Raw genomic sequence first — 71,530 nt, forward strand, 5'->3', positions numbered from 1 at the left:
TCTGCAGACAGGGCTGCTCAGTGAACCAGAAGCCCTCTCTGTCAACAGAAGTGTTATTCCTCAAATTTTCGAGGAATAACATTGTCGAGACAAATGCAGAGTTCTATCGAGACTCTTTCGACAGAAGGCTTTATGAATGTAGGCGCTTCTTGAGTTCTGTCGACAGAAGGCCCATTCTGTCAAAAAACTCTACTGTAGATGCAGCCTCAGATGTATGTGTATGATCTCTTATGTGGAGATTGATGCCAAGTTTCATAATGTTCTGAAAATTCTGTTTAAGATTTTTACGGGATCTTCCCCTACATGTGGCAGGTGGGAGCTATTTTACCACATCTAAAACAAAAAGAAGTCTTGTGGCACCTCATAGACTAGCAGATATTTTGGAGCATAAGCATTCGTGGGCAAAGACCCACCTCATCAGATGCATGAGTGGGGGTTCCAGAGGCGGGTTTAAATATGTGAAGTTATGAAAAGGAGGAAGTCCCAGTCAAGAGGAGGGCCCGAGTTGACAAGGTCAGGTCAGTCATGGAGGATGTGGCCCATTATCAGCAGTTGATGTGGAGTTGTGAACATCAAGAGAGGAGAAACCAGGTCTATTCAGTCAAGGAGGATGTGGCCCATTATCAGTAGCTAATGTGGAGGTGTGAACATCAAGACGGGAGAAACTGCTTTTGTAATTGGCCAGCCACTCCCAGTCTCTGTTCAATCGTTGGTTGATGGTATCAAATTTGCAAATGAATTGCAGCTCTGCAGTTTCTCTTTGGAGTCTGTTTTTGAAGTTTTTTTGTTGAAGGACTGCTACTTTTAAATCTGATGAATTGGATCTTTGCTCACAAATGCTTATGCTCCAAAATATCTGTTAGTCTATAAGGTGCCACAGGACTTCTTGTTGTTTTTGAAGATACAGACTAACACGGCTACCCCGATACTTTCCACATCTAGTTATACTAATTTTGGGGGTCTTAGAGGTAGCAGCTCCTTTTTGCCCTACAAATTCCTTAATAAAACTGTGTGGGATTTTTTTTTCTTTGCAGTTTTAACTGCGTCTTAACTGCATAAATGTATGCAGAAACAGGCTGTTGCCTTAACAATGAAAATAGAAATACAAAAACTGTTTTCAATCTCACTTACTGTTTGCCACCTGCATTCCAGCTGGGTATTCAGCCATACAACAAAGGTAATTTTGCTGCTGCCATTCTCAACTACATAGGAGCGGCAGAGAAGATAAATAGAAGGTGATAGAGGCTACAATTTATAGCTGACACGAACAAGAAAAATTACAATGAAAATACCTTTAAATGGACTTTGCCTTTTTTTGGTCCCTCTTTACAGTAACGTCTTTTGTTTGTATTGTTTTTCAAACTATTTCTCAGGAAAGAGAAAGTTGAAATTGGTGTTGTTTTATTGAATGGCTTGGATTTAAGATGAAAGGCAAGATCCTTAAATTAACTGGATTGATCTGCTCTTATGTGTGCTGTTTGAGATCTAGCTGGTTACTTCCATTTGTTCTAATTATAATCTTTTGGTGATGGGAATTAGAGTTTTCTGTAAATAACCCCCTTGACTTGGAATGCACTTTGCATGACTGTTTGCAACCCTTATCACTATTTCATATTTATTGCTGCTTTTAATTCTTATTTATTGTTCAGTTTAATGTTTGTAGAGTCCCTTTTCTGTGAAGGATACTGTGCAGTACTGTACAATGCAGGGTCTCTGCTACTGAACGCTATATTATGTGCTCTGTTTGGATACGTGCAAAAATTTGTGATTCTTTGTCTCTGTTTGAAACCACAATGACTCAAACACCACCCCGGTGCCATATGTTGACTTTTTTTTTTAATGCAGACTGTATAGCTGCTAACACATCTGTGCTTCCACACAGAAAGTGAAGACTCATTCCCATAGGCTGAAAAGTTTCTGAATCATCCACAAGTACTTAAATGAAGTTGAAAATTGGCAGAATATGATGGGTCCTTTCTATTAAGTAGGCCATCTGCATGTATTGTATTCCAAAGCAAGGTCATGGGAAGAAAAGTTATGAAGTGAGAAACTGCTTGTGTTAAGTTTAAAGGGCTGAAAGAACAAGTATTGTTTTAGGAGAAAAATTATTTACTCTGACATTATAGCAAGTCTTACCAGGTTCCCCTTTATTCAAAAAGCTGGTGCTGTTATTTATTTAATACATTGGAGCAAGCAGTAAACTCCTTTGCGCTTGAGAGGCTGTGGTTTGATTCCCATTATCAAAATTATTTTGATTATTGAATTGGCACATAGCCGTAAAACATTACTAAATCAGTAGATGGAGTCTGAAAGGAGAGCTTGTAGCTTTAAATTTTCTTCCAAATTAATGAGTTCCTTATGGATGATAATGCAATAGCTGTGAGAGGGGATGAAGAACCAGAAAGAATCATGCATTTTTAAAAGGGTCACCCAATTAAAACTTATTTTTGGTTATGGGGAAAAAGTTGAAGATACACCAGATCATATGAAATTAAGTGTCAAAAATAAGACCTCACAATCCAGTGTGTTGGTAAATCATAGGTTTTTGCACTGTGATAAACAATCCCACTGACTTCAGTGGGAATCAGATAAAGCTCTGGTCCTCCAATTGATTACTGTTACTTCTTAAGGGGATATTCAAGTCCTACTCTCTTCATCTGGCAAATAGCATTTGAAAACCAGGATCAGTGCTGGCAATAGAAAGGAAGGAATAATTTAGGGGGCAGTATGCCAGGGTTTGAGGCTAGAGCACAGTGATTATTCCCAAGATCTTTGGCGCTTTGTCCTGTGGGTGAAGAAATGTTGGCTTTTTGCAGGCTGTGGAATTTGGGGTCCACGAATCTCTTTATGGTTGTAATAGGATCAGGGCTCTTTCTTGTTGGCTTGGAGAGCTCTGACCATTATGTGAATAAAATGATCATCTATCCAAGACAATGGCTAGGATACTGACAACTAATCAAAAGACCAGGTCAGGTGCATGACAAGTGGCATGGGTTGGACTGGAGATGGCCCAGAAAAAGCCTAGGCAGATATGAGATGTGGTAACTTCTTGGGTTTTTCCATCTGTGGCCTTATTAACAAGAATACTGAAATCCCTCATGCTAGCAAATCTGTCTGGTATTTCACATCCAGTTGCCAACAAGGTATCAAGGAGCTACTTAACCTGTTAGCCTCTGTTGGTCTATAAGGCTACGTCTACACGTGCAGCCAACATCGAAATAGCTTATTTCGATGTTGCGACATCGAAATAGTCTATTTCGATGAATAACGTCTACACGTCCTCCAGGGCCGGCAACGTCGATGTTCAACTTCGACGTTGCTCAGCCCAACATCGAAATAGGCGCAGCGAGGGAACGTCTACACGTCAAAGTAGCACACATCGAAATAGGGATGCCAGGCACAGCTGCAGACAGGGTCACAGGGCGGACTCAACAGCAAGCCGCTCCCTTAAAGGGCCCCTCCCAGACACAGTTGCACTAAACAACACAAGATACACAGAGCTGACAACTGGTTGCAGACCCTGTGCCTGCAGCATAGATCCCCAACTGCCGCAGAAGCAGCCAGAAGCCCTGGGCTAAGGGCTGCTGCTCACGGTGACCATAGAGCCCCGCAGGGGCTGGAGAGAGAGCATCTCTCAACCCCCCAGCTGATGGCCGCCATGGAGGACCCAGCAATTTCGACGTTGTGGGACGCGGATCGTCTACACTGTCCCTACTTCGACGTTGAACGTCGAAGTAGGGCGCTATTCCTATCTCCTCATGAGGTTAGCGACTTCGACGTCTCGCCGCCTAACGTCGAAGTTAACTTCGAAATAGCGCCCGACGCGTGTAGACGCGACGGGAGCTATTTCGAAGTTGGTGCCACTACTTCGAAGTAGCGTGCACGTGTAGACGCAGCTTAAAGGAGCAGAAATCTCATGTCCATTTTGATGCTGGTTTCTACTGTCAGATGAATGAATTCAACTGATCACCTCTTACAGGAGGCACCAGTTTTGGATTTGAAGTTTGAAAAGATTAATGCCATGCCACGTGTTTTCTAAGTTTGTGGAGAGCCAAGTACTCTCATGGGAGGGGATGGGCTAGCACGGGACTCACAGTCTGAGTCAGCCAGGTCCCTATGATGTTATACCCATTGTATGGTGCAGCTGGTTCAGGAAAATACTATTTTCAAAGATTTTGTTTCACAGTTGTGACAAAACTTCCCTTCTCTGCCTTGGTGGGTCCTGTGCTTTCAGGCAGATAGCTCGTCTCAGGGATCATGGCAGCCCCCAGTTTAGACACTTTCTGTAGGACATCAGCTTGCTATTTGTTGAGCTACTCTTATCATTGACCAGCATGAGGAAAAGAGAGGAAACCAAACTAAACTCTGTCCTAAAGTAGCAAAATGCAGCTCAAAACCATTTATTTATCCCTCTACCATATCTCTTATTTGTTGCTCTTCCCTATTAGCTTGTCAGCAGCACATACCCTAATATTTTTCACCACCTGAACCCAGGGCCTATATCCATTAATCTAATGATAACAATGGAATGCCAATAATAAAAATGATTAATTTTGCTTTGAAACAACCAACCAAATCGAGCCAAAACCCGTAAGCCCCAGTAACCCAGCCATTTATTTGTAACTATAATCTGGTCTTAGAACTTGGACACTAAGTTTTTATTTATGAGTCACTTGTGCCCAAACCAGCAGCCTCTGGAACTGGAAGCTGTCAAAATATTAGGCCAGCTAAAGAAACCCAAAACTGGGACTTTAACAACGTCTTCAAATAAGTTAGCTAGAAATAAAGGTCTGGCCTTTTACTTCTCACTGGAGCTTTATTACTATCAGGATGTCATTCCTTGTTCATTTTCAGACATTGATGCCTTTTTCTTCTGAATTATTTTAGAGACTCTGGCTGATGTATATAAATAGCCAGTTCTGCAGAATTCTCAATACCTGTTCTGGCAGTTGCTAGCAGCAACTGTTTTACACAGTAATATACATGCTGTTGTGGTTCTTCTGTTAAAGAGAGAATACTACGCAAGATTTTGGTTTAGTCATCTCTTTATACAATACCTTCCCCCACCAGGCACTTATATATAAAGAAAACTTTCATGTGATACAGTATAAAGATTTTACCAACATGAGTTTGGAATGGCATGCATTACTCACTTGTGGCTTTTCTATTCCGTCCAGGTCTACGTAGATTCTTATGCCACATCCATCACCCTGAATGCTGAGCTCTTGTTTCACCAGTCATGATTAATGTGGCCTTCTCAAAGTGATGCTAGTAACAAAACATCTATTGGTCACCACAGCATTATGCTGTCTCTCACTATTTTATATGCAGAAATGTTAAAAGAATATTTTAATCTGTGTAACTTTGTAAATAAGAAGGCAATTCCATAGTATAATTTAATGCATTCATTTGCATACACAAATATTTCTGTTGTAAAATACTGCATGTGTGCTTTGGAAATCTTAATAAAGAACAGATAATAAAATAATTTTCCAAGCAAGTAAAATGATACACCAACAACCAGTTGTTTTTTTTTAACATATAAAGAGACAAATATTCAAGACATAGGATTTTCCAATTGCCTTGCTGCCACCCTCACTGGCTCCTCACATCCCTTAGGCCATCTGAGGCTAACATCAATATGGGGGACTGTCCCGTCCATAGAACAGGTGAAGCAGTCACAGCAGGGTCCCCACATTACTGGTCCAGTGGCAGTAACCCCAAACTGTCTTGTGGATGGGTTGGCTCTGGCAGGTCTATATTATGGGACAGGCTGAGCTAAGGTACGTAATGTGAATTACATTAATACTATAATGTAGTTTAGATCTACTTACTGTGGGGCCCAACTTGCATTTGGTCAACAGAAGAAAACTCTCCTGTTGACTCCTCTTTACTCTTCTTGTTCTGGTGGAGTACCAGAGTGAAGAGGAAAGCGCTTAGAGATCAGTTTATTGCATCTGTACTGACGTGATAAATTGACCACTGATCATTGCCCCATCAATGCAGCCTATTGTGAAGACGTGCCCTTAGAGTCTTGTGTATTTCCCAGTCCTCTTAAAAGAATTCCAGAACAGCTATTTATTGGGCTCTCTTTTCTTGATAGATGTACCAAGGGAAATTGTTACTTTCAGGCCTTCGAGTTTTCTATATAAGCATCCCCTTTCACAGATACAGTCTTTACAATTCCAACAGACATCACTTATTTCCTGGGCCTTACATATCATGCAATCAATCGTTATGCTTGTTAAGTAGAAAGATATTACTATTTAATCCACAACGCCCTGGCTATGTCTACACTAGCACACTACGTTGAAGTAGCTTATTTCATAGTGAGAACATCGAAATACGCTACTTCAACGCATATTGTCTGCACATCCTCCAAATCTGGTGCCGTCGATGTTCAACGTTGAAGTAGCGATGGGGAACGTCGAAAAGAGCCGCCCCGGAAGGAAACGTGGAGCGTCCACACACACAAGAGCTCCCCGTCGAAATAAAGGGCCAGGAAAGCCTGTGGACGGGGTCACAGGCTGTACTAGCCCTTCCAGGGCAACAGGAAGCCACTCCTTTAAAGGGCCCCTCTCAGACACACCTGGCCTGCACAGCACGAGGTCTGCAGCGCACTAGCCACACTCTCGCAGACTGACGCACAGTAGCCACGGACCCCCAGCTGCAGCATCAGCAGCACCTGGAAGCCTTCCAGGTAGTCACCCAGTGAGTAAGCGCCCTGCTAGGTGCTGCACGGAAGGCCACCCAGAAGCTCCTTGCAGAGGAACCCTCCCAGGGGGCAGACGGGGATGCCCCGACCACCGGGCTCTCCTCTTCCTCCCCCGCTGGGTGCTCTTCCAACTCTGGAGCTACCCTACCAGCTCCGAGTGGTGAAAGCAGCTGGTCATGGCAGAGTGGGATGACGACCAGTGGCTGCGGAACTTCCACGTACGCCGACAGACCTTCCTGGAGCTCTGCCAGTGGCTCACCCCCGCACTGAGGCACCATGACACCCGGATGCGGTGTGCCCTCCCCTTCCAGAGGAGGGTCATAATAGCCATCTGGAAGCTGGCCACTCCCGACAGCTGCCAGTCCGTGGGACACCAGTTTGGAGTGGGAAAGGCCACAGTCAGGTCTGTTGTCATGGAGGTAAGTAGGCCTGGGCATGCACCCACTGGTGGGGGCCAGGGAGGGGACTGGGTGTGGGGCTGGGGAGGGAGGGGTGCCAGGGAGGGAGGGGGCTGGGTGTTGGGGGGTACCCAGGGAGGTGTCTGGGAGGGGGTCTAGGGGGAGGGGCCTGGGGCACCCTGCACACCCTCATAGGCGCTTGTGTTCCCTCCCCACAGGTGGTCCATGCACTCAATGCCATGCTGCTCCAGCGGGTCATCCGAGTCGGGGACCTGGATGCAGCCATCACCGAATTTGCTGCCATGGGGTTCCTGAACTGCTTCATGGCCCTGGACAGGATCCACATCCCCATCTGTGCCCCAGACCACAGTGGGGGAAGATACATCAACCGCAGGGGCTACCACTCTGTGGTTCTGCAGGCCATGGTGAACAGCCAGGGCTGGTTCCAGGATGTCTACGTGGGCTGGCCCGGCTGCACACACAACACCCGCATCTTCCGGAACTCGGGCCTGTGCTGCTGGCTGGAGGCAGGGATCTATATCCCCCAGAGGGAGATCCCTCTGCGGGACACCACCATGCCCCTCTGCCTTGTGGCTGATGCAGCCTACCCTCTCCAGCCCTGGCTCATGCACCTGTACATTGGCCACCTCAACGCCAGCCAGGAGCGGTTCAACGCCCACCTGAACCACGCCTGCCAGGTGGTGGAGAGGACCTTCGGCCACCTGAAGGGCCGCTGGCAGTGCCTCCTTGCCCGACTGGATGTCGGCCTCCAGAACATCCCCCAGGTTGTGCGTGCATGCTGCATGCTCCACAACATTGTGGAGCACAAGCAGGAGGCCTTCATCTGGGGTGGGCAGTCGATGCCGGCACAGGCTTCCCCCAGCCGGGTGCCACACCCAGTCGCCAGGCCCACTGCTAGGGGGTACATGTTTGTGAGGCCCTGCAGGTCCATTTTGATCAGGGAGACCCCTGAGCACCTCCCTGGCCTTCTCTGGAGGGCCCCCCCCACCCCCACCCGCACTGGCTGCACACTGCTCCCACCGCCCCCACACCTTCCCCCCAACAAGCATGCCTCTCAGGTTCTTTGGAAAATAAAACTGTGGATTATTGAAAACTGCTGACTGTGTTACGTGCACAACAAAAACTGCAACCAATGTACAAAGGAGGACAACTATATACAAGGGGGACAACTATATACAAATGGGGGACCAGCAGATGGCTCGGACATCTGCCCATAAGTCTGGGGTAGGTATAGAGGGGCGCGACCCCTGGCAGGTGCGGGTTGTGACCCCTGTTGTTTGCGGTCCCCAGTGTGACTGGCTGGGAGGACCAGCAGGTACGGCTGGGACGCCTCCACTGGCCGGTCTTCAGGCCCATTGGGCTCCGGTCCTGGGGGGCTGGCAGGCGGCGAGGCAGGTGGGGCGGCAGATGGCAAGTCAGGGGGTGAGGCAGGTGGGGTGGCAGGGGGGACACTGAGTGGAGTGGCAGGGAGGGCGGCGGGGTGGCAGTGGGAGGTGGGAGCCGGGAGACAGCCTCCTGGACTGACCCAGCTATGTCCCAGAAGACGTCCATGAACTCCTGCCACACTGCCCAGCACCGGGTGGACTCCTCCTGGTCGAACCTCAGTCTCTCCTCGGCCACCTCCGTCTGCCGCCGGAGAGCCACCAGGAGCTGGGGGTCCACGGGGGCCCATCTCCTGGATCCAGCAGTGGCGTGCCCATCTAGCCAGCCTTGGGGGTGTCCCCAGGCATCAGCGGTGGCTGACCTCCGGTGGGCTCTCTGGGACCATGGAGGGTGCCTGGCTGCCTAGGGCCTTGGATGGTGCAGCTGTGGAGAGGGAGAGAGGGAGGGGAGGCTGTTAGTACTGTGCCCTGGCCCATGGCCCATTGCCCCTGCCCCCCTTTGGGTGCTGGGTCTCCATCCCCGTCGGTGGGTGTGGTGTCCCTATTGGGTGTCCCCAGTGATTGGTCCCCCCGCCCCTGGGGTTAGAGCACAGTTCTGTCCATGGGTGCGAGTGCTGACAGGCGCTGATGGCCGTGCCACTGTCCTGGAACCATGCTGAGGCTGGGCAGCTGCGGGTTGGGGTCTGCTGCGGGTGTGTGGGGCTCCCGTTCATGTCTGGTGCCCCCACCCTGTGGCCCAGAGGTTTGTGCTCTGTGGGGTACATACCTGACCATCCACTGCCGCTGTCGGAGGAAGCCTGGTGGGTAGACGCCTGGAGGGTGCTCCGGGAGGGGACATCTATTAGGACCCCCCCCGCTTGCTGCTGAAGCCCTCCTCCACTGTCCTGAGGGGTAGTTCCTCGGGTGGGCCCCAGGTTGTGGGGCTGGCCTCTGGCTCTGAGGCCTGCTGGGGCTCGTCAGCTGTGGGCCGTGTTTACATGAGCCCCAAACTTTGAAATGGCCACGCAAATGGCCATTTCGAAGTTTACTAATGAAGCGCTGAAATGTATATTCAGCACTTCATTAGCATGCAGGCGACCGCGGCACTTTGAAATTGACGCGCCTCGCCGCCGCGCGTCTCGTCCTCACGGGGCGCCTTTTCGAAAGGAACCTGCCTACTTCGAAGTCCCCTTATTCCCATCAGCTCATGGGAATAAGGGGACTTCGGGGGGGAGCCCTGCGGGGAGATCTGGGGGCTGGCTGGCTGCCATGGTGCTAGGTGGATGGTTTGGGGCCTCTGGAGGGCGTGCAGGGCTAGCACGTGTGTGTGCTGCTGCCTGCATGCTCTCAGCTTCCTGCCACAGGCAATCCGGATCTGTGGTGCTTTAAGGGCTGCTGTGTGCGGAGACCATAGAGCCCCGCAGGGGCTGGACAGAGCGTCTCAACCCCTCAGCTGATGGCCGCCATGGAGGACCCCGCTATTTTGAAGTAGCGCGATGCGGATCATCTACACATGCCCTACTTCAACGTTAAACATTGAAGTAGGGTTCTATTCCCATCTTCGGATAGGAATAGCGATTTCGACGTCTTGCCACCGGTGTCGATTTCAACGTCGAAATACTGCACGGTGCATGTGGATGCGACACGTGCTATTTTGACGTTGTGCCAGCTACTTCGAAGTAGCCAGCTAATGTAGATGCACCCCCTGTTAGAATTCTAACTAGAGCCATTTCACCCTTCATATTAGGAACCTGGATCATATCAACATTTTCAGTTGTTGGGTATTCATCTCAGAATATTTGCCCCTTCCTTGCAGTGTCCCACAGCTCTTGCCATTTGTTCTTTAGCTTATTTTTGATTTTAAATTTCAGCTTGCTGAAGGGCATTCCCAAGTCAACTTCTTTGTGGTTTCATCCAAAGAACCTACCCTTCTCTTTCTCCTTGTTGTACCCAATGTTCTTCAATGTTTTTCCTACCCTCTTTGTCTAGCCTGCTTTCAGTTTCTTTTGTTATCTTTTCTCTTTCTATCAGGCCTGTCAGCCAAAGCTCATGTTTTGAGAGAGAGAGTGCTTTACAATATTGCCCTTCTCCAGGGAGCGCCTTCTGATTGGATGGAAGAGAAGGGAGCCCTACCCCATCCTAGATGACAAGGCTGTAAATCCTAGCATTTAAAGAAATAGTGTCCTGGAGCTTCCCACCTTCCAGCTCCTAATTCCTTGGGACTACTTCTTCTTTTCCACTACCAGGCCACTTCCTGAGCCTTTGTACATTTCAGTTTCCTGGAACCGAGTCTTCTAGCAAGCTCTATTGTTTTAGGGTCAGTGTTCCCCTTAACTGTTTGAATCTGGCTTAAGCTATATTTGATTCAACAGTTCATGTGTAAAATGAGATTTTAGTTATCTTGATTCTACTTTCTCCGGATTATTATAAAATGCTTAATTGACAAGTACTTTCCTAGTAAAAACAAAATATTAATTTAATTATAACTGCACAATATCAATTATAACTATTTTCAAGAAGCATCTCATTTGGGTCCCAATCCTGCAAGGATGCACTTAATCACATATTTAACTTGAAGAGCATATTTATAACCCAGCATGTATTTCAGTCTTTTGATGGAACTAGACTCAGATGATGAATACCCTCAATCCTCATTAACTTCAATAAAAGCTCAGAACATTCAGCATTGTGCGAGATAATTACTAAGGACCAATCACAAAGTAACATAGAACATACACTTGATAGGAAATCTGAATTTTTAAAAAATACACTTAATACAGAAGAAATTCTTTTAGTTCCAGAACCAGACATTGTGTTGCTACTCCATCAAACTAGCAACTTACATGGTGAAACAGATCCTGCTGCACGCTCAGTTTTGTTAATTCCTTAGCTTTTCAGAAAAGAGTGTACCCAGTAGATCCAAAGCCTTATGTAGGTCACCAAGGCTGCACAAATGAAACCAAACAAAGCAAAAATTATTCTGCTGTAAGGAACATGTTGTCGCCATTTGTTTACAATTTACTTCAGCTATAAAAGCAAACCGAACATTTTGATAAATGTTTTACAGCCACTTTGTAAAAAATGCAGCTTGTGGAAGGCAGAGTCAGCATCTGCTAATTTAATGTCCTTAGCATAACTAAGCCTTGACACCCGACTTCTGTTACATGTAAATAAATATAATCATCTGTTAAATTATGCTGGGTGTACATTGGAATTGCTAAGGCCCAAGAGTAATACTTAATCATAGTGGATTGCTTTTGTACATTGTTGACTACTCTAGGACAATGCCATTTTATACCATCTATGTTTCTAGCTCAACTGCAGTTACCATAAAATTAAAAACCTAGTGAAAAAAATCAGCTCAAAACAGATTTATAAATAACCCAAAAAAGCAGTTCCATGCCCTGTTTTACTACTTTCCGAAAGACTTGAAGGTTTTCAGGGAAAGAGATCCCTTGGAGGGAAGTTACTTGGAACCATTGTTGAGCAACAGATCTTTTTCTTAGTATAAAGGATTTCACACCTAGAATTATGATCATTGACCTGAAGGATCACCAGGAGGGATTCCTTAGTAAGGCACTGTTGGAAAGAGGTGTGCAGAGGTGTGTCTGTTTGCCTGTGGAGGATGGAGAGAAGCTTGTTTCAACACCAGGTTTCAAATGTCATCTGTTTTCATTATTGCTCTATGGAACAAAAGCAAAAGAAAAAATGGTTGGATTATTTTTGAAATGGGAAATAGGTTTTTTTCCACCTTTCCTCTAACTCAAAAACAGCTGAAGGGATTTGTTTAGATTTTGAAAAACTGATCTCAGAACAGTATTGGATATATTGGAAAGTTAGATGTGCAAAAAGAGGGGGTTATAATAGAAGCTCTTCTGAAACCTGCGGAAAGTGCTAAGCCTGATCGTATCTTGAGCCCTGTATATTCAGAGATAGTGGAGTGGATATCCAGGCAGGGTACTGCCCCACAGGGGAGGGGTGCACCAGGGCAGGCCCCTGCACTGCTGGCAGGGAAAAGATGCAAGAAGCTCAGTCCAAAACCTCCATGCAGGAGGGGTTGAGTTCCAGCTCCCTCTCCCCCCACACACCTGGTGAGAACTGACTTACAAAGTCCGGGGCCCCAAGTCCCTGTTGCCCCTTATTCCCAGTCCTTGCTTTTCTGCTGCCTGCCTCTTCCCTGTAGGACCCTGGCCCCTCCTTGTACATATGTGCCTCCTCCCCACTCCTGTGGACAGAATTTGTTGTGCAGATATAAGTAAAATCCAGCTCATGGATTGGACAAGGAGTGAAGCCTGGCAGATGCAGATCGGACATGGACCCACATTTTTGTATCTGCATGGGGCTCAAATTATATCTGCTGAATTTCTAAATAAATCATGCTTTCCCTTCATCCTGGTTGAAGTTGCAATGGAAAGGGCTAATAATAGAAGCTGAGCCCTGTACACAAACCAAACTGTGCTGTTATGACAGCTAAAGCATCTTACAATAGAATTATATTTAACCAAATACGTTCTGCAAATACCAAAGTACTGTACAAAATACGTCTTAAAGCAGGACACTAAATGAAGGATGATAAGCTGAAATGAAAAGGCTCTTATTAAAGTAAGGCAAGATGCTTTATCAACAAACACTGCTGTTTTGTAGTAGTAAGAGGGAGCTGTTCTAGTTTATACACTATCAAAACCAAAAAGCAGTCAAGTAGCACTTTAAAGACTAACAAAATAATTTATTAGGTGATGAGCTTTCGTGGGCCAGACCCACTTCTTCAGACCATAGCCAGACCAGCTGTTCTGGCCTGGCTATGGTCTGAAGAAGTGGGTCTGGCCCACGAAAGCTCATCACCTAATAAATTATTTTGTTAGTCTTTAAAGTGCTACTTGACTGCTCTTTTGTTTTGCTGTTTCGTAGGTGAGAGTTCTCGTGGGCCTGGACAAACAGTCTGGAATTTACAAAGAATGGTAATGACAACGCTAAAGTCAAATCAGAAGGTGAGCATGAATTGTTGGTAATTTTTATTGCATTTTTAAATGTGTTCAGCTAGTTGGAAATAATCTTTGCAATACATTTGTACTTTGGTGGGCATGCCAGCCTCATACATGCAACGTCTGCTCTCTACACTAAACTGAATGTAGGTCAATGATATTGTGAGCCATTATCAACCTAACCAAAGAACATGCAGATAACGGCTGTTAATGACTGACCACAGAGCTTCATCTCTTGCCATTGATTTTGCCAGAATTAGTCTGGGTAAATAATCTGGCATTGTCAAGGATTCTTGGAAAAGTGCTCCAGTGTCACCATCTGGCAGTCACTAAACCACAGCGCTGAACAAATAGGTAAGGGTGAGGCCTATGGGAAAAGAGGAAATGCTTTTTCACTGTTCATCCACTTTCCCTCTTGTCACACTTCCTTTCTTGCTAAATAGATAAATGGATACAGCAAAGACCAAATGTTCACTTTGGAAAGCATGGGGAAACATAATCGAGAACTGGTTGCAGCATTAACGGCATGTGTTAAGTTTCTTACATCACAAGAAGAGTCCTCTGGGTCCTCAAAGCCAGTATAAACTTGGGGCTGTATTATGAGAACTCAAGTAAGTATTTGGGAGGACCTACGGTGGGAATAAGGCATAAAATTATGGGAGAATGAAGCTATTGAATGACCTATTAGAGAGCACCCTCAGGTGAAAACAGACAGGAAAATGCATCCTGCTAGATTTATCATTTATGATAGGTCTTATAAAAACATTCCATATTGTCTCTCTCTTGGCAGCAGTGTGATGGTAGGATCATTCAACACTCATTTCCTCACTGTGCTGCAAAATTTAAGGTGACAATGTGGTAAAGCCGCTGTTACTACTGAGCTGCTGATACTAGACAGTTATTCAAAAGGTATAATTTATTTAGACCACATTTTAACAAACAAAACCCAGGACTAATCCATGTGCATATACAAAAATGTTTGATCTCCAGCTCTTCCTTTCTGGGCACAAGTTTTCCATTCACTCTTCCTCTCACACTTTATAAGTATCATAAATAATAAGCAGTCCTGTTGGCATCTTAGACTATGTCTACACAGCAGCATTATTTCGAAATAATCCATTCCGGAACAGCAATTCCAACATAACTTATTTTGAAACAACACAGTGCCCCACATAAGAATGCATTTTGAAATAGCAACCAACTATTTCAATATAGCATGTCTAGATTCATAGTGCCTATTTTGAAATAGTACCACTGGGTGCCATTGCGGCTTATTGCAAAAAAGCACTATTTCATATATTAACAGCACCTATTTTGAAATAAACATTATTCCCCCTGCAATGAGGTTTATGAAATTTGAAATAACATGCCCGTTATTTTGAATTTATTTCAAAATAGCATGTGCATAGCGTAGATGCTCTCAAAGTTATTTCGAAATAATGGGTGTTATTTTGCAGTAACTTTGCTGTGTGGACATAGCTTTAGAAGCTAATCAATTTACTAATGAATTTTTCATCTAAAGTGGATTTTACCCACAAAATCTCATAACCTAATACATTTGTTAGTCTTTAAGATGCCACAGTGCAGTTTATTATTTGTGAAGCTACAGACTAATATGGCTACTCCTCTGAGATTTTATAAGCATAAATTTCTCCAATTAAGTTGCTTCAAAGATCACAGACCTTTTTACTATGGCTTCTGGTTTCACAGACATAGACCAAAGATGCATTCAAGGAAAAAAAAAAAAAAAAGAGACCATCAAGCTAAAGAACACAACATATATCCTCACATGGCGTGTGTTAAATCTTACAGCCAGAAGTTCATCTCTCCATAATATAGAGAAAGGGCAAAACAGCAAAGATCCATACATTCCCAAATTTTAAGGCTGCCTGGATATGAATGTTAAGTTCAGGCCATCAGAGACATGATACCCATCACAGAGTTGGGTACAAGACCCAAAGAATTTGAAGGCTAGAATCCCAATAAAACTTAAACCTGTGATTTACTTTACAATGCCCTCTCATGCCACCATTGTCAACAACAAAATTGATTTCAAGTAAATCCACTGGATTATCAGTAGAATCAGCAGCAACATTCATTTGCGGTGTTATATTATCTGTGAAGTTCTTATTGTTTCATGATCTGCTGTTTTGTCAATGGAGTTCAGAATTATTTATTTCATTTAGTCATAGAACGGGGCAGGGGGGGATCACCAAAGTGTGTATTTATCTTCCCCCTTCATTAGGCACCAACTGTAATATTCTACTGCAGCAATGGGATTTTCCCTGTTTGATATCCAGAACTATGAAGTCAATCAGCCACAGAAAAATATGAAAAGGGGCAACAACACAAAGCAGCCAGAAGCATCTTGTATCTGTGCTTAACGGAGTATCCCCATTTTGGCATACACCACCAGATATTTAAAGATCAAACAAATAATGGCAACTTATAAGAAAGACCATGAAACTTCTTTTCAATACACATCTGTTCAGGGGAGTTGAGAGAATGGACAGTCCAGTGGTTTGGATGCTGGATTGGCACTTTGGGAGATTCAGGTCTAATTTGCTGATCTGTCACAGACTTCCTGTGTGAACTTGGACAAGTCATTAAGCCATTTAGGTGGGACTGTTGGCAAGAGATATGCAAATTGAACACAGGGCCAAATGTTGGAAACATCCCGTCTGCTGACACATCCCTTCTTCCCTGTGGAACGAAGTGTACAGGGATGTCAACAGAATGCTCCTGACCGGCAGGTCTCTTCTGAGAGATCTGCAGTCTGGACAGGTGCTCTGTCAACAAAAGTTCTGGCAATAGAAGTCTGCAGTCTAGACATAGCCCTAGAACAGACAGGGAACTGAGGCACAATGGGGATAGAGAAGTTACTCACCTGCAGTAACGATGGTTCTTCGAGATGTGTCCCCGTGGGTGCTCCACAATAGGTGTTGGGCTCGCCCGGCGCTGCAGATTGGAAATCTTCCAGCAGTTTCTCCTGGATTACGCATGCGCCAGCGTGCGCCGCCCCCCTGCGCACCCCCAGCCGTGTGCGCAATCCGGTCCCCGCCAGTTCCTTGACCAACCGCCTCGGATGCTCCTGAAAAACACTAGACAGAGATCCGAAGCGGGGAGGATGGGCGGGTGGTGGAGCACCCACGGGGACACATCTCGAAGGACCATCGTTACTACAGGTGAGTAACTTCTCTTTCTTCTTCGAGTGGTCCCCGTGGGTGCTCCACAATAGGTGACTACCCAGCAGTAACCCAAGTAAGGAGGTGGGTAATCGGTTGATGTGCAGCTTGCCCCCGAGAGGACTGCTGTCAACAGACGGGTATCCTCTTCGAATACCCAAGGCAGGGCATAATGCTCAGCGAAGGTGTCGTAGGAAGACCAGGTCGCTGCTCTACAGATGTCTTTTAACGCGATGCCCTTGAAGGAGGCTGTTGACGCCGCCACCGCCCTGGTGGAGTGAGCCCTGGGCGGGGCCAGCAAAGGAGCAGCTTGAAGCTCGTAACACATTTTTATACAGGACACAATGTGCTTAGAGATTCTGTGTGAAGAGAGACCTTCTCCTTTTGACCTAGGAGAGAAAGAGACTAGGAGCCTGTCCGTTTTCCGGAAGGACTTAGTTCTGTCTATGTAGAAGGCCAACGCCCTCCTCACATCCAGGAGATGCAGGCGTGCCTCCGTGCCAGAGCTGTGAGGCTTCGGGTAAAACGAGGGTAAAACTATTGGCTCGTTAAGATTGGACTCCGAAGAGACTTTTGGAACAAAGGCTGGATGCAGCCTTAAGGTTACCGCCTCCTTTGAGAATACTGTGCAGTGCGGCGTTGCCATCACTGCCGTGAGCTCACTCACCCTGTGGGCTGACGTAGTAGCAAGGAGGAAGGTTTTGTTTTTTTTTGTTTTTTTTTTTATCATAAGGAGACATATGGGAACTGTGGCTAATGGTTCAAAAGGTGGACCCGATAGCGTGCTGAGCACCAAGTCCAAATTCCACGATGGTGGAAGCGGTTTCCGAGGGGGGTACAGGTTTACCAGCCCCTTCTAGAACCTGGTAACAATAGGATGGGCGAATACCATGGGCCCTTCCTCTGTATGCCAAAAGGCTGATATAGCGGCGAGGTGGACCTTTAGCAAGGATAGAAAAAACCCGCCTCTCTTGAGGTCCAATAAGTATTCTAGTATTACAAGTATAGGAACGTCAAGGGGAGCTAACTGCTTGGCTGAACACCAGGCTGTGAATCGAGTCCATTTCTGCTTGTAAGTCCTCCTGGTGGAGGTCCTTCGGCTACATTCCAGGACTTGTTGTACTCCCTCCATACATGTGCTCTTTAAAGAGCTGAGCCATGGATTAGCCATGCTTGTAGGTGCAGAACCTGAGGGTGTAGGTGCACTAAGGACCCCTGAGCCTGCGTGAGTAAGTCCGGTGCCACCGGTAGAGGGAGCGGTGGGCGGTCCAACATGCGCAAAAGCAAGGGAAGCCATTGCTGCCGATCCCAAGCAGGACTATGAGTATCATGCGAGCTCTCTCCCTTCTGGCTTTGTGCAAGACCTTGTGGCAAACAGATCGATCTGGGGAAACCCCCATGTACGAAAAATGCACCGTAGCAGATTGGAGCGGATCTGCCATTCGTGCGTGATTGCAAAGCGCCTGCTCAGCTGATCTGCTTTCACGGTGTGAGCGCCCGGCAAGTACGAGGCTTTCAACGTTATGTTGTTGGCGTTGCACCAATTCTACAATTGGACTGCTTCCACACATAGGGCACGGGATCGTGCTCCTCCTTGTCGATTGATGTAAAACATAGTGGAGGTATTGTCGGTATTGAATCCCGACTACTTTGCCACGTAGGTAATCTGGAAAATGTTTGCAGGCGTTGAACACTGCTTTGAGCTCTGGCATGGTTATGTGCAGTGTCTGTTCTGCAGGGGACCATAGCCCTTGCGTTACCTTGTCACTGATGTGTGCTCCCCATCCTATGTGGGAGGTGTCGGTAGTAAGAAAAAAATAGAAATTTGTGGTTGGTGAAAAGGCACCCCCACTAGCAGATTCTCGGGCTTTTCCCACCACACCAGGGATCTGCGCACCTCTGTTGTGGGCGACACCACCCTGTGGACAGTGTGGGATGCTGGTTTCTAAACGCTCACCAGCCAATGCTACAGGCTTGACATGTGCAACCTGGCATTCTGTACCACAAACGTCACTGCCACCGTATGGCCCAGCAGCTGTAGGCACGTTAAGACCAGCACCGTGGGGCTGTATGTAATGACTTGCACCAGCGAACTGACTGCGTGGAAGCGGGCGTCGGGTAGGTACACCCTTGCTGTGATAGAGTTTATGCGTGCCCCTATGAACTCTATATGTTGTGTGGATTCGGACTTTGACTTTGCAATGTTGATGACTAGGCCCAGTGAAGAAACGTGTCCACTGTGACGCGTATCATGCGTGAGACCTCTGCATTCGAGGTCCCTTTTAGCAGGCAGTCGCCCAGATATGGGAAAAATAAACACCCCCTGTCTGTGCAGGTAGGCTGATACCACTGCCAGGGTTTTGGTAAAGACTCTGGGGGCCGAGGAGAGGCCAAACGTAAGAACCCTGTGCTGGAAGTGCTCCTGGCCGACCGTGAAGCTGAGGAAGCATCTGTGTGCCGGGTGGATTGTTATATGAAAGTAAGCATCTCGTAAATCGAGTGCTGCAACCCAGTCTCCATCGTCCAGTGCCGTGAGTATCAAGGCAACTGTGATCATCCGAAACCGTTGCTTACGCAAGTAACTGTTGAGGCCCCGAAGATCTAAGATGGCCTCCAGTGTCCTGTTTTGTTCTCTGGTAGGAAGTAGTGTGAACAAAAACCTTCCCCTGGAATTATTCCGGCACTCTTTCCACCACCCTTATGAACATAAGGTGAGTCACCTTCTGCTTGAGCCTCGCCTCGTGGCAGCGTCCCTGAGGTGAGGCCTGGTGGGAGGCTTCGTCGGTGGAAGCGACTGGGAGGGGATCGCGTAACCCATGGCTATGATCTCCAGCACCCATATGTCTGTGGTGGTCTTTTGCCATTGGGAGTGGAACGGTCTGAGGCGATGATGGAACACGAAATGACAGTGACATTGAGCGAGGGTATTGATAGTGCAGCCCCCGACCTACCCATCAAACTTGTTGCCTTTAGGCCTGACCCGAGGGCGTACGGCTTTGTTAAGAACGTTGCCTAGGAGTTCTGTACTGTTGCCACTATTGATAGCACCCTTGGTCGTAGCCCCATTGATATTGAGCACACTGTGGTTGTAAGCGTAGCGTCTTTGCTGAGGGTAAAAGTTTTCCCTCCTGTATGGGTGAGTATAAATGCCCGAGGTTCTAAGTGTAGCTCTCGAGTCCTTACTGGGGTGAGGGACCGAGTCGGTTGAGTCCGCAAACAGCTTTTGTGTATCAAAGGGAAGGTCCATGATCTTCGCCTGTAGGTCCCTCGAGATACCCAATGTCTGGGGCCAGGATTCTCTACGCATGACCACTGCTGTAGCCGCTGTACGTGCCGCCGTGTCCGCCATGTCCAGGGCAATCTGGACTCCCGTCCGCGATGCTGCATAGGCCTCTTGAACCATTGCCTTTAACACCGGCTTTTTATGTTCCGGAAGTGAATCCATGAGGGGAGTAAGCCCGGAGTACTTATCAAAATTATGGTTTGCTAGGTGTGCTCATAATTTGCCATTCTCAATAGCAGGATAGGAGAGGAATTTAACCTTCCTGTCAAACAGCTCGAGCTTCTTAGCATCTTTGTCCGATCCCCCGATTTGTACTGAGAAGCCTTTGACCTCTGCTGGGACGACCCGACCACCAAAGAATTTGGTTGTGGGTGACTGAAGAGGAACTCCATGCCCTTTGCCGGGACGAAGTATTTCTTATCCGCTCTCTTGTTCGTAGTCGGAACAGAGGCCGGATTCTGCCATGTAGTAGTGGCTGACTCCAGAATGGCTTCGTCCAGCAGAATAGCAATTTTGGATGAAGCTGGGGGTCTCAAATTTTTCAGGAGTTTGTGATGTTTCTCCTGTACCTCTGCCGTTTGAATGTCTTGCGTGAAAGCCACCCTTCTAAACGGCTCCTGAAACTGTTTAAAGTTATCCGGGGGAGAGACGTCCCCGGGGGCCATGGCCTCATCTGGGGAGGATGAGGAGGAACCACTAAGGTAAACCTCCCTCGAACCCTCGGGTTCCTGCAGTTGACGATACACTTGCTCGCCGGAGGATCATGAAGAAAAGTCTCGGGGTTCTAAAATTAACTCCCCTTTAGACAACTGTGTTTCTGTCCCCGATCGGGAGTGCCCACGGGGGTATTGAGCGGCTGTGGGGGGGGACCTGCCCCTGGGTGTAGGCCTGTGGTTTGTCTGTCCAGCCTGATAAGGACGACCATGGCAGCACAGGCAAGGGTCCGGGGATGGAGACCTAGACCACTCGCGGGGTGTGTACCCCCGATGTCTGGGAGAGCGAGACCTCCGCGACAACACAGATAGAGATGAAACTGGCTTGTGATAGTACGCCAGGGGATCCAATCCCAGAAATGGTGAAGGTGGCCCAAGCCATGGCGACATTGGTTGGAGGAACGGAGAAGGAGGTTTTTTTTTTTTTTTGGATGGGCCGGTGGAGACACAGGCCTTCGGTGCGGCGTGTGTATCACAGGGGGAGGGCTTGGTGCTAACAGCAGCGCAGCCCTGTCCAGAGATGGACTGCGGTGCCGGGTTTGTGATATTGCCTTGCCCCTCCGCTGTGGGGCAGGCACCGCCCCCTTCCGTGCTGGGGATCTCGGCCCTGCTGTCAGCGCTGCGCTCAGCACCGTCAGCTGCGGTGCCGCGCGGGTATCCCCCTCCGGTGTCTGCAGGCTCTGTGCCTGGCAGCCCTGCACCGCTGGTGCCGTGGGGGTCTGTGCCGCCTGTGGCGGTGCCGTCGGTTCCGGCGCTTGCCTGGCTCACGCTCTAGGTGCCGCGCGTGCTGGCTGTTGAATAATCGGCGGCTCAGCCTCTGCCACGTGCGCTGCTGCGCTGCCGCTTGCCTGAGTATGCGGCTGGTGGCTGTGTGCTCCGCTCGTCCTGCTTGCTGCAAACACATGGCAAGGATCAAGCCAGGGAGAGTTTCCTTTGTTTCTGCGCTGAGGGGGTGAGAGAGAAAAACTGCCCTCCTCTTATGCAACCCAGAGGACCCTTCTGGGTGAGGCTTCTCTGGCAAGTCCGGCTGGAGAGCCTTATCAACAAGAGCATTTTACGCCTCATTGCTCTGTCCTTCCTGGCCCTGGCTGTGAGCTTAGCACGGTGTCGGATGCCTTCGCTATGCCCCACGGAGGCTGGCATATCTTCACAGCATGACTCCCGCTTTTTAAAACCTGAAGAGGCCATTGCGGTGAGTCCTTTATTGTTAATAGGGTACTCAGCACTTAATCTGTGCCTTTCCACCCCAAATAGTGATCACCAGCCTGCGGGGCAGCAGGCGGCCTAAATGGCCTTCACGTCCGCTCTTCTCTTCTCCGCTCCTCTCTTTTTCCTTTTTTTTGCTGATATTCTTTGTCTTTGCTTTCTCTCTTTTTTTTGTTTAATAACCGAAAAAACAAATTACACGTGGAAAAAAACCACTAAGTAATCTGACTCTGGCCTTAGCCTGAGTGGATTCCATCTGCAGCCGATGGCGGTTGAGAAGGAACTGGCAGGGACCGGATCGTGCACGCGGACGGGGGTGCGCAGGGGGGCGGCGCGCGCCGGCGCATGCGCAATCCAGGAGAAACTGCCTCACAGGGATGCTATACATAATAAAGATTGGGAGTACTCATATTTGCAGTAATGGAGGCTATGTTCTAACTGTGCACTGAAGTGACCCTCAAGCCTGTAAAATGTAGCATTGCCCTAGATCAGGAGTTCTCCAAACTCTATGCACTGTGACCCCCTTCTGACAATAGATTACTATCCAACCCCCAAAGAGGACAAAGTCTTCAGCCCACCCAAGCACTGCTGCTCCAGGCAAGGGGCAGTGTTGAAGCCCACAGAAGGGAGGCAAGCAATCTCAACCCCACCATCCCAGGCTGAATGCTCAGGCTTCAGCTTTGGCTCTGGGTGATGTATGGGCCTCAGGCTTCAGCCCGGGGCCCCTAGCAACTCTTAGCCAGTCTTATTAACCGGATTAAGAGGGTTGTGACCCCCTTTGGAGTCCCAACCCTCAGTTTGAGAACCACAGCCTTAGACAGAAGTTTAAATATATCTAAGACTGGCATTTTTGGCTGCACAAATATGTATTTATCTGAATACTTTTTACCTCGTTTATTGTCTTCTGCATCTTTTAGTGGTAAATTGCTGTTGGCAACTTCTTTTTAAAGCAGGCTTACTTGGAAAGCTAGCCTCTCTGTTTAATATAGTCCTAAGTGGAACACAGGAGCTCATTCAGAGCCATCCTGTCTCCAGGATGAACTGAGGGGTCACCCCAGACCCTGCATTTTTGGGGACCCCACAGTAACCACCCCTGCTGTCCTATGGACAGGTGTGTGTGTGGGGGGGGATTACCTAGGATCGGGCATGGCAGCAGCATCAGGAGGTCTCCTCCCTCCCTTCATGACCCCCTTTCCCCCGCACTCACCAAGTGAAAGGTGCAAGTGGCAGCCTATCCCACACCCTCCAGGCCTGCTGATCTCCGCTTTTCTGGAGCAGTGGGAAGTGGCCTCTGCTCCCAGCACCCACAGAGAAGTGACACAGTAGGATGGCTGGGGGTGGGGAGTTGTGTGTATAGCACGGCAGAGCAGAGTGAAGCACGATTTGATATGTGACAAGAAATGAATCACTTGACAATTACCCATTCTGTTCATGCCCCTGGGGGCTTCTGGCATTGGGAACTGGTAGAAGACAGGATACTGGGCTTGATGGACCTTTGGTTTGATCCAGAATAGCTGTTTTTATGCCCTTAAGGAAATATGTGACAGTATCACGGAGCCAAAATGAACACACTCTTGTGCTATTTTGCATTGCTCAGAAAACAGCGAATGCTCAGTGAATGAAACAGGTTTGGCTGGCAGGAAATGTTTGATGGACAAACCCAAGTTAAACCAGATCACTAGAGGATTCTATAATGGGGAAAAAAGGGCTAGGCTGATTTTTAAGCTCTTCAGTCCCAAGCCAATTTCCTGTACTTAGTACCTCATGTTCTTTTAGCAGGTTTCCCTTCCCCTTTATGGCAGGCTCACAGTCTCCCCTCAACAAGAGGGCAGTAACAAGCAGACTACGTTGAGACCAGAGGTCAAGCGAGAGAGGCACATTTCTGGTACCACAAGACAACAATGCGATTGGCAGCTCAGGTAACGCAGATGAGGAGGAGAAGACTTTACATATTTAACAGAGGGTTTAAAGAGTCTGAGGACAGGAAATAGGGAATCTTGCAGTGAAGCTAAGAGAGGGAATACTTATTTCAGATTCTACACTTCAGTTTAAAACCAAAAGCAGGGATCTGTAGGGTTTTAAAGGTTAAGATGTATTTCCAGTGAAGTGGAAGCAGTAACAATGAAGAAGTGCAGAGGGTAGCCATATTTGTGCAATCCACACAAAAGAACTGCATGACACCGTGGTAAAGGGCCGCCTTACTCCCTGCATGGAACTGGTAACCAAAAAAGTCCCACATGCCCCAAAATAAATATTAGTTATGATCACCAATGTCTATTTAAGCCTTTTTTCCTCAGTTGTATCTAAAATGCCACCATTAAAAACAAACCTTTTAATTTAAGTTATTTGAAATAAATGAAGAAATTCAGCTGTTTATTAGAGACCAGGGGAAAATCTTTTAGAATTTAAAAACCACTCAATTCACTATTAAAATGGCATTATACAAAACAAAACTGTGAATGGCCTTGCTAAATGTTTGTTGAGGAATCACCTCTGCTTTATGAGTGAATTAGAAATGTTATATCTTAAATTAAATGTATAACAATTTTAAAGGTTAGCTGCTACCCCCAAACACTGATTACACAGCTTCCACAATTAGCCTTATGTAACAGTGTAGAGTGATCACTGTACCACATTACGAATGAGAAAATGAAAGGTAAAAATTATTTTTTTTTTAAAAACAAGACTGACAAATTCTGCAGAATAATCAGATCAAAGATTTTTCACATCAGTTATATAATGAACAGAAACAACATGTTTAAAAGCACAGCTTTAATTATATCATGTGTTGCAAATAGACTTCAGAACCGGGACATCTATCCGAAGACAAAGCTCCTTGTATACAATGCAGTGGTTGGTCCAACTTTACTGTATGCCTGTGAAACCTGCACAACATATGAGCGTTATTTGAAGGCACTTGAACAATATCAGTGCTGACTCATGAGAATTCTAAGTATCTCTTGGAGGATACATGCAAAAACACTCGTGTCCCGAAAGAGTCGAACACGACCAGCATTGAAGCCGTTGTCGTTCATCAACAACTTTGTTGGACTTGTCACGTGGTTCGGATGTCTAATCAGTGCCTTCCAAAACACATACTGTTTTCCAAATTGTAGGAAGGACAAAGGAGCACTGGGGGCAAATGGAAGCGATATAAGGACATGCTGAAGTCACACATGAAAAAGCGCAGCATCAGTGTTGACACTTGGGAGAACCTTGCCCAAGACCGTCCCCAATAGAGAACGGTAATCCGTGAGGGGGTGGCGCAATTCAAGAGGTCCCACCGCAGTGCAGATGAGGAGAGAGGGAGAAGAGAGGGAGAAGAAGAAAAGAGCAGCAAAAACTGCCCTGCGCCCCTCCAATAGCTACCAACACCTGCCTCTTCTGTGATAAGATCTGCAGCTCCAGTATTGGGCTGATCAGCCATCAACGGACTCACAAATAGGAGGTTGACATGAAGACGTCCTACTCGTTATCTAGTGACCACCAAGAGAAGACAACGAACAGACACAACATATTTAAAAAAAAAAGTTTTAATCATGTGCTTCAAATAAAGTTTCAAATAGACTTCATGAAGTAGCACTTTTAGTATAGCTGTGACAGAACATTAAAATACGTATTTAGATTTTGAAATAACTATTGCTAACATCTAAGCACTTGCTACATGAGCAAATTCCAGCTTAAACTTCATCTATTAATATTTACTAGTTATTCTTCAGTGCACCTATGCTTTCATAAGGATTATAATTATTTTAAAGGTAGCGTTTATACACAGAGGTTATGTCCACACTACAGGAGCTACAGCAGCTTAGATACAGCCTTGCAGCTTTGCTACTGCCTTTGTGGATGTTCCTCAGCAATTTTTTTAAAAAATAATTATTTCAACCTAGCTGTGTCTATAGTGGGGCTTAAAGTGGCTCAATGACAGTGCTAGGGGTATGACATTTTCTACGCCCTTATGTGACAGTTTCACCAAATTAATTAAGTGAAGACCTGGCCAAAGTTTTAGTCTTTACATTTTGCTCATATAAGAGCTATTCCAATAATAAAAAAGCTGTAGAATGAGCAGACAACCTGCTGGAATAAAGCTTTTATCTGAAGGACTGCTCAAGGCAAGAGGATGTAATGGGCTCTAATGAAACCTGATAAGTTTGCTCATAATCAGAGCTGCAGTTCTACTCTTCCCTTTCTGTCAAGATGAGCATGAAAAGACATTTAAATAAATGATCCAGCCAATCTAGCAGTTCTTCTGCAATCAGCTTAACATTTCAGTGTATTAATTCAATTCTTTTATTTTTCTAGCTTTTCTACTCTAATCTGGATTTATACAGATCCACTTTTTTAAAAACAAAAGTTCTTTAACAAATTTTATAGCAACCAGAGTTTGAGTAGTGGTTTACATATTCAAAGTCAGATTTAATATTTCAGATATCTGACTTTTAGATCAGTTTACTGTACAGAACTCCTTGTGTTCATTATAAAATAGCTAACTTTTGTATTCTTGCGGCATCATTTAAGTACAAAACTACAGCGTAAGAAACATTACGGTGCATTAATCTTAAATTAGGTCATTCCATTTTGAAAATCCTAGCCTGCAAATGAAGGGATAGGAAGAATTAATTTAGATAGACAAAATATTGAATTACAAGTCTAAATCATATCAGACCACAGTCGCCTGTAGAGCTTCCCAAACAACAGTTTCATAGTGTTTTTTTTTCCTTCTGCACTACAAGATTCTTCTAAGACCTTTTCATCTTGTGATAATGCATTAGAAGCAATATTGATTAAGATCTTAGTTCTGGTGGAATGTGCTGTCAGCTAAAACTTACTGGAAGAGAAGAGAAGATGAGGACCTCAGCACCAAAAAGAGGTGTTTAGGTCTGTTTGAGCCATATGAGCAATATACTGTTTTCCTGATATAAGGTAAGAAAGCTCCAGATATATAGCACTTATCCGAAGTTCCCTAAGGCAGAAATCAGTCTCTTTAGTCGCTAAATGAAGATTCACCATCAGAACTTTCTTCTCCATTAACTTCACCCCAAGCAGGCACTACGGCATCTGGTGTCCTGTAAGTGAAGACAAAGGCTACACTTAACTACACTGCACAAAAAATATCAAAATGCTAATAATAGCCTGGTCTATTTATATTTAGCAGCTTTTCAATGTAAATTTACACATTTTAAAAACCAATCAATGAGTTTAAAATCTAACATAAGAATATATTGGATTAGAACCACTTATCTGAAATTGGCATGCAACTTCAGAAGTTATAGACCACTGGATTTTAAGACCCAAAATATATTGGTTTGGAGGCATTTTAAGAGATGATCAGAAAATTCTTTAGTTACTAAAAGAAGTTAGTTTGGCACCTGAAGAGAACGTTGAAATCAGTCAGTATTGATTAGGCCAAATTCATGTAAAAGCTTCAGAAGTGCTAGAACCATTACAGAATGGAATATGTTGTTCAGCATTAAACAGTGTAAACAGTACATGACAGGAAGTGAGTACAGTACCCAACTAAAATAACAGGTACAGTTTTAGGTGGGCAAAAACAATTAGTTACTCAGCCTGGAATTTGGCTAGGATGCTAGGATTGAAATGGACTTGCAGAAAGTCACAGGGTTGTCAATGACTACAAGTGGTCAGACCTTCCGTATTTACTTTGAAACATATGAGGGAGTGCACTTTTAGACAGGCTAACACCATGCCAGGACACTGATTTTATATCAACTCCCGGGTAAGCACGCCAACTAATGAATCGCTACCATCTCTTCCTGTAGAACCTGGTTTTTCTTGGACTCTCCCCAGTCAAGTATTTCCCAGGCTCAATCCTGTTTAGCTTGTGAAATGTGACAGAGAGAAGAGCCTGAAGGGGTGTCACTCCTGGTACAATATGACATGATGTACACACAGGGATTCAAAGTATCTATGTTCTACAGGAGGGGAGGGTTCAGATGAATGAAAACTAACTTCTCTGTTCATAGTTAATTACTGCCTGAAGCAAGATCTCACTTATACAGTGTCTGATACTGTAACTGCCACAACAGCCATGCTGTAGTAACCCATATCTAATGGGCCTTTCTAAGAGCAGGGCTGGAGTCCCTACCACAGGGACCCTGCTGGAGCAGGGGCCAGCGCTGGAGCCCCCGTTGGAGCGTGGGGCTGGAGCGCCTGCCACAGAGCCTACAGCACAGGGCTGATGCCAGCGCCAGAGCCCCAGCTGTGGGGCCCCTTCCCAAGCATGGGGCCAGGCTGGGGCTGGAGCCCCAGCTGGAACTTACGAAAACTTACCAAGGCAGCGCAAGGCCAAGTATCATAGTAAACGGTGAAACTCCATATCTTTATTTATTAATAAAGTTGTAAGTACAACTATCAGTGACTTTAAAAAAGTATGACCAGTGATCGGACCACATAGAGGTCAAAAGGCCAAACTTCTGCACTCTGTCTCAAAAAGGTTGCTGACCCCTGAACTAGAGAGTGATCCTGGTGTTCAGATTTGACACTCGCTTGGTAAAAACTACATTATAGAACATAATACCTATTTGAGGTATCTCCCCTGTTTTTGACTGTCTGAACTGAGAGACAGACACTCTCGGTTGTGAGCAACTCCAAACAGCATAATGGAAGCCTTTTAGTGTGTAGCACTCCAACCACAGCATTAAGACACGTATGTTACTTACTCAAGGAGATCTGGATCTAGCCCCTCAGAAATCATTTTATTTCTTATTGCCATTACTGGAACCCCCTGTGAGGAAGAAAAAATAAGTGTTTAAGGGGTGTGCTACCGCTAACCAAAAAGTGACAATCTACTGAAACAAATAGACTCCATAGCTGCTTTTCGGCACCAATCGCTTGCAATGATTTGCTGTGCTGAGTGAACCATATCACTGCTGTCAAATAAATATATTGAAACTGTCTAGCTATGGTGGCATCTGGAGCAACAGGGCAAATGTAGATCACTTAAAGCTCCTAAGGAATCTCTCTAGTTAAATAAGGAATATTGCGGATGATCTACATTTACAGTTGTAGGCATCAGCCATAAAGTTGTTTCATTAAACAAGACACTTTCTAAACTTCACTGTTCAGCTATTTGCATTTTTTCTACCTCCCTTTCCTCCTTTCCTGCATCTTGTCTGTTTAAACTGTACTCAAAATGGGTTACAGTCAGTCACTTTGCTATCATTAAAATGCCTAGTATTCTAGTGCCTTGACCTTGAACATGTGGAACTTTATTCACACGAATAAAATTATGGACATGTATGTCTAACCTTAAGCCCTAATTCAGTATTCATTCTTCATTTACAGCAGCTTATGTTCAAGTATTTTCTATTTTACTCTTTCCTGACTTGTGAAAAGTTTTTATAACAAGAAGTCTTGTGGCACCTTATAGACTAACAGATATTTTGGAGCATAAGCTTTTGAGGGCAAAGACTTGCTTCATCAGATGCATGCGTGGGGGGATGGTTTCAGAGGGGTATTTAAAGAGTGGGGTCCCAGTAAAAGGGAGGGCCAGAGCTGACAAGGTCCATTCAGCAACGTGGAAATGGCCCAGTATCAATAGTACTTATCAAAAGAGGAAAAATCAAGTTAGGCTCACATCCCCCTGTCTGATCTCTCTCAGAGTCTAATGGGGAGATATTAAACACCCAGGGCAGAGAAGCTGGTTTTGTAAGCTGTGAGCCACTCCCAGTCTCTGTTTAATCCTTGGTTAATGGAATCAAATTTGCAAATAAATTGCAGCTCAGAGATTTCTCTCTCCATTTGATTTTTGAACTTTCTTTGTTTCAGGACCATCACCCTTAAATCTGCCAATGAGTGTCTGGGGAGATTGAAGTGTTCACCCACAGGCTTCTGTACATTACCGTTCCTGATGTCTGATTTATGTCCATTTATTCTTTTACAGAGAAACTGTTCAGTTTGGCCAATGTAAATTGCAGTGGGGCATTGCTGGCAGGTAAAGGAGCCCCTGATGGTATAGTTGATGTTAGGTCCTGTGATGCCGTCACTGGTGTAGATATGTGAGCAGAATTGGCAGTGGGGACTGTTGCAGGGGCTGGTTCCGGGCCTAGAGTCACTGGTTTGTGATTTGTAGTGGCTGGTAAGGATTTGTTTAAGGTTGGCAGGCTGTCTGTAGGCGAGGACAGGCCTGCCTCCCAACATCTGTGAGAGTGAAAGATCATTGTTCAGGAGGGGTTGAAGATCACTGATGATGCATTGGAGAGGCCTTAGGTGGGGGCTGTATGTGATGGTCAGTGGTGTTCTCTTGTTTTCCTTGTAAGGCCTGTCTTGTAGCAGGTAGCTTCTGGGTACCCGTCTGGCTCTGTCAATCTGTTTCCTCACTTCCTTAGTTGGGTATTGTAGTTTGAAGAAAGCTTGGTGAAGGTCTCGTAGATGTTTGTCTGATGGATCAGGGCAAACACGGTTGTACCTTAGTGCCTGGCTGTAAACAATGGATTGTGTAGTATGCTCTGGATGAAAGCTGGAGGCGTGCAGATAAGCATAGAGGTCCGTGGGTTTTCAGTATAGGGTGGTATTTATGTGACCGTTGCTTATCTGCACAGTAGTGTTCATGAAGTGAATTTCTTGTGTGGACTGGTCCAGTCTAAGGTCGATGGTGGGGTGGAAACTGTTGAAATCACGGTGGAACTCTTCAAGAGCCCCCTTCCCATGGGTCCAGATGAGGAAGATGTCATCGATCATTCAATGTTATTTAATTTACACAGACACAGCTCTATCAGTATTTTCTCCTTTGTTTTAAAATTAGGTGCACTAATACGTTAGAGTCTACAAAATGGGCAAACTATTTGTTTTCCAAGATGCAACCTGATTTGTTTGTGCTTAAAGACTTAAAAGTTAACAATTATACATTAGAGTGCCAGAGCACACCACAGCTAATAGTTCTGCAATTTCATATAAGTTCCTTCCCAATTCTTACATGAAGATGTTAGTCCTGGTGATTTATTACTGTTTAATAAGGACAGCTAAATATGACAACGGCTCCAAAAGTGATACTGGTAATAGCAGGCTGGTCAATACCAGCACCATTAGTACCAGTCAAGATGGCTGAAATGCTAATACAGAGCATATTTATCAGACACATTGATGAATACAGTATGTTGAGAAACTGTCCACATGGCTTTTGTAAAGGGAAATTTAGGCCTCACTAATCTATTAGAATTCTTTGAACTTGTTAAACACGTGCATAAGGATGGATCAGACTTTCTGGAAGTCTAGACGTGGCTTTTAAGCAAAGTAAGCAGCTGTAGGCTAAAAGGGATCAGTAAATAATTAAAAGATAAGAAACAAAGGGTAGGAATAAAGGGTCAGTTTTCACAGTGGAAGGAACTAACCAGTAGATACTCCAAAAATCTAAACTGTACTGGTACTGTTATAAATATTTATAAGCGATCTGGAAAAGAAGAGGTAAACAGTGAGGTAGCAAAATTTGAACATACAAAAGTTACTCAAGATAGTTGAGGCCAAAGCTGACTGAGAAGACTTTCAGAGGGATCTCACAGAACTGGGCAAAAAACTGGCAGATGAAACTGAATGTTAATAAATGTAAAGTAATGCACACTGGGAAAAAAAGATATACACACAAAATGATACAATATAAATTAGCCATTCCCACCCAAACAGACTGTAGAGTCATTATGGATAGTTTTCTGAAATGTGTACTCAAATATAAAAAAAGCTAAAAATGTTAGAAATCATTATCAAAGGAATGGATAAGACTGAATCTATCAATCCTACTATGTAAGCCTATGATACACCTACTCCTTGAACATTAGGTGAAGTTCTGGTCTCCTCATCTGAAAAAAAGATAATAGAATTGGCAAAGATACAGAGAAAGGTAACAAAAGAGATTAGGGGTATGAAACAGCTTTGATAGGAGGAAAGATTAAAAAGTCTGACACTTTTCAGCCTAGAAGAGAAACACTAAAGAAGGATCTGATAGAGGTCAATAAACTCATGAATGGTAGGGGAGAAAATGAATAATTAAGTGTTACTTGTCCCTTCATATAAAACACAAAAATCAGAGCTCACCAACTGAAATTAAAAGAGCAACACAAGGAAGTACTTCTTCAGACACAGCATAATCAACCTGTTGAAACTCATTTCCAGGAAATGCTGTGAAGGCCAGAAGTGTAACTGAGTTAAAAATTAATCACAGAAGCGAACAAAGGATAGGTCCATCTGTGATTTTATTGGCCAGATGGTCAAGGACTCAATCCCACACTCTTAGTGTCCAGTCCAGGGACTGGATGACAGGGGATGAATTTCTCTAAACTGCTCTGTTCATTCCCTCTTACACATTTGGCACTGGTCACTGTAAGAAAACAGGCTACTGAGCTAGATGGATCATTGATCTTACCTATTATGTACCTTCATCATGATCCATCTAATTAACTGACTACTCATGTGCGATATGGCAGAAGCAGGCCTTCAGGAAATCTTAGAATGCTGAGAGGGCAGAAAAGACCATGCAGTCCTCCAACTTATGCAGGGCATTCCAGAGCATGAGTGCAGCTGTGGGAGTAGCTGAGAAATGTGTTGAAGCAGGCACTGTCAAAGGAGTGTATGTGACTAGAAGCAACATGAAAAGATGGAAAAGCAAGAAGGGGTGATTTACAAAGGGCCTTGAAGGACAAGAAGCCTAAACCTGATGTAGTGAAGGAGAGTAGATCGTGTAGGAATTCAGGAGGTGAACTGTGTGCCACAATGGTCAGATTAATAGGCAAGAAAGATTGTCTTAGCAGCTGAATTTTGTATGAGTTGAGAAGCATGGAGTAAAGTTACCAGGAAGAGCAGACGGGAGTATATTTCAAATCAAGACAGGAAGTGAGGGTCTGAATTAGATTTTCAGGAAGGACTGGATGGGAAAAAATGTGTTGGGAGTTATACAAGAAGGTATGATAGGATTTAGACATATGGAAAAAAAACAGACATGGAAAAAAAATCACATTGGTCGCTGGTGATGAGTCTCCTTCCCCTACTTGTCAGTTGTGAACCTGAGTGACAAGGAACACTGTAGGACTGGCAGTAGTCACAGAGAAAAAGGGCACGCAAGACATTTGTGGAGTAATAAGTTCAGTTTGGGCCATGGTAAGCTTATGACAATATACCTCATTCTCTCTTTTTGGACTTAAGGTTGGGTGAAAGAAGGAAAGTCAAGAGGGGCAGTTAAATTCACAAGTCAGCAGTATAAGATGACAAGACATGTGAGTGGTTATTTCCTGGAAGAGGATAAAAAGAGAAAAAGGCAGGAAAGGACGACCCCCTAAAAAAAGATACACTGAAGGTACGGCCAGAGAGGCAGGAAAGGACAAATGTTAATCCAGAACATTTCAAAGAAGAATTAGAATGGAAAAAGTTAAAGGATGCAGCAGGGAAGAGAACATGAGAATGAAAACACAATGACTCCTCTGAATACTATATTGTATAAATTCAAGCCTGCGTGTGCATTGAAATGTAGGCAGACAGTCAATTATGCCAGCTATGTTAAGATCTAGAGAGGAAAATGCTTTCTTTCATTGCAAACCCTTCAACAGTTTAAATGTTTGTTCAGCAACACTTAAACAGTCTCCTTCTGGACAGGATACCCAAGAACAGTTTGGCCCGCAACATTTTGTATGTATGTTCCAAAAGTATCTGCTCCTGTGTTTTCACTACTACTGCTCAAAGAGAACTTGTTGCTTTGCCATCCTCTGCTGCAGAGGTCAAGGAACACCATCTGGATGACTGCATGCCAAGAAGAAAGTGTCTAGTCTCTGATCTCCAAGGGACAGAGTTTCTGGCGGTCTAAAAAGAACATGGGAGACCACAAAAGGTAAATGAACAGCAGGGTGGGATTTTTTGGCACTGAGCAAATACTGTTTGTCCAAGGAAAGTATTTAAAAAAAAAAAAAAAAAGAGGAGAGGCGGGAAGCAATGATTGATGGATTAGGAAGAATATCTGTACGGCCATCACAGGAGAATGAGCAGAGCATCTGATGAAATGATAGCAATGCTAATTCAGTTGCTGTGATTAACATATTCCTGTGTTTGCCTATATTGGAAAAAGAAAAACATTTCCAACAAAAAATTAAGCTTAAGAGTTTATAACAGTGCCAGTTATAAATTGATTTATTTGTATCACTGGGTGTCTCACAGGTCTATCACCATCTGCCATGTTGAAACTTCAACTCAGTTTTGGTTTTGTTTTGTTTCATTTTATTTTAAATGCACGCAGTCTTTCAAGTTACATTCAGCTGTAAAATATCTAAAATGTCTCCTGTATGTGGGGATTAATAAGCATTGGAAGATAATTATTTTAACAACTACAGTAGAAAAAAACAAACAACATTTTGCATCTGCACTGTAGCAGATTCAGAGAACATCAGACTTGTCAACAAATTCTTTCATATAGGTTGTGTCTACACTACAAAAATAACTGTGAAGTTGCTTACTCAACTCTGAAGTAAGCAACTTCGAAGTCGAGCACTTACACACACCCTACTCTGAAGCAGGGCACTACTCCATTTCCGGGAATGGAGCAGTGCCCTAAGGACTTTGAAATTGGGCTTCCTAACTTCGAAGTACGGGAAAATGTGTGTAGGCTTTCTGCTGGCTACTTCGAAGTAGTGCCTAACTGGGAAGTTAACTTTGAAGTTAGTTCCTACTGTAGACACACCCATAGAAAGCTATTTGTCACCCGTGATGACAATACATAAAAAGGTGAAAGTTGGATAGGAACATCATCAATTCTAAATAAAAGCTTTACACAAATAAAAATAATCACTTATCTGGGATTTTGTTCTATTAACAGGTAATTACAAAACAAACACTACGTATAGCCCTTGCCTATGTGTTATGTCTAGGTTCAGCTATTTCTACAGTTCTTTTGCCTAGCCAGCTGTCTAAGTGAAATGGGACGGTATACTTATACACTGGCTCAGAGTGTACAAAACACCAGACTTGCTGGTCTGATCAGGTGTGGTAAAACCTATGTAGTACCTTGTCTGTTTTGACATATCAAAAAAGATTGTGTGCATAAATCTAACAAGGATGGGTTTGATAAGTGTCCAAGGAGTTTTTGTTTGCAATGCTGGTTGCAACCATGTTGATGACAGGATATGAAAAAGACAAGGTGATTAAGGTAGTATTTTATTAGATCAAATTCCAAGAGTTCCACATAGCTTGAATACTGTATTACAAGAACACTTTAAAGATAGTCTTCACACACAACTTACAATCCACCTTGTAAGAAACAGGAAGTAGGTGGCTGTTAAGGTGAAACACACATACATAGCTATCCATTGATACAATCTTTAATTGTCAATATTCTAACTCAATACACAAGACACTAGAAGATGTATAAATCAAGTAAAAACTTCATGTGTCTAATGGTCAATGTGAGGGGAATTTAAGATAATATCAAACAGTGTTCCTCAGAAAATATCAACTGCTAGATTGAAGTTTTGTAAAGTGGTTGGATTTGAATATATCCGGTCAAAGCTATTTTTTTCCAGACTTACTGCAAAGTAGTTGTGTTCCCTTGAAACTTAAGATAGATAAAATATTCTGAGTGCTGTATTTGATCTATTCATCACTACAGGTGCTTCTGTCATAACATACTGCTAACAGTAAAACATATTTGAATTTAAAACAAAACAAAACCTTTTAAAGCAATTCTCTGCCCAAGGGTTTTTTCAGTCTTGACCATTTTGCTAAATGTTTCTTAAAATAACAAATATACTCTATGTTCATACACAGATAGTTTGTTAATAATGATTCAAACAATGTCCTCTTTACAACACAAATGTAATGAGAAGCTACAGTGCACATGGAAGACTTAAAATAATAAAATTCTTATTACATCTCTTTATGCCTAGCCCAGGTCAGCATTTACCACCTGTCTCCATCAACTGAGAGATGTTTAGTGGGCTATGCAAAATAAATTGGTGGTTTCAGTCCAATACCTGATCTGTGATGTTCACAGGAGCATGAGATAGAATCACCTATGCAATTAACACACTTGTTTGAAGAACTAGAGAAGTAAATGATTGAACAAGCATGGAAATGAAATCAATTCTTTCTAACTCAGGAATCAGTACCTCCACAACATTTCCCACAAGATAGCAGGGAAACTTTCACTAACTGCAGCACCTAAACTGAATGAAATACCTCAGATGTCATTCCCTTCAACCTGGCACTTTTAAGACTGTGAAATTTTCTTACACGAAAAGATTTTATTATAGCCAATAGTTTAAGTTCTGCTGACATCCAGCTACATATCTAGACTAAGAACTACATCAACATGGAGTCATAGTTGAATGTACATATATTAGTAGCTTAAAAAGTAAAAAGAATTATTAGTATGTTGTAATTTTCCCAAAAGCGGGCATTATAAAACCCTAGAAATTCAAAATTAAGGTTACATTTAAAAAAAAAAGAAAACCCAAACACAATCAGGCAAAAAACGCACAATTGAGGCATCCAGAGTACAGTAGCTTGTCCTAGTAATGAATATATTCAATATCCATATGATTATGATTAAGTAATTTAAGTGGTTAAGATTAAATATTAATTTTATGAAGTCTAGTCTCTAGGGTAAATCACAAACATCGTAGCCTGCACCAAACCAACGTCCCCAAAATGCTATTTCATCTGCAAAGCTAATCTGAAGCCTTATTAATTTTAAACACTGAATATTGCATAGTATTACTTTGTTACAGGGAACAAGCAAACATGTATCTCATTCTAAAGTGTACTAACACATATTGCATATTTATGACATTACCGTATTCCTCACCGGTTTTGGACTGGGATTTTCAAAGGACCCAGAGTAAGTCAGGTGTCCAGATGCTACTGAAATTCAGCAGGTTTCGGACGCCTTTCCACAGAATTTAGGCAACTAACTCCTTCTGCTTCTTTGAAAATCCCAGAAAGGTAAAAGAATTTTACTGGGCAGTTATGATAAGTCAAAAAGGTAATTGCCATTCAACATGTAGGATAAATTGGATGGTAAACCATAAAATGCACTTATCTTGTAATTACACTTTCATTGATTTAATAATTCACAAAAAGAGTATTTGTGCCTTGCAAAGCAAGTTTACGTGAAGTGGTAGTGCTTAAGAAGCAGAGTAAGAACACAGATTAAACCATAAAATGTGAGAGATTGTACGAGGAAGGTCTACAGTGAAAATCTAATGTAGCAAATATTACATTGCTTTTCAGAGGACACCTGAAGTTTACCAGACTAGAGCCAGTAAATGTATAAACATTACCTGATCAAACCAGGCCCACAATGCTTGCTACTTTATTGTGTTAGAAAACTGCTATGCTCAAACTTGGCTACTTAATGAACATATTGCTTAGTAATTTATAATCATCTCTCGTGATGGAAGTGACCTAATATTACAACCACTGCTGGTTATTGCTACATGAACTGGGAATTCATCAGAAGAGAGTAACTTTAAAAATATGTGTTTGAACAGACTGTGTTGGCAAATATAAAAAAGCAAAGCATGTCCAGTTTTTAGCGTGAAAGTTTCACTTTCCTACCACACCAATTATTGCTGGCACTGCAGTCACCAGGACTGCCAGTTCAAAGGATAAATGTGGAAAGTGCGATCTCACTCAGTCACTAAAGTCAATGTAATTGGGCATAGAAGACTTGGGTACCCAATTATTAATAAACTGAGCATTAAAGCAACAAATTAACGTAATGCTCTCCTCCCAGCAGTACTACTGATCCCGAAGTATTCTAAACAGCTTGTAAAAATCTAGCCATAAACCACCAATTTGTTACTCAAAAGAAAAAAAAATTAATTAAAACAAAAATTTCTGGAACAGAAACAAGGTCTGCACGAAGTTTGACTCTTTAGTTCTTTGCTTGCAACTGATTCAACTGCAGGAAAGAAGAGATGAATTGAGTGGTTGGTTCTGTTTTCATATAAGCCAATATGCACCTGTAAAATACAAGTTGCTGATGGTAACTTCGTGGCATATTTTAGGGAAAATACTTATTTCAATTTCATTTTTTAACAAAGAAGCTAGATTTCCTCCATTTTCTTCCAGAGACAGGAAGGGTCCTCCTGAATTTCTGAAGAAATTCCTCCTCTTTCCCACCTCCCCCCGACCCCCATCTCTTTTCACCCATTAGGGATTTAGAACTTCCTTTATCTTTTATTTCTTGGAAAACTAGATGACTTATGACATTCCGGACATCTCAGCATTTAAGTCCATCTGACAAGAAAATGACTCCTATTGAAGTTAAATCTGTTTTTATTAATACCTCAATGACAGTTAGCAGAAAAAAAAACCAAAAACCCTTGTGTTAAAGACTGTATGTTTGTCCTGCGAAAAAAGGACAGTCACACTCCCCAATTCACATCTCAATGACCTCCAGCAAAACAGGAGAGATCAGATTTTACATCAGACATTTCAAATGTAAGTAAGTACAGGGGAAAAAACTGAAGAGTTATTAATGCTCTGTTTGTACATGAAGTGCCAACAAACAGAAATGGTTATTTGTGCCTAAGGGCAACAAAGTGACAATGGGAATGTGATTTCTAAAATGCAGTATGACAAACTGCACATCAGTTGGTTCACCGTAGATCTTACTGGACTGCAGTAAAAAGTCACGTTACAAAAAAAAAAAAAAAAAAAAAAAGATTGTTCATTACCTGCTTTCCCCATCACCCCAAATCTCATATTTGGGCATCCACAGTGAACTCAAATATTGCTAACAATAGACCCCATAAACTTCCCAAACCAGATATCCAAAATAAAAAGGTGCAAATCAGACATCTGAGGCTTTGTAAGTTTATATTTTGTTCTTACGGTAGATGGGTTTTTCCAGGTGGTAACTAAAGCAAAGGTATTAAGTTTACCACAGATGTTTTCAATGACATGTCAGCAACTACTTTTTGCACAGGAGCTCTATAAGCACACACATATCTCAGAGGTGGAAGGGACCTCAAGAGGTCACTGAGTCCAGTCCCCTGTCTTCTCGGCAGGGCCCAGCATCATCCCTGAAAAAAGATTTTTTAACCTATTTGCCCCAGACCCCTAAATGGCCCATTCAGGGACTGAACTCACAACCCTGGGTTTACAAGGCTGATGCACTAACCACTGAGCTATCCCCTTCCCACAAGTCTTGATAATAACCACCCCCAAAGACACTTTTGTGTGATTCCCTCATCTAAAATGAAGATCTGTTAATCTCAACACTGTCACATAAACCTAAGCAGAAATGTGCTCCAGTGCTGATATCTAAACTGACAAGTAAAGAGTCTACACTCATCCTCGCTATACAAGCACAATTGGTTCCCAACTTTCTGCTCATAGGCGAAAACTCATATGAGGGACACTAAATTACCATTAAATATACGTTAAAGTCTGATTGGTTCCTAGTGCTTCTGACTCGGGGAAGGAGTGGCAGCACGCGGCACTGCTTTTGAAAGGTGAGTGAACCTTTGTCGGGGGAGGGGGGCGTTCAAGAGGGTTAAAGGCTTGGGGCAGTTTGGGGCTATGAGTGGGAGGGAGGATTAAAACCTGGTGGTGGCTCCAGTAGAGCTTGTTCCTCTGGGCTGCACCAGCAGTACCTGGGGAGGGGTGCAGCAGGCTGGGGTGGGTGTTGGGAGCGGGCCAGGCCAGGCTGGGAGTGTGTGGAGAGCTGCGGGCCGGGGGAGTGTTGGGAGCAGGCCAGGTGGGCTGGGCCGGAGGGAGCTGTGGAGTGTGGGTATAGGCCTGACTGCAAGGCCGCAGCCACCCCACTGTGCAGCTGGAGCTGCTTTGCAGCATGCAGCCACCCTGCCACACGGTGGAAGCTGCTTTGACGCGTGCAGCTGGAGGTACTGGTGGCTCCTCCGGGCTTAACTTACCTGGGGGAGGCAGGTTAGAGAACTGGGCCAGGTGGGTTTGGGAGCAGGCCAGGTCATGGGGTGGGGGTGGGGCCAGCATGCCGACAGGGGGTTCAGGCTGTGGCTGGTTGGGGCCGTGGAGCTGGTGGGGCCGGCAGGGGGTGGGTGTGTCAGGCTGTGGCGGGTTGGAGGGTAAGGCTCGTATGGGGGGGGAGGGGGGGAGGAGAGTTCACTTGTGTAGTGAACAAAGGTAAGTACATATGTCCCTCATTTAAGTGAGTACTTGTAAGGTACTCATTTAACAAAGGATGAGTGTACTAGTTTTGGATCCATAACCAGATCTAGTGGTATGCTTCACTTTAGCTGATGCCTTGTCCACACTTACCTTTACTGTTCGTCTACATCAGCTATACAAATTGCGCAGCTGAATTCAACATACCTATTGCAGTATTTTCCATGTGGTAACGTTGATAGGGGCTGCTCTCCCATTGATGCCAGCTACTCTTCTCATTTGGCATCAACGGGAGTGCATTTAGATTGACGTGACTCACTAGATTGATTCCTGGTGACATACCCTAAGATTTATGCTTTTAGGAAGGTGCAAACTGAACTAAGAGACTTATTACAGAAAATGCAAAACGTGAATCAAGACACCAAGAGGGAAATATCCCAGGATAAAGCAAATCTAGCTGCACAGCAGTATGTGAAGTATAATGGGAGAAGGAAAAAACAAGAGGAAAGAATAGAATGGAGTGGGGAGGGCAGATGAAGAGGAGAAGCAGACTAATTCCTTCCTTCTCCCATGCTGCAAAACAGGACATACCATAATAAAGAGCTAAAACATTCCTATTACCTTGACAATGAATGCTACTGTAGCTGTTCACTCTTGCATGACTAGGAGAGGTGAGTGAGGGAAGCAACCTTCTATAAGACATTCTATTCAGAAGTGGTCCACATGAAAACAATGTCTGAGACTACTCAGTCTGAAGTGTGAAGGGCTGCACATTTTCCCAACTTAATTTGTGATATCCTGTCTCCCCTTCAATCTTAGTAGTTGCAACAGTCAGAAGACACCATAACAAATTTGTGTTAAATAGAAAATCTTTGAAAACAAAGAAAACAGCACATTCATATATAGATACAGAACAGTTTCATCGTAAAAACAAAGGAATTTAGAATGAAACTAGAGAAGGATCAAACAGACTTACCACTTGAACCATTTTGAGGTATCTAGCATATCTTGGATCCTTGGCTACTGTCATGACATTTTCTGCTGCTACTTCTGTTTTCTGTTGTCCTATCTCATGTATGCTATTCTGCTGTATATAGAGAACACTTGGTAAATCTTGAGCAACAACACTGACTAGGAATATATAAGAATAGTTCAGTTAAGATTTGAGAGCAAGGTAGAATTAGCTCCTGTTTTCCCCAATGAACAGATTAAAGATTTCTACATGTATTCACATTGCCCTTTAGGATTACTTTTATTACAGTAACAGCAACGAAGGGTCCTGTGGCACCTTATAGACTAACAGAAAAGTTTTGAGCATGAGCTTTCGTGAGCACAGACTCACTTCAGTGTTTGTCACAATACATTTTGAATAGGAGTCATTTTCAGTAGCAGAAATAATTAAACTATATTCCAAGTGTGTGTATTTAAGAAGCAGGCCTGGTGATGGGGGTTGCGGGGGGGGACTACCCCAGGACACAGCGATTCAAAAGGCCCCAGGAGTCCCAGGGCCTTTAAATTGCCACCAGAGCCCTGTGTGGCACACTGCACATGGTGCTGAAGGGCTGGCAGAGGGAGTCTAGCCTCAGCTTCACCCCTTCTGGGAACACAGATTTGTCCCACTCCCCCTCTTTTTGTTCTCCTCTGCTGCACACCTGGCCCAGCAATTCTGTTGGCTCTCATTAAATTGTCATGAAAAAGCTGCCAGGCTGATGGTCAAATGCAATGCTGCTTCATTCAAATAACATTTTACAGATCAGTTGAACCAAAGGGCAATAGCAAAAAAGCTGTAATTGTCAAGTGTCTTCTTTTGCCTACATCAGCTTAATACTGACATTTCTAAAAAAAAGTCTTGAGAAAGCCTGATGGTGTGGCTTTAAATTGTACGCTTATCTGAACAGGTCATTTGTAAGAGGATATTATCTATTTTTAGGTATTTGTCTCTTGTTTGCAATTTTGTAATTTGATTTTTTAAAAACTTGCCTTGCCATAAAGCAGTGGTCCTCAACCTATTTAGCACATCACGTTACACAGGCCACTATGAGAACCAGTGTCTTCCACCCCAAATCCCCCACAGTCCTTTATGCTCAGAGACCCCTCCTTAGAGTGGGGCCACGAATGGAGCCCTGGATGTGGGACCAGACCCTGCACCACACCATGAGGGGTTAAGCAACTGGGATCTGCCACATGGGGCCAGGCAGGTGTGTGGTGCCAAGCAGCAGGATTAGATAGCCTAACACCTGACAGTACTGCTGCATCCCTGCAAACCTATAATTTCCAACACCCCCCAGTGGACCCCTGCTCAGAGGAACCCACTTCCTCACAAACCTGCCCAGAGGTACCTCTCCCACTCCTTGCTCCCCATGGCACTCACCAGTGCCTTGCTGGCAGGAGCAGGCTGCCAGCCCTGTCTCTCCTTCAGCCAGCCACACCCCCTTCTCGACCAGAGTGCCATATACATTGCCTTTTTTTTTTTTTTTTTAAATACACAGCTGGAACGCAGTTGTGTGCTAATTGGGCTGCATGTGGCCCACAGGCTGAAAACTGCCACTATAAAGTATACTGTATGGTAAGACCTGTGTTGTGTCTGATGGGGTACACAAGTCCTTCATGAGGCAAAAAGGAATTCAAGAGCAGCTTTGGACTCTGGGAGCTGGTCTGCTGCATCAGAGAGGCATGCAAATTTTGGAGGAGAAGCCCTATAAAGGGAGAAACTCAGTTTAGAAGCCCTGGGACATAGGACTGAATTCTTCCCACTAGCTCTCACAAAGCAGAATTGCAAAGGACAAAGCTGGCAGAGGGGTCCTGTGAACACCATAAGATAGCTCTAAAGACACTAGGCAGTGCAACAGCTCTTAGGGTATCTCCTGAAAAAGAATAACTAGGAATGTGTTTGGATTATTCCTGTGTTGTGCCTCTCCTTTGAGGTCTGGGGAAATAAGGGTGTAGTAGGCAGAAGCCCAGAGAAGCAGTGTGAAGAAGCAGATCCTACTGCTCTGTTGTCGGGACCATGGGCTGGAACCCAAGGCAAAAGCAGACGAGGTTTTCCTACAGGCCACAATAATCATTGATAGTAAAAGTTGTCCTCTAATCAACAGTGGATTTCACAGGACAGACAGGTATTTGCAATAGAATGTTCTACAAATTTATTGGGTTCAGCTGAAAGCTTAGATTCTAAAAAAAATAGAAGAGGAATGATGGGATTTGAAATTCTAATCTCATGTATGACCTTCCCTGGCCCTTTTTACCTGCCTAGTTCAAGCTGACCTTTCAGTGGGATTCAAGAAACATATAAGAAATCTCTCAGTATGTAATGATGTGAAACATAATTTAACTGATTAAAAACCTCTCTGGAAAGAAGTATATTCTTTATATTTTGATACTTACTTCTGACTGAGGGGAGACAGATACTGATTGTTGTTCTGTACTGCCTTGTGGAATTGGACCATTTGCAACACTATTCACAGTTGCACTGGATACCTCAAATTTGACATCTTCTAAGCCGGGAATAGAAGACAACTGAAGGCAGAAGACAATTTTCAAATAAATGGAGTCTAACATCTTAAATATGGCTGATAACAGCTATTCCTATCACTAGAAGCCAGCACATACACCAGTCTAGCATGAAGTCAGTTGGCTACTACCTATGTTAGTAAGACGACAATTTGTAGGTTTCTTCACTCAGGCCTGGTCTACTACAGCTGCATACATTTTTCAGACAAATAGTAAATTCACAAAAAGTGTGTTTCATTTGACTTAAAAATATGGTGAATCTATGTCAAGCTCACAACAGCAGTTCTGGGTCCAAAACATGTTTCAGGACCTAGATTCTGAGTGGTGGTGTCTCTCATAACTATTCTAGTCACTGCGCTAAAAGTTATCTGAGACGTGCGAGACTCAAGTCCAAGTCCAACTTGCCTCTCTGCCTGATAGAGAGGAAGAACGGATTTGAACAGGAGGCTTGCACATTGCAGAAGGGTGCCTGAACTACTAGGCTACAAGATATTTTCAGGGGGGTCTCAGAGCTTCCTGTTGATACTGTTCCTCTCTGTATAAACAAACACTGGAGAAAGGACTTGAATATCTTAGGTGAACATCCCACAAGTGACTCTGTTTTTCTTTCCTTGGACCAATAACGACTCAATGGCGCGTATAATGGCAACTCATAATTATTCATGATTGATTAGATTCTGTAGATGTTGACAGCATTGGATATTCAACCAGGACAACCTACTCAGTCTGTACAAGACAGATTTTTCAATTCCAAATCAAGGGCCTGCTCCTAGTGAAGTCAAGGGGAGTTTTGTTACTCATGTCACCAGAATCAAGATTGGGTTAAAGTTTTATATAATTTTTTCTAATTAGTTGAAATATATTTTTTAAGTCCAAGACAACAAAGCTCTTGATCATTTTACACACAAGTTAGATTTTTATTTTGAATGAAAAATGGTGTCTTCAACTTGATATAGTTCAAACTCATACTTTCAATTAAGCTTTATAAGCCACATAGTTGTATAAACACTTTACTTCATGTGGAAGTTGGTGGAAACACACACAACTATACATAAATTAATCTCACCATACTCTAGTAATATTAGCCACAAGATGGCTACTTTAAAATAGATATAATAGCTAGCAGAGTTAATGTGGTAATAAAGACAAAACCAACGTTTCCCACTACATGTTGTTTTCTCCTTTGTTCCATACTGCATGACTACATAAACTGTTCGTTAAGTGATAAAGCATGAGAAACTAAAGAGTTTAAAACAAGCTGTGACTTAAACTGTAATTTAAAGTTCATTACTCCACAATTTAGATGACAATTGTACTTATGCAAAAATCTGATAGTTATAAGTCAACAAAATCCACAAAGACACTTCTTGATAGACACACATACACACCTTCAAAACAAAAAGCAGTCAAGCAGCACTTTAAAGACTAGCAAAATAGTTTATTAGGTGAGCTTTCGTGGGACAGACCCACTTCTTCAGACCATAGCCAGACTTAAATATTGAGTCTGTTCTGGTCTGGCTATGGTCTGAAGAAGTGGGTCTGTCCCACGAAAGCTCACCTAATAAACTATTTTGCTAGTCTTTAAAGTGCTGCTTGACTGCTTTTTGTTTTGATAGTGTATAGACTAGTACGGCTTCCTCTCTGTTACTATTCAACATACACACCTTTGCATCCAAAATGTTAAGCGTTGTTTCAATATGTTGGATACGAAGAGACAGAACTGACAACTTCTAGGAGAGAAAAAATTAAGATTGACAACACTGTTCAACGCTCTTTTAAAATGAGAAATTGGCACTGGTAAATGAAGGAGTGTGTAAACAAGAAATATTTTTATGTCCCTCAGCCTACTGAAGATGCAGAATGACATGGTAACCCTCATTAGAACAGACCAAAGTACACAAACTGTACACCATTAGACACTGCTTCATATATATATTGTGTGTACACACACACACACACCATTTGTTGACATCAAAGTAGGGATGTTATTGTTTAACTGATTAACCATTAACCATTTAAGTGGGATTTTACATCCCTAGTTTAAAGTAATTTCTTTACCTATAGCGCTTTCCCCATAAGTGATAATGCTGACAATAGATAGTAATGGGATTAGTGAGTCTACATACAAATGATAGTAACAATTAACAAAGCTTACACAGGTGAAGTAATGAAGTTAGAAATACTGTATCCTCAAACTTACTTATGTGTCCTTAAATGGTTATACTAACTGTACATATAAGGAGGAACTACAGAAGAAAAACAGACAAAAATCGGAAGGAACACAGGGGAGTGACTGGGAGTCATTTAGAGTTAAAACTGATGGTAAGCCAGAACAAACTAAAACTAGGACATGCTCCAATTGCATCACACAATCAAATTTTATAAAAAAGTTGTTTTAAAATGTACCATGTTAAAAAATAATCCACAAAACTGTCACTTTCTCTAATCATTGCCATATCCAGATAGACTATAACAGTAAAGATGGGTAGTAGATATGTAGTATTTTGAGTGCCTTCTGGCATGTTAGCAAGATTCTGCCCAGCAGAATTTTTAAGACCTCAGAAAATGGCAAACAACATTTTAGAGAAATAAAGGGACACAAAGTGACAAAAACTATAGGTGCGTAACTTGTTATAGACTAACTTATTTTAAAAACAGCTTTATCTACTTTTTAAGGAAAAGCTACAACTATGAGAGAGGGCTACATACAAAGGCTACTATGTAATATTACATGTCTTGTTTAATTTGATAAAAGCCAGGAAGTCAAATTAAAGACAGTGTCAGTTTCAGCTTTGAATTTCCAGCCTTTTGTCAAATTAAGTTGGGCCTCTACATTTAACACAGTTTTTGTACTTAATAGAAAAATTCAAATTTTTGTTTCACAAAATTCATATTTACCCATCATTTAAAATACACAGTTTGTCCAAGAAACTTCACCGTTTCAGTGTTCTCTGACTAAATACATAGGTCTGTTGCAGGAAGTATATTTGACAGGCATCCTAAGGAGACACAGAAATCCTTCATGGTAATTTCCTAGATTTTGGAGTACTGACAAAAATTCTGTTGAGGTAGTCAAGCTACCACAAAACACTAAGAGCTTCTGGTCTAAAAATCTAGAATCATATTTATTTTCTCCTCCTCAATGCTTTACGCTGACACAGTAGCCAAATGATACATTTTAAGAGTCAGGAAGATGATTCCAGGCAGCACGAATAACAATCCTTCACACTTGTATTGTCAAATTCATTTTGACTAATTTATTGCTACTGAGTTAGACTGGTAGTCTAAAGCGAGCTAAGAGGACAAATCACAAAAAAGCTCATATTGAAACCCTCCACAAAAGAGATAAGGCAAGAATGCACACTGAGACGGAACTAATGACTCATCTTCAGAAGAAGCCCTTTCAGAAGGACAGAAAACAGCTTGCATGGTGCTGCTCTGCAGCTAACCAGGAAACATTTTTGTGCTGTTAGTATGGAACATTTTCACAGACACTAAACTGAGGTCATATGATTTCAGTTTCTTTTTTTTAGAAGAAACTAAGAACTGGCACACATTATGCACCAAATAGGTATCATTTTTTAACAAAGCTATTACAAAGATATAGGCCAAAAAACTATCTTAAATCATTAACCTCTTAAAAAACTGGAGAGAGAAGTAGCAGGAGAGGGGGCAAGTAAAAGTTGGACAGTTTGGTGACACTGGATAGGCATATTATACAGTTATGAAGTAGAATCAGATTAATGAAGTGGACCCAGCACCCATGCTTAATGACTGAGCCATGTTGAAGGAGGCAATGTTGAAACTCTAACTTCTTCCTTAATCCCGGTCTCTTAGTAACACACAATGTGTCTGGCTAATCCTACACCATCCTCACACTCAGAGTACTTGAGGACCAAAAAAAAAAAAAAAAAAAATGGATATAATGACAAAAACAAACAAGCAAAAAAACCAAACCAAAACCAAAACCAAAACCAAAACACCCCACAACCTAATATAGCTTTTTATTAGACTTCTGACTGGAGATAAATTTGATCATGATACTTATTTCATAACTCAGCACCACTCCCACTCAGATATTTTTGTTGGAAGCTTCCAACTACAGAAAAGAGAACGGAATGAGCATGAAGAACGAAGTACTCACTTAACTGCTCTTCATGGTTTAAACGCATTAGTAAGGAGGAAGAGTTTGCACTGCTACCATTTGCATCTTACTTGTTTTGTGGAAGACATAGGTGTCTAAAGACAGTCAAGCCACTTAAAATGTCCAGACTTCAAAACTTAAATAAAAGGGCTATTGACTTAGTAAAATTAGAGCTTTCTCCTACACAGCTGAAGTAATCTGCACTAGTCCACTTACTCAGAGTGAACCTTAAGTAAGCAGTAGGCTAATTTTTTCAACTCCAACTAATAAGCATGGTCAAGCAGCACTGAAAGATGCAAAACCAAGCAATACCATACAAGCTTATTTATGTTCATATAAGTGAAGACTGACACAGAGTGGTGCAATATGAACATACCTCCTCACAAACAGTAGAAAAGCGGTTGAGGAACTGCACTGTGTGAACCACAAACTGGTTTAGAAATGCTACAGTTCTCTTCTGCTGGATAGCTGGAACCTGCATTAAGCAAAAGAAAGAAGCAAAAGTCACACGCAGAAAATGTAAGTCCCCAATTCTTATATTTGGACTCAACTTACTTTTGAAGTTGACATAAATGAGGCTATCAAAATATTTGCAATCGTTTTTCATTATGAATCAACTAAAGTTTATCTTGCAAAAAGCAGGACATACAGAAAATGGGAAAACATCTGTATAAACAAAGGGCTTTTAATAACACAGACATAACATTTTAGAGTGAAACTTCCTGAAAGTCAACATTTAAAAAAAGAAAAAAAAAAATCTAATGGAGAGTGGACAAGATGGTCTTATTCTGCGACTTGAAGCAAAAAGGTGTTTAAGAAAAATATGAATACGGATAATAGAACCTAGCATATTGCGGAAATAAAACACTTGAGCAAAAATAAAGGAGGGTGGGGAAAATCAAGGACTATATTGGATATAAACCATTACTGCATATACAGACTCTCCCTAACTCCCCACTCCAACTGGGCACAACATACCAGGCCACCACATCAAATTGTCCACCTTTTCTCTGTGCACCCACTAAATAACAGACTGATGCCATCAGACTTTTCATACTGATGCTCCTGAAGTTTTAGTATTCAATTTTTTTTTTTTTTTAAATCTGGGGCCCTTGTGAAATACCATTACTCACTGCAGAAATGATTTAGTAAAGTAAAGATGAAGAAAATACATTCACAAGCACTTTTAAACAAGACCACTATAATTCTCAAACTTATCCTACATAGAAGTGCCATTTTATGGAACACTTGCTATTTGGTTAACAGTGAAGGGCTTGTAATAATGCAAAACATTTTTTTTTGTTTCTGTGGCTACACCCACATCCAATAGCCACCAGTCTAGCTAAATTTTGTTATCTGTGACTGCTTTCACAGAGGCAAATTATTCATGCTGTCTTTACAGTAAACCCTAGCGATACATGCAGCTCAGTTGGGCGTGTCTTGGTTTAATGTAACTGCCACCACAACAGGAGCAGTTTCCCAGTCCTGGGAGTGGCAGGGAGCTGGGAACCAGGCACTAGCCCTGGTCAGTTTCCCAGCTGCAAGGAGTGGAGCAGAGGGAGGCTGCCCCTGGTTCCTGACTCCCCTCCACTGGCTGACTCTACAAGCAGAGGGGAGCCTGAAGCCAGACTGCTGCCTGGTTCCCAGCTCCTGGACACTTGAGGGACCCGTGAAACTGACCAGCAAAGGGGAGTGAGGTGAAGGGCAAAGTAGCAGTACAGTAAACCACATTCCTGCAACCCCCATGTAACTCAAATTTTCGTGCAAGTCATGGGGAGATACGAACCAGGCTGCTTTCTGATTCCCAGCTCCCCTGGGCTTGCAGGAGCTGGGAAACTGACCAGCCCACCAGGTGTGGTCAGTTTCCTGGGTCCCCCAAGTGGCGAGGAGCTGAGAACCAAGTGGCAGCCTGGTCTCCAGCTGCCCTGAGCTGATAGTAAGTTTCCCAGTTCCTATCAATAAGCTGGCCAGTTTCCCAGCTCCACAAGCAGCGGGGAGCTGGGAACCAGGCTGCTGCTTGGTTCCTGTCTACCTGCTGCTTGCAGGACCCAGGAAACTCACCAGCATATGGCCAGTCAGTTTCCTGGGTCCCCAAGCAGTGTGGAACCTGGAACCAGGCTATCCCCTGGTTCCCAGCTCCCCACCACTCTGGGAACCAGAAAACTGACCAGCCCTGGTGGGCTGGTCAATTTCCCAGCTCCTGCAACCCAGGGGAGCTGGGAACCGGACAGCAGCCTGGTTCCCGTCTCCCCGAGACTTGTGTGAAAATTTGAGTTACACAGGGGTTGCAGGAATGTGATTTATTTTACTGCTACTTTGTCCTTTACCTCACTCCCATTTGTCTGGTCTCATCTTAATCCTAGACTGTTAGGTGTCTATCCCTGTGCCTACACGAGCCCCTTCCTTTCGAAAGGGCCATGTCAATGAGAGCATTTGAAAGATGCTAATGAGATGCTGCAATGAACATGCAGCACCTCATTAGGATAACGGAGGCTGCAGCAATTCGAAAGCACGGCTTTTCGAATCGTGCGCTGCCCGTGGAGACGGGACCTTCTGAAAGGACCCCCCCCCAAGTTTTCGAAAGCCCTTCTTCCTATCTGCTGTTAGGAAGAACGGCTTTCAAAAACTGACGGGGGGGGTGTTCCTTTCAGAAGGTCCTGTCTCCACGGGCAGCGCGCAATTCGAAAAGCCGCACTTTCGAATCGCTGCGGCCGCCGTTATCCTAATGAGGTGCTTGCATATTCATTGCAGCATCTCATTAGCATCTTTCAAATGCTCTCATTAACATGACCCTTTTGAAAGGAAGGGGCTCGTGTACACACAGCCTATGGGTATGACTACATAGCAAAGTTATTTTGAAGTAGCAACCACTAGTTTCACAAAAAATTTAGGAAGATATAAATATTACTGTTATGCTAACCCTTACCCAGGTACATCTAAGGACCATTTGATTCCTTTAGTGCTGGCAGTATCACATGAAGTTCTGTTTCTATGTTCATGAGAGACTAAAATGACCCAATTAAATAAAATGAAGATACTAGACTTGAAGAGTGACGTTTTTCAACAAACTGAGAAGTTTTACATACAGAAGAACTTTGCAGTTACACCAGAGTTACAAACTGACCAGTCAATCACACTCTCCATTTGGAACTCATTTAGAGACTTTGGATGACATACTTCCACCTATTTTAGCATAATTTTCTTCAAAGTTCTTTGAGAATAGGGCAATTCTTAATAAACTGTTCAAAACAATCAACAAAAGAACTCCATCAAACATCTTGAGGGACAATTAGTTTGGTTCTTCCTCCTTCTCTTTCTCTCTTCAGTGAAGCTGAAGCAAAAGTTGTTGTGGCTGAAATCACAAAATTCTTTCAAATTTTCTTTATTCTTGGAAAAGACGTAAGTCTTTGGGTAAAAGATGCATTAAATGGGCACTGCAGCGATGTGTTAAACATCCTCCCATTTTTCTTCTAAAGTATCTTTTCATCTTCATTCTCTTTGTAACACTGTCTGACACAACACATCATAGTTGAACTTTTGTTCATGGTTTACTACAACTTTCACTTCCCTTTCTTTTAAACACTCCTTTGTGTGGGAATTTCCCAGTGCATCTATTGTTTCTGAAAGATATCCCATCTTCTGTTGCCACACAGGTGCATATTACTGGATCATTATGTACACTGCTCCATCCATCAGAGCTTCAACTGGCAAATTTACACTCAGCATGTCTTGCACACTGTTCAAGTTCCTTCTCATACACTGCATCTAGCAACTTTCTACCAATGTTTACTCTACCATGTGGAGTGTAACCTGGTCACAAGGACTCAACCACATGAAGCGTTTATTGATAAAGTGAAAAGGAGACTTTCAACCATAGTGTCTTATTGGCATTTGTTGGTACTTACTACAAACCCATCCATGATGGTGGTTTTACAGGATGACTGAAATCTTTTGCCTGCTACGGACACTTGGTCTGTCTGTGCAAAAACTTCAAAGTCATACATTGGTACTATTAGCCACCATACTGCGACTAAACCTGTTTTGGACAAAGCCTCTTATGCTTAAATGGGATCCAGAAACAAAATTCAAAAATTATTTTTAATAGTTGTTCTTTTCATTCTACTATTCAGTTTATGATTTACACAGCAAGCCTGCAGACCCAATTGCAAAATATCAAATAAGTTAAAACTGCCTGTACTTAATGTTGGAGTAAGCCCCATTGAACTCACTGTCACTACTGTTTTTTGATAAAATATGTATAGGATGGGATTCCCGTGGGAAAGATGACTAATGCTGAAGTAAAATAGGGCACGGATTTATGACAACACCATTATGGTCTGTGGACATGATGTTCCAAAATATGTGGCCTGTAGCATTATTATATATTTTAGAGAGCGAGTCTGTCTGCGTTACATTTGTTCAAGAATTCCTCTTAAATCTTGAGAGCTACAATCACGAAATTTGGCGTGCAGTTTCCTCTTACCCTGACTTAAACCAAGGTCAGGGTTTGGTTGTGCATGGAAAGTGTGATGCAACAGATATCCCACAGTCTTCCACAACATGCAAAGGCCCGTATGCCTACCTCTTGGCCATAGCCCCACATTCACCTAACCCCCTGCCCTGAGCCCCCACCACATGGCCAACCTCCTGCCCTGACTCATGAACTCCCACTCCCTGCCCTCAATCTCCTACCCACAGCCCTGATGCCTGCATCTTCCACTCCCTGCTCTGAAGCAACCTCCTGCCCTACCTTCTGCACCCCCCAATCACTTCACAGAGCCCCACTATTTAACAAGGCTACTATTTAAACAAAAATGTACATTTTCCTTTTAATATAAAAGAACTTCAATTAAGGAATGGAGCAATGCCAGGTACATCTGCTAGTGTAATTTAAAATAAGAAAATGACAACTCTAGATTTCTCTTATCACAGCTTTCTGTACTGTATACTTGGGTGACAGATTGTAGACCTAGTTAACTAAACAAGCCACAAGGATTAGCTAAGTTTTTCCTTCTAGCATTATCCAACATAATAGCAAACAGCTTGGGAACTTACCCATTAAATCTCATTTACACTAAAGCTTAGAGAACCTTGAAGAATGACACATTTGCAAAGTGAATTATTTAAGCTACTAACCAGGTGATCCACATTGTTCTTCAGGCATATCCATGTCTTCATCGACACCATTTCCCCCCAGCAAGCAGTCTTCCTTATGCTGTTTCACTCTTGCAACTAGGGCTCAGCATCTCTTTTTTGCACTGCTTATACCTGACTTATTTTCCTTGTTTACCCATGAAAGTAATTTCCTCAAAATACTACCAGGCAGGGTTGCTCTTATGCCCAGAAGCCCTGAGAATTTCTCGGTGGTAAAAGTTGGGGGGAAGTATAAGAAGCTGTGTGTGTATTGAATGCGGTCTTCCCTGTTTCTTTCCAGTCCACTCCACTGTTCCTTTCTACTGTACCTCTGTCCTTACCTATATATTGTCTCTCCATCTTTAAGACAGAGTCTTAACTAACTCCTATCCCTTGTTTGGCCCAACTCCACCACCACATAAGCACAGAACAATAATCATCCTACCCAGTCTATATGTCTTTGTACATGTCATTTTAGTCTGCTGAAAAACAGAAACTGAAAGCCCAGAACTTTCAAGAAGCAAAAGTTGGTCATTACACTAGACAGACTATCGCCATGAATTCATTTTATGAGATTGTAGTTATAGGTAGAATGTTTGTGATGACATATATTTGTAACTTAATAAATGAGAGAAAACTTCATAGTTTATGGATTAAAATAGAAAATCTGACATCTTTTGATTTAAAAAAAAAACATTGTTTTTTATTCACTGTGCACAGGAGACACTTGTGCTTGGTACTACTCCGAATTTTCATCCTACTGACTTGGATAACTGTATAGAGAGAAAGCTTATAAAATTTGTTTGACACCAAGCTGGGAAGAGTTGCAAGCACTCTGGAAGATGGGATCAGAATTCAAAACAATTTGGATTAACTGAAAAATTGATTGGAATTCAACAAGATGAAATTCAATGAAGACAAGTGCAAAGTTCATCATTTTAAGGAAAAAAAAAGGCAAAACTACAAAGTAGAAGGTATCTTTCTAGTTGGCGGTACTGATGAAAAAGACGTGCAGGTTTTAGTAGATTACAAACTGAATGAATCAATAAGGTGCAGTTATGAAAAAGCTAACAACTTTAACAGGAGTGCTGTATGAAGACACAGGAAGTAACTATCTGGTCTACCTGATACTGGGAACACATGACACTGGAGTACTTTCCCCATTCTGGGTACCTAACTTTAGATGTGGACAAACTGGATAGAGTCCAGAGGAGAGCACCAAAAATGATAAAAGGGATGGAAAACGACCTATGAAGAAATATATTAAAAAGGGACATGTTTAGTTATGAGAAAACAAGAGTGAGGGAGGGGTGCTCTTATACACAACTATGATCAATTGCTTTCTGTGTATAATGAAGACAAGACAAAAAGTCATAGAATACTAGGACTGGAAGAGACCTCGGGAGGCCATTGAATCCAGCCCCCTGCCCTCATGTCTTAACTAACTCCAAAATGCAAACCAGTGCAGGATATTTCCAAGAAGAAACTCACAGCCTGAGGTCAGTATTACTTCCCTGGCACGGGAAGAGCTATGCTAACAGAAGAGTCACGCCTGCATCCTGCACAGAGGTGCAAACCCCAAACACCTTCCAGTCCCAACACAGCAGAGCAGGGACCAGCTCCCCTGACTCCCAGGCTCCAGCGCTACAGGTGCGCAGCGAGTCCCGCCCCGAACCACTCTCGAGCTGTCACTCAGCCCCGGCCGCCGGAGCAAGCTGGCGGGGGCGGGACTAGCCAGCGAGGCACAGGGGAGTAGCCCCCAGGGGCAGCGTCTCCCCGCACAGCCTCGCGCCTGGAAGCGAAGGTGAGGGGGAGGCAGCTGCTCCCCAAGAGCAGTGGGTGGGCGTGGGGGAGGCTGTACCTTAGTCAGGTCGATGCCGGAGCCCACGAGGGGCAGCCCGTCCTCATCCATCCCCAGCGGCCAGACTCAGCCGTTCGCCGGATGGACACACTCTGAAACAAACCGCCGCTTCCCCGCCACCAGACCCCACTCCGGAAGTCTCTGGCACTCCGTACCGAGATTGACCTCTGCCGCCGGATACAAAACTGACTTTGCGGGGCTAGCTACGACGCTGGTAGGCGAGATCATGGCCATGGCGCATGCGCTTTGGCCAGGGGACGACCGGCAGAGCCACTGTCGCCTCCGCTGCATCATGGGAGTTGTAGGCGCGAGCGGCTGTTGCTGGCTCTGACGCTAGGGCAGGCTTTAGCTCCGTCTGCTGCTCCACTTTTGCTCGCGTTCCATTTCGTAGCGAAGCAATCCTGCGCCATCGGTCGAGCCCAACACTCCTGTTTATTACCGGGATGGGCCTTTAGTTTAGTTGCCTCACGACTTCTTTTAAAGAAAACATGCAACTTACCTCTACTGGCAGCATGCCTCTGCACCGGCTGTTTGCCTCCTACCAGACGCACACCTCTCATAGAGCTGGAAGGGACCTCAGGAGGTCAACAAGTCCAGTCCCCTGCCCTCTTGAATCAAGCACTGTCCTAACAGATTGTTTTAATTTTTCAGTCTATTTGCCCCAGATCCCTGAATGGCCCCCTTACAGACTGAACGCACAACCCCAGGTTTAGCAGGCCAATGCACAAACCACACAGCTATTCCTCAGAAGATTGATTCCACTATCCCAGGGGTCTGCAACCAAAATAGCGAGAAGGACCCTTTTTTCTAATTCAGTTACAAAATCAATCCTTCAAGAGCTGCAATGTATGTGAATACAAGACAGTCCTTAATAAATAATGTCAAACTGCACTTTTTGTCACCCCTATTTTAAGAACAGTGCACACACAATGATTTGTACCAGTTAGAAAATTGTTACCCCCATGTCCAGGCTTCACCAGCTTCAGCCCGCAAATCCACCATCCTACCCCCAAGCTTTACCCCCCCGCCCGCATCCCCAGGCTTGACTCCCATAACCCTCAAACAACCCCCTCCACCATGATGCTTAATGCCACATCAGCCCCAAACTGCCCCTCCTCCCCAGGCTTAATCCCTATCAGCCCCAAACTGTCCCCCACATCCCCACGATTTACCTACCTGAGATTACCACCTTTCCAGGTGTTCCCTGCACTGCCTGGCAGGCTGTTTATTTTAAGGGCTGTTTGAAGGGAAGTGACTGATTTCAGCTGGGAGAAACTGAAAGCCCAGGGTCGGGGGCACAGCAGTGCCCTAAGGCAGGAGGGAGTCACTGTGCTGGGTGCGCACCCTCAGCTTGATACAACCATGGCAAGTGGCACAGTCTGGCCCCGCTTGCACTGGTTTGAACATGGCAGGAGGTTCAAGCAGCCCTTTGCGCCAGACAGCAGCTCCTGCATGAATGCAAGGCAGAGCCCTCTCGCCCTCCCTCTGCTGGCCGGCAGCTGCCCAGCCTCCTCCTCTTCTTCCCCAGCATGGCAGGCTCAGCCACCCCTCCCGCTAGCCCCCCTTCCCCCATATGCAGCGTGCAGGCGGCTTGCCACATTCCTCTTCCAGGGTTCCCTGCCCCCACTGACACCACTTGCGGCTCTGGAGACTGCCACTGCTTAAACAAAAACCAAAAATCCTCCTAAAGCTGGTTTTAACTGTGGGCTTTGTTAAGCAGTGGCAGCCTCCAGAGTCGCTAGTGGAGTCAGCAGTGGCAGTGCTCGGAGATCCTCAAAGAGCCACATGCAGCTCTGGAGCCGCAGGTTGCCGACCCGTTTACTATCCCAACATTAGTGATTAATGATCCACAGTATAGGACAGTCAAGTGAACTGACAACCATTCCTAGAAACAGTTATAAGATTCACTGTACAGATTTCTAAAATACTCAGCCTTCATAAGTTTTTCTTTTTATGAGACTAGTGTCTATATTTGCCAAGTATATTGAGCTACCTTGTTGTTAGGGTTCCCACAATGTCTTTCAAATATGACGATGAATGCTCAAGGGTTTGTCACCTCCAAATGCTTAAAATGACAGATATAAAAATTGACTAATTTTTCCCCATAGAGCTTTTGCATAATTGGAGCAAAGAGGGTTCACGTTATGTCCTAAAAAGCAATGACTTTGTAAAGGACTTAGACACACTACCCAGCTGAACACAAGTTCCTAGTACGATGATGTGTCTAACTAAGTCCTTTGATATTTGAACAAGGAACTATTGAATAGGAGCAGAGAAGAGGCATTACCTCTATGAACAGAATTGGTGACACAATTACTGAAAATTCCATCCAATCTGAGAAGAGCAGTAAGAATTCTCTGAAGTCTGGAAAGCCTGTATTACATAAGAGACTTAAACTACATCAGTTTAGCATATCTAAAAGTCAGCTAAGAAGTGACTTAATCTTGGTTTACCAATACTTACATGGGTCAAGAGATTCTGAAAATGAATGGCTTTTTAATTTAGCAAAGCTATGCTAAAATCCAATGGAAGCTAAATACATTCAAATGAAATAGGACAACATCATTAAACATTCATCAGGATTTTCCAGAGCTGAAGAAGTGGGTCTGTCCCACAAAAGCTCATCACCTAGTAAATTATATTGTTAGTCTTTAAAGTGCTACAGGACTGCTTTTTTGTTTTGTAAAGATACAGACTAACATGGCTACTTCTCTGAAACTATTAAACATTGGTTTTAACTAACTCTTGGAACACCTTATAGACTAACATTTTTTGGAGCATAAGCTTTCATGGGCAAAGAGCCATTTTGTCAGATGCATGTAACGGAAATACCAGAGGCAGGTCTAATTATAGAGGCTAATGAAAAGAAGGGAGGGCCAAGCAAGAGGAAGGCCAGAGCTGACAAGGTCAATTCAGTCAGGGAAGAGGTGGCCCACCTACAGCAGCTGATGTGGAGTTGTGAACACCAAGAGAGGAGAAACTGCTTTTGTAGTTGGCCAGCCATTGCCAGTCCTTGTTCAGTCCTAAAGTGATTATGTCAAATTTGCAAATGAATTGTAGCCCTGAAGTTTCTCTTTGGAGCCTCTTTTTTAAGTTTTTTTGTTGCAGGATGGCTACTTCTAAATCTGCTATTGAGTGTCCAGGGAGATTGAAGTGTTCTTCTACACATTTTCGTATGTTAGCATGCCTGATATCTGATTTGTGTCCATTTATTCTTTTACACAGAGACTGTCCAGTTTGGCCAATGTATATGGCAGAGGGGTATTGCTGGCACATGATGGCATATATTACATCAGTAGAGCTACGTCTACACGTGAAGCCTACATCGAAGTAGCCTATTTCGATGTGGAGACATCAAAATAGGCTATTCCGATGAATAACGTCTACACGTCCTCCAGGGCTGGCAACGTCGATGTTCAACTTCGATGTTGCACAGCACCACATCGAAATAGGCGCTGCGAGGGAACATCTACACGCCAAAGTAGCACACATCGAAATAGGGATGCCAGGCACAGCTGCAGACAGGGTCACAGGGCGGACTAGCGCTTCCGGGGCAACAGCTAGCTGCTCCCTTAAAGGGCCCCTCCCAGACACACTCAGCCTGCACAGCACGCGGTCTGAGGAGCCATAGGCACACAGACCCCGGGCAACGCAGGCATGGACCCCCAGCAGCAGCAGCAGCAGCAGCAGCCAGAGGTCCACCCAGCCCTCCCGGCAGGAGCAGGGCTTGCCCTGATCCATGCCATGCGGGAGGCAGCTGAGCACCTCCTTGCTACACCGGAGGAAGAGCTGCCCCCAGGGCAGCAGGGCTCAACCCCCAACCTTGCAGCACCCCGCCCCCACCCCCGCCTCACACGCCGGCGGCTGTGGAGCTACCCCACCAGCACCGACTGGTGGGAGCGGCTGGTGCTTGAGGAGTGGGACGACGACCGCTGGCTCAGGAACTTCAGGATGAGCCGGCAGACATTTATGGAGCTGTGCCAGTGGCTCACCCCCGCACTCAGGCACCAGGACACCGCCATGCGGCGTGCCCTCCCTGTGGAGAAACGGGTCGGCATCACTGTCTGGAAGCTGGCCACTCCAGACAGCTACCGATCCGTGGGACAGCAGTTTGGTGTCGGCAAGGCCACCGTCGGGGCTGTCCTCATGGAGGTAAGAGAACCCACGGGGGGAGGGCAGGGCAGGGGAGGGGAGGGGAGGGCAGGGCAGAGGAGGGGAGGGGAGGGCGGGGGAGGGGGGCCCGGGCAGAGGAGGGCAGGGCAGGGCAGACGAGGGCGGGGGAGGGGAAGGCAGGGGAGGGCGGGGGAGGGCAGGGCAGAAGAGGGGACGGGAGGGCTGGGGAGGGCAGGGCAGAGGAGGGCAGGGCAGGGCAGAGGAGGGCGGGGGAGGGCAGGGCAGGGCAGGACCACGCACACCCTGCTCACCCCTCATTGGTGCTGTCCCATGTGCTTTCCCTGCAGGTTGTGCGTGCCATCAACGCCATGCTCCTGCACAGGCTCGTGAGGCTGGGGGACCCAGATGCCACCATTGCGGCCTTTGCCACCCTGGGCTTCCCCAGTTGCTTCGGGGCTGTGGATGGGACTCACATCCCCATCTGCGCCCTGCATCACAGTGGAGGACGCTACATGAATCGCAAGGGCTACCATTCTGTGGTCCTCCAGGCCTTGGTGGACAGCCGGGGCCGTTTCCAGGACATTTATGTGGGCTGGCCTGGCAGCACCCACGACGCCCAGGTTTTCCGGAACTTGGGCCTGTGCTGCCGGCTGGAGGCGGGGACCTACATCCCCCAGCGGGAGATCCCTGTGGGGGACACCACCATGCCCCTCTGCGTCATCGCAGATGCGGCCTACCCCCTCCGGCCCTGGCTCATGCACCCGTACACGGGCCATCTCTCCGCTAGCCAGGAGCGCTTCAACCAGCGCCTGAACCACGCGCACCAGGTGGTGGAGCGCTCATTTGGCCGCCTGAAGGGACGCTGGAGATGTCTCCTGACCCGCCTGGATGCGGGCCCCAACAACATCCCCCTGATTGTGGGTGCCTGCTGCGCCCTGCACAATTTGGTGGAGAGCAAGGGGGAGGCCTTTTTCCAGGGCTGGGCTGTGGAGGCCGGCAGGGCTGACGTGCAGCCACCCGCTGACCCCAGTCGGCAGGTGGACCCCGAAGGGACCCGGGTCCGGGAGGCCCTGCGGGCCCACTTCGATGATGAGGCCGCGGGGTGAACTCTGCCAGGCCCCACACTGCCCACCCCTTCCTCCACCACACTCCCTGCCCCAACGCCCACACCATGGAGCACCCAACCACACCCCCCTCCCACTTTTCCTGGACAAATGACAGCACGCATTTGTGGCTGAACTTAAACTGCTTTTTCTGTTAGAACTTTTTTTTTTTAACTATAAATAAAACAAGAACAAACTATATACAATGTGTGGAACCAAAGTAATATGTACAAATAAAACAATAGTAATAAAAAAGTGTGTTCAGTAATAAAAAGAAAACCAGGGATGATAAAGGGGAGAACTATTTACATGGGGGGGACGGGGCAAACGGGGGGCACAAAATAATAAGTCCCAACTATATACAAGGGGGGGGCCACGTCCCGGGCCCCTCGCCCCTAAAGTCCGGCACTGGGCGTGGGTGGCTGGGAGCCCCGCCGCAGCCGCAGCCCTGTCCGGGGCTGGCTGGGGGCGGGGCGGTCCGGAAGATATGCCTGGCGAGTCTCAGCTGGCTCCAGGGGTCCCTTGGCGCTCCGGCCCTCGGCGGTGGGTGGCAGGGCGACGGCGGACGGGACGGTGACGTGCGGAGCAGCTGGTGGTGCGGCGGGTGGAGCAGGCAGGGCGGACACTGCGGCGGCCGGCGCGGCATGGGGGGGCAGGTAGTCCACCAGGCGGTTGAAAGTCTCCATGTAGGCCCCCCATGCCTCTTGGCGCCAGGCCAGCGCCCGCTCCTGCAGCTGCAGGTGCTGCTCCGCGACCTCCAGCTGCCGATGGTGGATGGCCAGCAGCTGGGGGGTCCGTCGCCGTCAGCTGGTGGTGGCGCGGGGTCCGCCGTCTAGCCCGCCGTGGGGCCGGTCGGTCCTTGGCCGAGGGGCTTGCCTGGAGCGATGGCCCCGGAGGGCTCTCCGGGACCACTGATGCCTCGCCGGCGCTCTCTTCCAGTCCTTCTGATGGTGCAGGTGCGGGACACAGGAGAGGAGGGGGGGAAGAAGAATGGAGACAGGCGTTAGTGTGGGCCCCGAGCCGTGGCCTTTGTCCCCCCAGCCCTGTGCTGCAGGTTTCCCATCCCCGTCCCCGGGAGATGCTGCTGTGATGGATGGGGTTCAGGGGTCCCCCTGCACTGTACCCTGTCCCCTGGTGGGAGCAACTCTCACTTCACTCCGCAGGGTCTGACAGGAGAGGTTTCTTAGGCCACAGATGCCCAGTTTCTCCCAGGAGTGACAGCACCAGCTGTCGGAAGAGACAGTCCTTCCAACCCGTCGTGGGGAGAAGACCCCAAGGGGTGCCCCTCTGGGATGCAGCTTTCCCCCTCCTCAGGCTGGCTGCCTTCCAGCTCTCCCTTCCCCTAGCCTCTACCTGTGGCCCCCGCCCTCCCCCCCCAATTCAAAGCCAGCTTGGCTCCTCCCTCCTCTTTGTTCAGGGTAGAGGTGTCACATGCCAGCTGTAGCCCCACGATCATCTGTTGCCCCTGGGAGCTATTCGGCTCTTGTTGCTCATATCTAGCCTGTCTCCCTTTTGCACTCCCCCCACTCCATCACATGCTGCTGCTGCTGCTGTTGCTGCTGCTGCTGCTGCGGGGTGTCCCACCCCCTCCTCCCGGGGGACCCTCGAGGTTCTGCTCCCCCCTGCCCCGGGGATGGGGCATGGCACTGTCGTGCGGGGTGGGGGAGAGCAGGGGCTGATGCACTGCTGTGAGGGACATGGCCCTGCTGTCCTTGGGGCCATGGCCATGTGAGCATGTGGGGGGCCCTGGACACATATCTCTTACCCCCGCCCCTCAAGCCCAGGGGTGTACACCAGAGGGGGGTACATACCTGTCGGTCCACTCCCACGGTTCGTAGATCTCCGGGGGGGCGGAGGCCCGGCTGCTGCTCTGGGATGGCAGGAGGAGGATCTGCAGCCCGGATTCTGCGGAGGAGCCCCCCCTCCTCCTGCCGCGATGTCCCGGGGGTGGGCTCCGGGGGGGGCCCCCGGGGTGCGGGGCTTACCTCCGGGGTGGACTCCGGCTGAAGGGCCTGCTGGGGCTCGTCGGCCAAAGTATCAAGGGTGGCCGGAGGGGAGGAGGTGTGCCGGGGGCCCAGGATGTCCCTGAGCTCCCTGTAAAAGGGGCAAGTGACGGGGGCGGCCCCAGATCGGCCGGCCGCATCCCGGGCCCGGGAGTAACCCTGCCGCAGCTCTTTCACCTTACTCCTGACATGATCAGGAGTGCGGGCAGGGTGACCCCGGGCAGCCAGGCCGTCGGCCAGCTGAGCGAACGCATCTGTGTTCCGCCTCTTGCTCCCCATTACCTGGAGCACCTCCTCCTCGCTCCAGAGCCCCAGCAGGTCCCGCAGCTCGGCCTCCGTCCAGGAGGGGCCCCGCTGCCGCTTGCCAGCCTGGCTGCCTGCCTGGCTGGGCTGGCTGCCCTGGCTCCCCTTGGGGGGGGTCCCCTGGGGGTGCTGGGGGGGCTGCCGGGCGGCCATTGAGGGTCCTGTGGCTGCTGAGGGACGTGCAGGCTGGCCACGTGTCTGGGCTGCTGCCTGCACGTGCTCTCAGCTTCCTGCACAGGAAGGGAGAGGGAGGGGACCTTTAAGGGGCCGCTCCACGCGGCCACCATTGAGTTGAGGGGCTGCAGAGAGCGTCTCTCAACCCCTCAGCTGATGGCCGCCGTGGAGGACCCCGCAATTTTGACGTTGCGGGACACGCAACGACTACACGGTCCCTACTTCGACGTTGAACGTCGAAGTAGGGCGCTATTGCTATCCCCTCATGGGGTTAGCGACTTCGACGTCTCACCGCCTAACGTCAAAGTTAACTTCGAAATAGCGCCCGATGCATGTAGCCGTGACGGGCGCTATTTCGAAGTGAGTGCCGCTACTTTGAAGTAGCGTGCATGTGTAGACACGGCTTAGATGTGCAGGTGAATGAGCCCCTGATGGTGTGGCTGATGTTTTTCGGTCTTGTCATAGTGTCAATGGTGAAGATATGTGGGCAGAGTTGGCACCAAGGTTTATTGCAGGGATTGGTTCCTGAATTAGAGTGACTGTGGTGTGGTGTATAGTTGCTGGTGAGAATTTATTCCAGGTTGGTGGGCTGTCTGTAGGCGAGGTGTTACATTACATTTCTCATATTCTAGGAACTGTTCTGCTGAGGACAATATATATGATGAGCATGTTTTAATTTTATTTTTTCCAAAACAATTTAAAATTGCAGGGATATGTGGTTCATTAGGCAAACTAGGCCTTGGTTTCCTGTATCTTTTAGTTGTGGGATAAGGCATTTCTTTATCTTTCTTGCCTAAATCTTTGAGCTGGTCCTGTAATTTCACCACAGTCTACTCCAGTGGTGTGGTGCTGTGGACATTGATCTAGTTCTTAGCTTGTGTGTCAGATAGTTGCTTTCTAACTTACTGAATAGATCAAAATTCTGTGTCCCTCATTTTTTTATTACACCTAATTTCATTTTTTAAAATAGAAAAATTGGTATATAAAAAAGCTGAAATTAGCAAAGATATCATCCATGAGACTTTATAATAGAGCTGTGTCCTTCTTATTTTGTCCTTTAACTTGTACAATATTTTATTATATCTTTCCTCCTCCACTTTTCATATTCACTTCACTAATTCCAGGCCAGAAAGTCTACAGAGAAATTGTAAGAAATATTATCTGCCCAATTTTTATAAACAGAAAGAATCTATGGCATATAAAATGAGGTTTAAATCAGGTCCAGTGGGTGGGTGATCTCTGAGCCCTTATATTCTTCATCAAATTGTGGAAAACATGTCCTCTGGCTCTCCCTCCCAAATTTTTATTAATGCTCCTTCCCCATACAATATTATAACCTGTGTTTATCACTCCAGTTCCTTAATTATCCAGTCACATATCCTGGCTGGTCCTGGAAACTTGTGTATTACACATTAAGTTTAATTAAACAGTCCTCTCAATCTCCACTTCATTTTAGCTCCACCTTTCTCCTTTTGTTTCCTGAGCTTGTGTCCTAATATGTTGGCTGGTTCCCTGAATATACAAAGCTTTGTGGTCACTGACTTCTGGCTTTTCTACCCCTGTGAGAGCTTTTACCAAGAGAGAGAGGGAAAGAGAAAAAAAAAAAAGCAAAGAAAAACATATCTTTCAGATGAGGTTTGAAAAGATGTGGAGAGTCAATGGAAGGCAGAAATAGAGGAAGGTTGTTACAGTTGCAATGCATTGAAGGGAATGAAGTTCTGACTAGCAGTGGCAAGATAGTATGAAGGGCAGAGAGAAGACAGATTCTAGGAAAGCAAATAGAGTTATCTGAGTTTTCTTTACTTTGGACATCTGAACCTTTCATGTTCATTGAAGAGTTCCAAGCACTTAACGTACATTGTTATGGAGCCTCTACATTCTCCCTACATTGGTCCATCCCATGTGAAACAGAAAATGTCTCTGAGGGGAACATAATATCTATTGTGGTTGAAAATAATGTTTTTGTGGTACGCAATAAATCTATGCCTCCATTTACATTACACTATATAGACATCTGAGCTGTGTCTACACGGAAGCGCCCTTTCGAAGTTCGGCTTTCAAAAAAGTGGCCATCGAAAGAGAGCACCCGCCGCCATTTTTCAGATCGGCGTTCCAATCTGCTCTTTCCAAGTGCCGTTGAGGTCTTTCAAAAGCGAGCGTTCACACGGCTCCAAGCTCTCTTTCGAAAGGAGGGAGGCAGGAAACACCGCGGACGGGGTCCCATGGCCGACAAGCCCTTCCGGGGCCACAGCCAGCCTCCTTTAAAGGGCCCCTCCCTCCACCCAAGCTGAGTGCTTCCCAGCCTGTGCCAGCCTGGCAGTGCCCACTCGTGCCCACCATGGAGGCCAAGCAACAACTCCTGCAGGAGGATGCCCTCATCATGGATGCCCTGCTGGCAGTGCTGTGCACGCTCGCCGCAGCTGCACCTGAGCTCATCGGGTGGCTGCAAGGTCCCCCCGGGGCTCCGGGACTCCCCCTACCGGGGCACCGCCAGGCACCCCCCCCCCGGGTGCCCTGATGCCTCTGGACCCACCCCAGCAGCGCCGACTGGTGGGAGCACGTAGTGCTAGGGGAGTGGGGCGAGGAAAGGTGGCTGCGGAACTCCCGCATGTCGAGGCAGACCTTCGACGAGATCCGCCGCTGGCTTGCCCCCACACTACGGCACCAGGACACCTGCATGCCGCCAGCCCTCACCCTGAAGAAACGGGTCGCGATTGCCATCTGGACGCTGGCCACCCCGGACGCCTATCGCTCTGTGGGACAGCAGTTCGGGGTGGGCAAGGCCACCATTGGCGCTGTACTTATGGAGGTAAGGTGGAGCCGGGTGGGCGGGGGGACTGGGGCAAGGAGAACCCTTCCCTGCAAGGGGCCGGATGGGGCAGGAGCTAGACGGGAGGGGGACAAAATGGGCCCAAGGCATGGGGGCTGGCATCTTCATCCACCAGAGGGAGATCCCGTGGCAGAGGACGTCACCATGCCGCTCTACATGGTGGCAGATGCGGCGTATCCCCTGCAGCCGTGGCTTATGAGGCCCTACATGGGACACCTCAACCCCACCTGGGAGGCGTTCAATGAGTGCGTCAACCACGCCCGCAATGTGGTGGAGCAGGCCTTCGGGCATCTAAAGGGGCGGTGGAGGTGTCTTCTCACCCGGATGGAGGTCGGGGTGCCCAATGTGCCCCAGATGGTGGGCGCCTGTTGCGTCCTCCACAACATTGTGGAGGGAAAGGGGGATGCCTATGTCCCTGGGGGGCGCCCTCTGGCTGGCGCTGTCTATGATCAGCCAGGCGCCGCCCCCATCCACCAGGCCCACTGGGACGGCCACCACATTCGAGAGGCCCTCAGGCAGGCCTTTGCCCATGGCCAGCTCTGACCCGCACGCATGCCCACATCCCACGCACATCCATCACCCACCATCCCTGCCACCCCACCCCCACCAGCACCACACCCACACATCCACCACCCACCAGCCACCAGCCACCAAGGAGCACAGCACAGAGTGGTGAATAATAAATAAACGTTTATATAACTTGGGTGTTTGGAATAATTTGTACAGGGGGAAACCTAACTTGGAAGGGGGTGGGGGGAACCTAACTCGGAGAGGGACGGGGGGAACCTAACTTGGACGGGGGCGAGGTGCTCATTCCGGGGCAGGGGTGGTGGGCCGCGAACTCTGTCGGACGTTGGAGCCCCTGCCCCCCCGGGTGCGGGGTCCCTGGTGGCGGGGGGAGTGCCAGTACCACTGGCAAATATTGCTGATGGGTGGGCCTGGTGGAGGCAGAGGGGGCAGGGCCAGCAGGGGGAGATACCAGGGGGGCCAGGAGGTGGGCCATAGTGGCCATGTGCTCCCACACAGCGTGGCCAATACCCTCAAGGGTGTCCAGAAGTCTATCACAGGCCGCCCTCCACCACTCCATGTCGGTCCGGGCCACTCCATGTCAGCCCAGGCAAGCTAGAGGTGCTCCTTGGCCACCTCAGCCTGGCGCTAGGTGGCTGGGTCTTCCTCAGCCCTCCAGGGAGCCTTCTGGCCACAGCCCCGATGGCGCGCTGCCTGGGGTGGAGTCCAGACACCTCCAACGGCTGCAGGGGGGGCTCTCCGGGATGAGGGATGGTGCAGGGCTCTCCTGGCCCACGGATGGTGCGGCTGTGTGGAGAGGAGGAGAGCATGTCAGTAGTGTGTCTTGGACAGAGGGGACCACAGCCAGGGGACCTACCCGCCTGAGCCCATCCCATGGGGCCCCTGCCCCTGCCCCCCTCAAGGGACACTGACCCTCCAGGGAGCACCGACCGGCTCCCCCCAAGACCGGGCCTCCCAGCCTGGGTGTGATTCCAGGGGTTTCTCCTGCAGGTGGCCCTTTCCGGCCTGCGGTGCGCAGGCCCCAGGCGCCATCCGGCCCCAACCGGCTGCCACCCCTGTGCAGCTTATGGCGCTGTCCACTGGGGGTGGGTGCTGGGCCTCGCTGGTGTGCCACCATGGGGTGCCGCATCCCATGTGGGGGCTGGCCTGTGTGCGGCCCGGGACCACCAGTTCCGTGTGCAGGCACCTAGCTGTTGCGTTGCCCCCACCCTGTGGAGTACGTGTGTGCCCCTCCCTGGACACACCTGAGGGTCCCCTGGCGACGTCCTGAGATGTCCGGCCCTCGGTCGCCTGGCTGGAGGAGCGGGAGGGAATCACAATGGTCAGCTCCCCCTCCTCGCTCGACCAGTCCGTGGTCCCCTCACCCTCCTGGGTCCTGGGTCTGAGCTGCTCCTCCTCCTCCTCCTCCAGCTGCAGCTCCTCCCCGGAGGTGTCCAGGAAAGCCACAGGGGGTGAACTCTGCTGGGGCCCCAGGATGCTCCGCAGCTCCCTGTAGTAGGGGCACGTGGCTGGTCCTGCCCCGGAGCGTCCGGCCTGGTCCCTGGCCTGGGCATATGCCTGGAGCAGCTCTTTTACTTTGGAGTGTACCTCCTCCACGGTACGCTCCGGGTGGCCCCTTGTGTGGAGGCCCATTGCCAGGCGGCCGAAGGCTGCGGCATTGCGCCGCTTCACACCCATGTGGCGCAGGACCTCCTTGTCCTGCCAGAGGCCGAGGCAGTCCTGCAGCTCCCGCTCCGTCCAGGAGGGGGCCCTTTTTTTTTCTCCCCCTGGGAGCCCTGGGGGGACTCGGAGAGGGGGCTGTGGGTCTCGTGGGGGGGCTGGCTGCTGGCCATGCTGCAGCGCTGGAGCATGGGGCTGGAGCGCGTGTGCAGGCTGCTCCTAGCACTCTCTCAGCTTCTTGCCACAGATTTCCTGCATGTGTGTGGCTTTAAAGCAGCCGAACGCAGGGACCATAGAGCCCTGCTGCTACCGGCTGGAGTGGCCTCGCGCTCCAGCTGATCGGTGCCATGGCAGACCTGTATTTCGAAAGAGCGGACTGTGGAGCATCTACACGTGTACCCTTTCATTTTATTATTGCGAAAGGGAGCGATCTTCCTGATACGGGATCGGGGTTCGGATTTCGAAGCGTGTGCTCCTTTCTTTCGAAAGATGGGTTTACATGTGTGGATGCTCCTCTCGCTCTTTCGAAAAAGTGCCATTTATTTCAAAGCTTTTTGCACATGTAGACACAGCTCTGTAGTTTACAGAATGGGAATACTGGTAAACTACAACTCAAACCTGCTTTTCTCAGCCTCCAGCCTTTCACACACTAATATACGTTTGCTCAGATCAAATTCAACTTGATTGAGGACAATGAATGCAAAGGCAATAGATTTCTCAGAGAGGAAAAGCAGTTCTTGAAACACTCTGCCAATGTAGACAACACTTATATTATTTATGTTATTATGTGCATAAACTGTAATGCTAGGTTTGTTCAAATTTTAACAGCTGTATTCCTCAATATAGTAACCCCAGAGAAATTTTGACAGATAGCAAAAGCTATATAAGCTAATGTCCTCAAAGATGTATTTAGTTTTGGCACTTTAACAGTTTGTTTACACTAGCACATTTGTCAACAAGACTTTTACCTGTCACGGATGTGAAAAACCACACCCTGACCAACAGAAGTTCCACTGACAAAAGCACTGGTGTGGACAGCTATGTTGGTGGGTAGGGTTGCCAACAGAACTGTCTAATCACACAATCCCAAATATCTTTGCCCAGCCCCCTCCCCCTTGCTTGAGGCTACATCATTTCCCCATCTCTTCTCAATCCACCCTCTCACCACTCCTTTGCTCTCCATCACCCAAACTCACTTTCACTGGGATGTGGCAAGGCATTGGATTGGAGGCTCTGTGATGGGGCCAAAAAGTTTGGCATATGGGAGGGAACTCTGGGCTGAGTGTGAGACGGGGGTTGGAGTGAAGGCTCTGGGATGGAGTTGGGGTACAGGCAGAGGCTCAGGGCTGGGGTGTAGGAGGGCATGCTGGCTCCAGAAAGCAGCTCAGGATTGGGGCAGGGCATTCGGGTGTGGGATGTGGGTGCTGGCCAGGCAGAGCTTATCTCCAGTGATTCCCAGTTGGTGGTACAGTGGGGCTAAGGCAAACTCTCTCCCTGCTCTGGACTCTCACTGCTCCCAGAAGCAGCCTGCACATTCCTGTGGCCCCTTAGTGAGGGCAGTGGGTTGGGGCACTGCATGTTGCCCCACTTGCATGTCCCAGCCCCACAACTCCCAAAGGCCAATGAGATCTGCTGCATCAGCACTTGTTATGGGGAGCAGCCTGCGACTTGCTGGCCAATATACTCCCTACCAAGGAAATGTAGGGACATGCTGTCTGTTTCCAGGAGCAGCATGGAGCCAGGACAGGTTGGAAACCTGCCTTAACCCTGCTGCACCGCTGGATTATTATCAGTTTAAAATCTCCTGAACTGTCTGTAGTAGCCTCTGAGAGTTTAAGCCCAATTCCAGGAGACTCCTGATGAAACTAGAAGGATGGGGGACATCTTCCACTGAGACAGTTTCTGCTGCTCATTGGGCATGGTATTATTATGCTGATGGGAGAGCTCTCCCACAAGCATACAGCAGCTACACAGAAGACCTCACAATTGTGCAACTGCAGCGATACAGCTGTGGGGCTGTAAGGTCCATGGTGTAGACATAGCCTAAGATTCTTTCCCAGCCCTGAACAAGAGCTATGTGCAAGCTGAAATTTGACTCTTTAACAAGTCTTTGACTCTTTATTTCACCCATCTTGCCCGTATTTAACAGTCTCTTGGGACAAAACCTATTTCTTTGCTAAAACTAGCAAATATGCTTTCAAAAGGGAGAGCTGAGCTCTACAGCTCTATAACTCACAGAACACTAAAAACCAGGACTAGTGGCTGTAAACAAACTTCACGTGGCTGCAGGAAACTTGGCCACACCTGTGATAAGTGGTCATCTGGCTAATTAAAATCACGCCAGATTACAGATGTTGCCAGATGAGAAAGTTCTGGATTAGAGAGATTCAACCTGTAGTATGAATTTACCCTAATCTAGACAAGCCCTAAGTGTGAGGCAGGGTTAAGTGTAATCAAAAGAAGTTTCACACAGCATCCCCAAAGTCTTGAACCATTCTATTCTTTTATCAAAACTTTTAACAACAGATTATCTTTAATGTGTTTAAACACATTCTACTTATTTTCCAGGACTCAATGAGAAATTAGTTCTATTTTTGAGCTCCACATGCCCATTTCATTAGAAAATAAAAACAAGTTAGTGTTAGGTTTAATATAATATGAACACAAGGAAAGTTTATTTTATTTAAAGTTTAAAATAATATTCCACTCTGAAAAGCCAAACCCTAGAAAATTTCAGCCCCAAAGGAATAGGTTTCACAAAGTCATTTACAATCCCTGGCTTTCAATTGCTCATAATAGTTGGAACTCTATCTTAAATAGAGTGTGTGTTACCAATGTGTTTTGGGGAATAACTTAGGCAGAAGATGTCTAAAATAATTCTTTTAAACTACCTCAGCAGTGTATTACACGGAGGAATAAATCTTCTTTAACGAAGAAATGTCTGAGAAATGTCTGTTGTTTAATATTTCCAGGCAGCATTGGGGAAACTAGTAATGACTGAGCTTCCAAAGTTTTAGATGCTTAGTCAAACCTTATCTGAACTAATCTTTGGTCTGCAAAACTGGACAAGATTTCTTGCAAGAATAGACTTTCTTTTGAGAATTCTACTACTTCCTGCTTTTGGTCAAGCCAAAAATATTGCACAGAAAATTGTCTCACAGCATTTCTGTTCCCAGCTGGAACTCGGAAATGCGGAGGGGAATGAAAATGAAATAAACATTGGAGCAGCAAGAAAATTATCCAAACTTTTCCAAACCCTGTTAAAAAGTGTATTTTTTAAAATTTTGCCTGCACTAATTTCTCCATCCCTAGGTCAAACTTGATATATTAATTCCGTATCAATAAGAATGAATACACTTCAGTGGAAGATTTATAATAAATGTTGGATAATATCCAAGTTTACACAGTAAATTGTATGCATTATTGCTTCTGACCATCCCCTGCACTGGTTGATTATATACTGATACAAGCTATGAGTGCAAGTAAAGTAACTAATGCATGGACATAACTGAAGGCAGAATATGCCCCTATACATACATGCACAAACATCACTTCTCTCATCAGAGAAGTGCTGTCCAGGTTCAGGATAGCTGTTTTTAAAATGATTTTTAAGGTGAGCTTGAGTATTGATGACAAGCTAATCTTAGGGAGACTTAAACCAACTAAAAGTACCAAACTGGGTCTACAGAGAGAGGTCAAAGTTGTGTCTCCGTCACTAGAAGATCAAATATACCATCAGCAGTTCCTTGTGATTTACTACCATTATGGCATACAATATGGAAAACTCAGCTGGCTCTGAAATGCTTATATTGCACAAAAATAGAACTTCTAGGTTAATAGCAGAATGAAACATCAGTAATTCAAATAGTTTGCCCAAGCTGAGTGAACTGGCAAATACTACTGTAATTTACAATTGTTCATATATATTTTATAAGCTTACACGAATGTTATAGTTTCCAAGACACAGTACTCTGTTAATAATCAGCATAGAAATGAAAAAGCTACACAACTAAGAAGCAAATTAAACAGGAACAAAAAAACTGATCCAAAGAAATTTCCCAGACATAGTGTCATATGATCCTCCATTGGGGCAACAATTGTTTTTATGACAGTGGTCCAATGGACAAGCTGAAAAGGTCAGCAAGTAGATTAATTTTTCCCCACAAAGTCCTCTAAATCCACGCTCACAAAGGAAACTCTGGCAAAACTTCTTATAAGAAATGG

The 71,530-nt window shown here is 45.9% G+C and overlaps 1 protein-coding gene across 3 annotated transcripts; it reads right to left on the minus strand.

Annotated features, from left to right (window-relative positions):
• Positions 1 to 25,288: 25,288 nt before the first annotated feature.
• On the minus strand, positions 25,289 to 54,746 carry WASHC3 (WASH complex subunit 3). 3 transcript variants are annotated; one of them, XM_075007617.1, is made up of 7 exons: positions 54,594 to 54,746; positions 47,976 to 48,074; positions 45,120 to 45,182; positions 43,330 to 43,461; positions 40,922 to 41,032; positions 28,545 to 28,609; positions 25,289 to 26,930 (listed from the first exon to the last, which is right to left on the minus strand). In XM_075007617.1, the coding sequence occupies exons 1-7, from the start codon at positions 54,642 to 54,644 to the stop codon at positions 26,849 to 26,851; spliced, it is 603 nt and encodes a 200-aa protein (XP_074863718.1). In that variant the 5' UTR covers positions 54,645 to 54,746; the 3' UTR covers positions 25,289 to 26,848. The 3 variants fall into 3 exon arrangements, with proteins under 3 accessions (XP_074863718.1, XP_074863701.1, XP_074863710.1); XM_075007600.1 differs by having other exon boundaries at positions 25,346 to 26,930; positions 45,120 to 45,185; XM_075007609.1 differs by lacking the exons at positions 25,289 to 26,930; positions 28,545 to 28,609 and adding an exon at positions 34,740 to 37,817 and having other exon boundaries at positions 45,120 to 45,185.
• Positions 54,747 to 71,530: the final 16,784 nt, after the last annotated feature.

This window comes from Carettochelys insculpta, chromosome 1 (assembly GCF_033958435.1).
Source record: "Carettochelys insculpta isolate YL-2023 chromosome 1, ASM3395843v1, whole genome shotgun sequence".
Taxonomy (NCBI): domain Eukaryota; kingdom Metazoa; phylum Chordata; order Testudines; family Carettochelyidae; genus Carettochelys; species Carettochelys insculpta.

Excerpts from the sequence above, each read along its gene's own strand:
- WASHC3 (XM_075007600.1), bottom strand. The coding sequence starts at position 54,644 with ATGGATGAGGACGGGCTGCCCCTCGTGGGCTCCGGCATCGACCTGACT. Across the intron at positions 41,033-43,329 it reads CTGTCTCCCCTCAGTCAGAA|CAGAATAGCATACATGAGAT; the intron begins GTAAGTATCAAA and ends CTCTATATACAG. Across the intron at positions 28,610-40,921 it reads ACCTCAAAATGGTTCAAGTG|GGGGTTCCAGTAATGGCAAT; the intron begins GTAAGTCTGTTT and ends TCTTCCTCACAG.